The 72,089-nt window shown below is 42.9% G+C and overlaps 1 protein-coding gene across 3 annotated transcripts; it reads left to right on the top strand.

The window, feature by feature from the left end:
- Window positions 1-29,988: 29,988 nt before the first annotated feature.
- atxn10 (ataxin 10) lies at window positions 29,989-61,018 on the top strand. 3 transcript variants are annotated; one of them, XM_030354016.1, is made up of 13 exons: window positions 29,989-30,191; window positions 30,498-30,729; window positions 37,018-37,203; window positions 37,590-37,684; window positions 38,059-38,155; window positions 43,417-43,581; window positions 43,755-43,835; window positions 44,932-45,088; window positions 45,554-45,662; window positions 46,749-46,842; window positions 46,966-47,053; window positions 47,241-47,405; window positions 47,526-48,155. In XM_030354016.1, exons 2-13 carry the CDS (start codon window positions 30,599-30,601, stop codon window positions 47,733-47,735), a joined length of 1,578 nt encoding a protein of 525 aa, XP_030209876.1. In that variant the 5' UTR covers window positions 29,989-30,191; window positions 30,498-30,598; the 3' UTR covers window positions 47,736-48,155. The 3 variants fall into 3 exon arrangements, with proteins under 3 accessions (XP_030209876.1, XP_030209877.1, XP_030209878.1); XM_030354017.1 differs by lacking the exons at window positions 46,749-46,842; window positions 46,966-47,053; window positions 47,241-47,405; window positions 47,526-48,155 and adding exons at window positions 56,196-56,371; window positions 59,064-59,127; window positions 59,325-61,018; XM_030354018.1 differs by lacking the exon at window positions 29,989-30,191 and having other exon boundaries at window positions 30,508-30,729; window positions 37,561-37,684.
- The last annotated feature ends 11,071 nt before the right edge of the window (window positions 61,019-72,089 follow it).

The raw sequence follows: 72,089 nt of genomic DNA, 5'->3' as shown, positions 1-72,089 counted from the left end.
CTTGTACCCCCCAATGTATATGGCCGCTACGCCTATGCATCGAGTTGATGTTGAGGAACTAGATACATCTTGTGCGTATGATCCATTATAATCACCCTCCTCTTGAGAACAGACTTGTAAACAACGGTATAGCCACAGACAGCAGGGGTAAAAGAAATCCACCAGTCTGATTGATCAGTCTTTTCCTTCTAGATATCAGTACATTTTTATTGGCGAGTATCCTGAGGTCCTTCTTTCGTCTACGCAATTTTGTATGCTGGCGTGGAGTCAGAGGTATTTTGCCTTGTAAAATGTTCAAGGCTATTTCACACAGCGAGTTGATAAAGTCGGCATTGGCCGTCCTGAGGATAACTTTACGTTGTGCCGGAGGTGCTTTATATAGCTGCTTAAGACGCTCACGATTTCTACTTATACGCGAGGACATGGTCTTTTGGCTAATCACTTTGCTCTCTGAGTGTATAAAACATGCCGGTCTGACAATATATCTGTTCTAAGTCGCATGTTGTCTGGGGTCATGGCTTTAAAGTCTACAAGCAGATAGCCGTAAGGCATGTCGGTAGCATCGTTAAAGGCTTCTAGAAAATATTTTGTCTTTCATGGAAACATCTGTTTGGCTATCAACATAATCTGATATTTGTCACGAGGGTTCTTAAACAAAACCATGTAATTGGTATTTAGACTAATTGTACGGCTGGTTTTACCCTGCATAAATAAATTCTGGACCAGATACATACAACTGAGATTACGATGGTGTACATATTTGGTAAAAACGTACTGAACCTCTATATTATTGCATGCATCGTTCATTAAGTCGTCAATAATGAGCAGATTTCTAGTATGGATTGGGAAGATTGCATCATCACATAGAGATTTGGGGATCCCTTCTACAAAGTGAATGTTCCTTATTTTAAGCAAATCATCATATATGGGCTGCCAGCATGAATAAACATATACTATATTTTCAATCTTTTCTGAGAATAACCGATCCATATTTTCAATGACTGTTTTGACAAAGTAGGTTTTGCCGCTGTTTGAAGGTCCCGATACTACCATGCTGAACGGGTGTTGAAGTCTAGGGTCGAACGTAGTGTGTACAACAGCCATCTCTGCGGTCTGTGTGCATCCCCTCTGATGGACGGCTGTATTGTGACCATAGAACCGTGAAACATTTGACAGTTAACATTCTTTATTAACACCGATATGATTATTAACACAGTCATTCATCATTAATACATGATGCATAAAAAGTATATACAGATACATTATGATACATTTAACAAATGATTTGAATTTCTTGTATCACAATATGAATACCCACCAAAATACACAAATGATTAAAATAAAAAGATGAAAGAAGAGAACATGGATCATTTGAAAACAATAAAAAACAAAATAGTTGATAACATACCGGAAAGCGTGGTGAATTTCCGTATGATTTGATTTTCTTAACACAATATGCATACCACCTCAAAAATACAAAATGAATAAAAACATGGATCATATGAAAACGATATGTAAAAAGAAGAAGAAGAAGAAAAAACATGGATCATGGGAAAAAACAATAAACAAAATGGTTAATAGCCGTAAGGAAGCGTGGTGTAGTCGGGGAAGACCCTGCGTTTGTTGTAAACCACCCTAAGCCGTTTAACTACAGTAGCGTTTTTAAGCAGAAACTTAGTCTTATCTCGTTGGATGGTATCTACAGTGGTGGTGACGTCGAGGGTTTGAGGCCGATGGTTGACAAAATCATCCAATAGACATTTCAGTGTCTGCTGGGTGACCACTTTAGCATTTGCTGCATTTAAAGTCACCCCTTTGCTTTTGACGACAGACTTGTGGTGACGTGTGTGGTAAGCATAGCTTTTAGGACCTGTTGAGACATATTCGCTAATGTAATCCTCCTGTTCGGTAACATACAGATCACCATCATTTATCTCATCGGTCAAGTCGCCCAGATAAGGGCCTAAAGGGGGTACCCAATCACCCTCCTTAGAAACAAAAATGATGCTGTCTGTGTCAGAATAGAGGACACGTTCCTGTAGTTTGTCTAGAAGATCGTAGAGCATGAGCCTGGCATGGGCGGTAGTCACAGCCCCCACAATCACGTTGACATCCCGCGCCCTTGCGAGACGTGCATCTATGTGTTTCCATTGTACAAGGGCCACAGCATCAGAGATAAAGCAAAAGTGACTAATGTGATAGCTATCGCTAAACATGAGCAGAGTGAACCTTTCAGGTTCAGAAATTAGCTCACAAGTGGGTAGGTCTGGGCGTAGTGAAAAGCGACCCCACAGACTGTTTAGAATCAACTTGTTGCAATTACGAATGGCCTTGTTCACACAAATGTTGTCGTGATCCAACTGTATGCCTTCCTTTGCCAGGTAGTTTTGCACATACACCTGCTGTTTCTCCGCAGTATCCACTGTGCTGGGGTATCCTGAAGCCTCCTGTTTACGCTTGAGAAACGTTTTGACATACCCTTTAAACAGAGTCTTTGACCGTTTGGGGTAGTGCCACACCTCATGCATCTGGATTATCACATAACCCATTTCAACTGCTTTTTGTAACTCAAAAGTCACCCAGGTGCCTGTCAGAGCCCGTTCATCGTTGCAGTGATGACATGCGTCTGTCTGATTGAGCTCAGTGGCACATGTACCACAGAGGGGGAACATCAGCTTCCCATGACATCTGTAAGGGAGCACAGGATGGTAAAGACCTCTGGGGGGCAACACAGTGCATTTGATGATGCCGAAATACTCATCCAAAGGACCAAAATCCCTGAAAATGATCTGGGGGTGCCCTACAGGATAAGGACAGCGAGCCTGTACTGTGGGGTAGAGAGAGGTAAAGTCATAGTAGCGTATTTTCTCAGCGGGCTCGGCCTTGTGGTACATTTTGATGGCATTGGTGCGACCCCCATAGAGAGAGTCGCAAGGATCAATCCTAGGTTGTATCTTCAGAGTAGCCAAGAATGCCTGCACTGCAGCATTGGTCTTTTTCAGTCGGTGCCACTCACACTCCCACATGACCACGACTCTTAAACCATGATCTCTTTTGAGGGCCTTGACTTTGAGGTGAAACTGCACCCACAATTCGCCATAGGTCTTCTTGAGGACAGGGTTCTGGTGCCCAGCATTGTAGCAATGTTCACACCCATGATAAAAGCATCCTGCAAATTCATAGGCTGTGTTTATAGACGGAGCATGTCCGTCTAGGAAGAATGGTCCATATTTAGCCTCTCCGTGGTTGAGAGCATGCCGAATCTCCAGGTTATTGGAGTGGGATAGATATTCAAGCCACTGGATGGATGCACATGAGAACGACTTTTGCTTTTGCTGATAGACCCCCTCGTAGGTCAATGCCAGGACGTTTTTCTCCAAGAACGACTTTTTGAAGGTGGCCATGCACGCCGAAGCCAGAGTGGCATAGGCCAAGGGGTCTATAGTGGCACACTCTATGAAATTCTCCCTGTAGATCGCACACGCCGTGTGCAGGATCCTCACATCGTTGACACAGTAATTGCGTAGCTGTTTCTGAAAGTCAAATTTTTTGTGTCGTACCATATAGCGAAATCTGTCTTTTGATCGCTAGTCATGGAATCATACCCATAATATGAGATCTCAGGGTAGGCACCGACATAAGACTCGTTGGCCCGTGTGTTGAATTTATGAGGAAAATGACCTTTCACCATATCGTAAAAATCCAACGCATCCGGTGCATTAGCCAATCGCATGGGCAAAAAGCTAAATGAATCGACCAATCTCTGCTGGTAGGCGTCATCACGCATCAAAATGACTCTGCTACCCTTCATGACTAAAAAGGGTTTAATACCCTGCTTGGTCATGTAATCCAGGACGATATAGTTGTCAAAGCCCGATGCATTGTGTGCAACGAATGTATACAACGTATACTCCCCTGTTCTGTAGCATTTCACAAACTCTCTTACACAATCTAGACCGGTAGCATACCATTCTGCGCCGTCAGACGTCTTAGCAGCCACACAGTTTGCTTCGTGACGACCATCATGCATGCGCGTTTCGAAATCATAGTATATGTAATTATTAGATGGACCGTCGTCATCATCGTCATCTGATGGATGGGCTGTCGTATAACAGTTACCCCTGCGACGGCCCTTGCGTTTGCGCATCTTTTTGCGGTCGTACGGCTGGATATAGCAATCATGTATTCCGTCACTGGGTATCGCTTCCCCACAGTTACGACACTTTGCCAAGCTGCATACATGACCATTATCGTCACCCTCCCCCTCCCCCTTCTTCTTCTTCTTCTTCTTCTTCTTCTTCTTCTTCTCATCCAGCACCTGCTGCAGTATGATATACTGTCTACAACAACGATCGCAGTATTTGAGCTTTTCACAAGGTATCATGTCATGTATGGCAGAATGCTTCTTGTGTGTGTTGTAGCAGACCTGCGAGCGGCATATACGACTGCAGTCCTTGCACTTTATCGTACGACCTGCTAGTCTATCGCACACTGTCAGACACACATTGCAATGGATCGGGCATTTGTGGAACAGGATGCCCTCATGGGCACTGTAGCAATATTCACACACATATCGCGTACCAAAGAATGCCGTTCTGTTCTCTATGCAATGATAATGGTTATCATGGAGGTACAACCATATTGTTTTAGGATGTTGGGCCGTATGTGTCTGGAACATCTCCAGCTTCTTGAATGCATCATTATGATGAAATATCAGGATTTTAACATCTAGATGTCTCTCAAATTTGGAAACATCCGAGAAACCCACAGAGTGATCTGGGCCAAACCCCAGCTCACTGTGTAATTTGCAAGCCGCCTCCAAATTAGTCTCTTCGGACGCTGTGTCACCCCCGGTTACCCCCTCATGCAGAAAATGTGTCATGCATAGTGAGAAACACAAATTGTCATGAGTATTACTCGGGGTGTAGAGACTTAGCTTCTTCTTGTATATGATTTCATCTTAGGGAATGTTTTTTAACTTCAAACGTACCCCACCCCGTTTGTTGTGGACCCCTGTGACCACCAACTCTAGCACATCATCCGTCAGACCTGTGTCGTTACTCTGTATGACTTGGCTAATATGGTCGAGAAACAAATCTGCATTGTAATCGTCACCTGATACGAGCACAGCCTGTACATCAGAGGCCAATGAAGGGCCTCTCAGAACCACTTTTAATACACTACCATCGGCTGTACTTTGTGAGCAGCTTGTTATGACACCCGACAGCCTCTCCCTGATCAAATCAGGGACCTCTTGTAAATTTACAAGGGATATACTTCTCAGATCAATGGACTGTCTAACCTCAAAGCCGTTAAAGTGGGGAAATAATCTAGTATGCAACTCGTCATTATCTTCCCCCGTTACAGCAGGCACAGGTGTACCATCAACATCATCACCACCGTCACCACAGCCAACACCATCAACATCATCACCACCACCGTCACCCCCCACACCACCACCACCACCGTCCTGTATATTCGACTCTATAGGGCCCCCTGCCACAGCCGGGGGATCCTGAAAACCCTCGCCAACCCCTTCATCACGTTGCGACACATGCAATACATCGATCTGCGATGATATGTCTAGACTCTCTTGTGCACTATCCAACCACCCACCGACAGTGTTAAGTACATCTCGGGTGTTTGCCACCGCATACAACACGCCCCGTGTGTCTAAATCTCCTGGCGCCTCTACCCCCTCCACATCATCTACCCCTGGCTCGTTCGAAACATTTATCTGTGCCGCCTGATATAGAGCATCAGTCATACTACGGCCCCATGCATCAGCTGCAATTAACACACACCTAGTTCTATCTATGCCAACACATATTTCCCGCATGTCTAAACACCCTTCTGCACACATGCCCCCTTCCCCCACATGTCCTACGGCCGACAAATGAGACGTATCGCCGGTTGCGTCATACCTCATTGCCATCTCTTCAAGATCTAAATCCATAATGTTACCCACACTATCAGATCTACGCCGTCTCTTGGGATTACCGTCTATAGATTTGAATTTCCTTTTTCTAGGGCTATTGGCGTTATGCATAGTGTACAGCTATAGTTTTTTATGCCAATAGGTTAAAAAAATAATAATAATAGTAATATATATTAGAGCTGCCAAGCGATTAAAATATTTAATCGTGATTAATCGCATTAATGTCATAGTTAACTCTAATTAATCGCGATTAATCGCATTTTTTTTTTCTATGCTAAATATCCCTTGATTTTTTTGTCCCATAATTCTTCTCATTTTAATTCTCTTATCAACATGGTGAAGTGCATCGGCTTGCCTTGTGCAAATGATTTTTTATTGATAACAACATTGGCATATACACTGATCAAAACAGGACGATACAAAAAAAGAGCCTATAGTGCAATTAAACGACTGCTTTGAACAAATGTCATTTGAACATAGCAGTCAGGCGACTGCTTCTTTGTATTGAGCCAAAGAAAAAAAAAAAAAAAAGTTTTTTATTTTTTTTAATTAAAAAAAAAAAATTATCGCGCGATTAACGCAATTATTTTATAAAAAAAAAAAAAAAAAAAAAAAATTTCTTTGGCTCAATACAAAGAAGCAGTGCCTGACTGCTATGTTCAAATGACATTTGTTCAAAGCAGTCGTTTAATTGCACTATAGGCTCTTTTTTTGTATCATCCTGTTTTGATCAGTGTATATGCCAATGTTGTTATCAATAAAAAATCATTTGCACAAGGCAAGCCGATGCACTTCACCATGTTGATAAGAGAATTAAAATGAGAAGAATTATGGGACAAAAAAATCAAGGGATATTTAGCATTGAAAAAAAAATGCGATTAATCGCGATTAATTAGAGTTAACTATGACATTAATGCGATTAATCACGATTAAATATTTTAATCGCTTGACAGCTCTAATATATATATATATATAAATAATAATTTAAAAAAAAACGTTAATTAGTCAGGTATTAAAAGAAAAAAAAGTTTTATTACATGCAGTTTAAAACAAAAGATACCCTCTCCACGAAATAAAAGAAAAAACATTAAAAACAAAACACAAATCAAATACTAGCATTCACCGTAAGCTTTGCTAGTGTGTCATTCATCACAGACATCTCGTTACAAATGCCCCGATAGGCCTTGACGTTAGCCTCCCCCGCAGATTCAATTGGCCAGAATTTTCGAGCGGTTTTAGCAGATCTTAACCCCTCTTGCGCGTTAATTCTCTCTATGCCCTGCGTGTTGACACGCACAGCTGCCTCGACATCCAGTTGCTTACGCTGAAGGGCGTCGATAGCAAGACCATTACGCAGTGTTTGGGGATTCAACAGTCATACGATCAGGCGCTATCTCGGCCCTGATAGCTCTGAAGGACTGCTTCGTCTGCTCTTCGAAATCCTGAAATCTACGGTCAACACGTTTACCAGCCAACGCACCCAGTTTACACTGACGACCAATGGTTATGGAGTTTACATCCACCGCCGTAGTTACCAAGGCTAATTTATCAGCATATTCTTTACAACAGTTAACACATCGCCCACCCACAATGTGTTCATCAACAACAACCGCTGTGCCGACTGGTAGCAGCGTCGCCGCTGCCTCATGAGCGTTGGGACTCACAATGCACGGAGGGTCGTGGCTAGGGTCTTGAATGGCGTGTAGGGATCCAGATGCAGGGTCTGCAGGCTGGTGGTATTGTACAGGCTCTGCACTGGTGGTAGCCCCTACGGACGTAGCTGGAGAGTCGATCCACTTAGCAGGCGTGAAGTCGATATGGTCCAACAGCGATGAGGTCCACGACGAGAGGTCGTCAAGACCCTCCAAATCATCGGCGATCAGCACTGGTAGTGGCGCACACTGGGGGTCTCCAGGGACTGTTTGTAATAGAAAAAAGAAATCAGTATCACGCCCCCTCCTGGTCATTACACTCTATAGAATATATACATACTTTTTTTTTCATTCATTTCCTACCGTGTTGTATGGTCCCATCTGGCTGCACTGTGACAGTCTCTGTAGGCGACGCAGACACATGCACATCCACCGTCCCGATCACTTGTTGTTTGGACTCAGACCATACAACCCCTTGCTGCGCGATTTTAGGGTTTATGACTACCTGGATAACCAGGTTAAAATTCTCTGGAGTTAAAACACTATGGGCCCTATCTTGCATCCGGCGCAAGTGACTTAGTCACTGGCGCATGTGTCGTTGCTAGTTTACAACTGGCGCAGAGCGTTCTTTTCCCACCACCGCCACTCGCCGGTAAATTAGGGATTGGTCATGCGCCCCAAGGGGCGGTTCGGCAGAAGGAGGAGGCGTGTTCTGGCGCAAACGGTATTTTGCCGTTTCTGAATACCATTGCGCTACTGACCAGGAAATACCTGGTTTAAAGTCAGTGGCGCGTTGTTCAGATGCTATTTTAAGGGCGCATGCATACATGCGCATGCGATGCATACGGATTGCTTGTGCACCTCGCGCATACACTTTGCTTCTCCCATCTACCTAGCCGCACATTCTTGGTAAATTATTTGGGAAAGAACAGCTGATGCAGCGGTAATAAGTCGTACTTTTAAATCAATGCATCTGCAAACACCGTACAGCAGACACATATTTTCTTGACAGAGACATCGTGTAGGCCTACATGCCCATAACTTTTAGGATTGAGGAGTATTTGATCGTGAAAAACATTGTTTTACCACGAGTCAGTGTTAAAAAGAATGAATGAATGCGGGCGCGCGTGTGTGCTCTGTTTAAACACACGCAAACTAAACACGTAACGCATAATACAATCAATTGCAATGTCTATTACCGCGGGGACACATGCATATTAGGATAGCATACAATACTGATAAGAAACAATGTTCATAATGTATTGCGTATATCATTAAATAGAACCACAGTTACCGCATATCATATATCATATACGTTTTCTTTGCCGAAATTTATTTGAGGACTCAGTATTTCTGAAGTTGTGGAAGAAAACCCCTTATTCCATGTGTGAATTAGGCCATATTATTTGGCAATAAACTGAGCCATTTGCAGTTTGAAATTCATGTGCATCTGTCTCATCGGAGACTGCAGACGCGCTGTCAAAATATCAACTCGTCCGATTCAAATGCGCTCATGGCTCTTAAAGGGGATGGGAGCTGGCACTCTCGTTGGTTTGTTGGACGTTACGCTCAAACCACACCTACGGGTAACTAGGCTGCTTCAGACCAACCCTTTTGACACTTGCGCCGTGACGCAAGTGTCATTTATCCGCCTGTAAAATAGCGATAGCGCCGTAGAACCGCCCACAAAGCTACTTGCGCTTTGCGCTTCCCACTTGCGTTTCAGACCGTTAAAATAGGGCCCTATGTGCGGCGTCCTTGAGAGCCTTTTTATAAGGAATTTGCGGCTGATCTATGGCCAGTGGGGAGCAGGGTAGAGCCAACCCTAACCCCGATCTTTTCCGATTTTTCTTCGACAGACGACTTGCTCCAGGGGTTCGCTGTTTCACACTAGCCACAATAGGTACTATACGTGAATCAAAAACAAAATACAAAAGTATTTATGGGTTAGGTTTGGTTGTTCTTTTTTTTTTTTTAAATGCAAAATAAATAGATAATTTATTTTGGTAATACACCTATAGGCATACTAATAGCGGGCGTATTAACAACTTACCAAAACTACCGCTTGCTCCCACATTGGTCCGGTCGGCTAGAATCGGTCTTTGATTGTTGAGCCGAATATCATGCGAACCTGTTAGACATCAGGAAAACACAAATTTAATCGTTGTTCTACATGAATATACTATAACAACTAATAATAATAATGATAGAGAGAGTGATATGGAACTATATATCATACGTTACTATAAAAAAAAAAAAACATACTTCCACGTGTTTCCGGCTGTTGTTTCAAACTCTCACCGCCGGCCCCATGAATCACTGTGGAGTGATCACTGCTTCAGTCAGATATAAACAGCTGATACACATAGACATAGTCATAATATAATCATAATATAATACACCCATATGAATACTTACAGTCAGTCGGCATATTAGTGCAGGACGGGTCGCTGTTTCTTTTTTTTTTTTCTTCCAGCTGCTACGACGCGTTTACTATCTTAGAATAGCGTGTCTGACGTTCGGGTCAGAGGTTGTAGGCTACCCATTCATACAATTGGGCCGAATATTTATACATGATAGACGCCCATCTGCATACATTCACACCTAAGACCCTGTGTCATGGCCTCCTGACCAATAGGCACTGGACCCACACATTCGTAGGTATCAATAGCCACCGCCCACTCGACCCACCTTAGACAGAATCTACTATTGATAAGTAAAGTTAATCCAAATATCCTATATTAGATGAAATTACTAGAATATCTGTTAATAGTATCATGATATCACCTAATATGTTGTCAATGTGAACCACAGGCCTTATCTTCACTCAGACAGTTCTACCATTGGTGGAACCCCAACTTTTAACCCTAATATAAATATACATATAAATATTTATATATATATATATATAATTATTTATATATATATATATCTATAGCATATCACTATACGGATGATTACGGCCTTGTTATCAGTATCCCCATCACTATATAAATGTATCTAGAGGATTCGTAAAATAGTAGGTTCGATAAAAACAATATTACAGCACATACCCACACACACACACACACACACACACACACACACACACACACTCGCGAAAAAACACACACACACACACACACATGCACTCACATGCACTAATCACACACACACACTCGCGAAAAAGAAACAGATCCCGCACCCCAGCGACCCCTACAGGTTCAACACTGGCATTACACATGTCATAACAACACCAACCGGAAGTGCCTGCGAATAGGATCCCCCTCCACCCCCCCTCCCCAACCGGAAGTGCGTGCAAATAGGAATCGGTACAGGGAGTGGATAATATGAACTACTGATGGTTTTCCCCATAGATATATATAGAACACTAGATACGCCACGCCCCTCTCAGCCGCGGCACACGGAGCCGCCATCTTGTGTGGGTCTTGAGTAGGTATTCTCAGACTGTCAGACAGCCATAGATATATATGTTCACAGCTCATTTCTCGAAAAAACAGTACAAACCAGATCAGAGGAAATCACTTTATAATTATATATAGTTATATATAACCAGTGGTGTAGTCTATTTTATTGTAGTGGGTATACTGTGATGATTCCCTCCCAGCCTCGTACAAACCCGTCCCACCAGTACGTGTACGTGTGTGGCACTTATGGGATGTCGCACCACACTCACCAACGCAGGGGTCTACAACCCGCTGACCTATAACGATTATCAACAATCATGGAAAGCTGAGTAGGTTTATCAGTTTTATTAACAGTATGAACAAATAGAAGGCAAAAATGACAAGTTGTCCTTTGTATATCTATAGTAGCAATAGCACATGCTAAACAAGGACAAAATCTACGCAAAATAATTTAATGAACTGTTTACAACCATGGCTATGAGAAGGAGATGACAGGAGACTAATGTTTCACTCTTTCAATTGCTCTAATTTGAGCTCTTACTGTTGTTATCCAACATACCATACAGTAATTGAATTGTGTAAAAGTGTGAAATTACTGCACCTTAAAAATGACCATGAATTAGCTATACTCTCATTTGCATAGTGATTAACATTATGAATTTCAATTGTGTATACCAACTGTATGTTGGCTGACATTTACCTAACTTGTTTTCCCTCCACTCTAACCAAGGATGCCTGTTTTTAAATTCCCTAGCCTGACACCCCCAGTCCGAAAGGCCGGCCAGGGGTTCTCATCTAAAAGTAACAAGGAGATATAAAGTGGGATTAAAACATTGTCTTCTGTTGACTACTTGTTATGTGGTTTACACATTAATATGGGAGGACTGGACACACACACACACACACACACACACACACACACACACACACACACACACACACACACACACACACACACACACACACACACACGCGAGAAGGAGGGGCTCGGCCAGCCAACGTGCAGAGATGCAGGGGCAGCTTCGCGCTTCGTAACAGAGACAGGGCAGAGCGCGAGTGCGCAGGGGGAATTTAATGAATGTGTGAATGTAGGAGATAACTTCCCCTGCTTAAAGTATTTTATTGCAATTATACCCAACCGATATTTGCGAAAAATAAACACAGAAGTGAAAGATCTGTCACAAGACGATTGATACGTATCCGTGCATATTTTTAAGTGGGTATACGCAAATCCTGGTGCGTTCCTAGTGGGTATACGGCGTATACCTGCGTATCACGTAGACTACACCACTGTATATAACTATATATGAGAGTTATAAGCTAAATGGAAAAGATATTTACTTTTTGAGAAATAAAATGTTCATCTTAGTCCAGCAGATACATTTCTGATAGTAGATATAATCAGTGGCAAGTTAAATGTCATGTGTTAAAAAGTGTGTTTCTTGTATAACATAGAGGAAAAAAAAAATCGTACTACCACTTAAAATCAAACATGGAATATCAACTATGATGTTTTTAGTGTCATCCACTGAGCCATCACCGCTCAAATTTGCTACATCTTTGTATGAATTTTCCATATGGTGTAATGCACTAGACAGCGGGTTGACCCATTCAAGATGGCCGCCGCGGTGGCCGTCAGCCGACCGGAGCTCAACATTGCCGTGACGTATCTAGTGTTCTATATATATCTATGGTTTTCCCTCTGTGCAAGGTCATTAGCCCAAGTCCTACATCTAAATAACGACTGTAATAGCAGATGTTGAAGTTGTTAAATCGTTAACTAACAATTTGTATGGAACAATCGGTTCAGGTAAGTTAAGTGCTTGAGTCTCGACACTTTAGAGAATGTCTAGCGCCCAACTTGAATAAGCCATGTGCGATTTTACCCGGGCTCCAGCGCAACTTTCCTTACCAGGTGCAGCCTCAGGTAGCCTAGGACCATTCATACAGGAGCAAGCAAGAACGTTACCTTTTTCTGTCCTTGGGAAACGAAAAGACGGACAATCCATTTCCACTGTTAGTGCAGTTTATCAATGCACATTTACGAGGCATTTCTTTTTTAAACTATCTTTATTTTCGAAAAATAGACAATGGCAGATGAAATGATATTGAGCGGGACATTGACTGTATTATTTAAGGTGGTCATACCGTACCTACCATGTATATAACACATTGAACATTGAAAACAAGAAATGGAAGAAATTCCATTTATGCCCATGTACTTTCACCATACATACTATCTAAAAAATAAAAGGGCCTGCAGGAAAATATAAATACAGTACGCAAAAATTAACTTTGACGGAAAGTCGAAGTTAACGCCATTGCCGTGTTCCAATAGAGTGGCGAAGTCACGCCCCTTCCGGTAGAGCTCATGGGACCTATGAGATCGAAAAATATGAATGGGTGTCAATGGAGAGAAAATAATTATTTTCTGGTCCCAGTCTTTATATGCCCTGGATTACACATATGTTGTTTGTGGATTTAAATGATAATTTTTCATGCAAAGAAAACTAAAGATTTTCGTGAAGAAGTTTGATCATTTTAGGTTTTATGTGAGGCCGCTTTGTGAACTACAGCTCTTCGCTGCTCTCGACGCATATGATATACGTCACCACACCCGCACTTGGAACTCGGCACAGGTATAAGCATTGGTATAAGCTTACATTTGTCAATTAGTTGGGCTTTTATTTTGAAAGTAAATATCACAACGTCCGTACATTTCCTTTGATAGTATTTGCTTTTAATGACTGTCTTTCGGTATGTACCAGACAAGTGCTTTTATTTTGAAAATTAGTTCTGAGGCGCTATTACCGTAATGCAGGGGTCGGCAATTACGTTTGGACGCGGGCCAATTTATTTTCAGACAATGGCATCGCGGGCCATAGCTTTTTTTTTGGGGGGGGGGGGGGGGTCTACTATTTAAATTATTATTTATTTTATTATATTAAAATAAAATAAACATCATCTAACTTCTTTTAAAACGCATTTAATTTAATTCCATTAAAACGTTTATTTGCTTATGTTCGCTGGTTTTATGCCGCCTGCTGCATCTCGTGTCGTCTCTCATGAAACAGGCGCTTGCCTAGTTGCCTAGCAACCTGCCGTATACAAATATTCTTTTAGATGACGTGTAAAAATGATTAGCTGAACATTGCTATGCTAGTTATCGATGCAAAATGTCGTTGTCGAAAGCCTTGAAAAAAAAAATTGATTCAGAATGCAGGACCTACAAAGAAGAATGGAAGCATAGGTATGCGTTTATCCTGCCTGCATTTATTAATGCCAAGCCTACATGTCTCATTTGCAACGAGGCTGTTGCCGTTTGCAAAGAATATAACATCAGAAGACACCATGAGACAAAACATGGCCAGTTCAAAAACGCGTATCCTCCTGGGACAGAGGTGCGAACGAATAAAATTAAAGCATTGGAGGCTGGATATGCACACAGCAACAAAATACTTGTCAGGTCATTCACCGAGCAGCAGAGGGTTACAAGTGCGTCCCTTAAAGCAGCATGGGTTCTTACCCGTCACAACAAACCATTTACGGACGCAGAGGTTTTTAAGGAAGTGATGGTGGCTGTTTTGGAGGAGCTGGCTACAGATAAGTCAATGGATGGAGTGATTGCCTCAGTGAAACAAATGCCAGCTTCCCGACGCATAGAGAGCCTATCTGACGATGTGCGCGGATCAATTATGAGTGGCCTGAGTCAGGCCAACTACTTTTCCGTTGCCATTGACGAGAGTACAGACAACACTGATATCAGTCAGATGTGCATATACGTGCGGTATTTTGATGGGAAGGAGTTCAGGGAGGAGTTGCTGGCTCTAATTCCATTAGAAGGGAACACCACTGGGGATGTTATGTTTGCCAAAGTGGAGGAATTGATTAAACAACATGCACTACCAATTGAGCCATGGTTGCCACAGAGGTCTGGTGGCCCGATTGAAGGAGATAGCACCACAAATGCACGCACTACATTGCCTAATTCACCAGAGTGTCCTGTGCGCCAGACTCAGTGGCGAGCTGAAGAGTGTCATGGATAAAGTGATGAGAGTCATTAATTTTGTCCGGGGTGCATCAAGCACACAGCACCGTCTTTTTCGCCAACTTGTTGCTGAGTCAGAGGCCTGCTACGAAGATCTGCTACTTCACAATGACGTGCGCTGGTTAAGTAAAGGAAAGGCACTGGAGCGCTTCTGTGCACTACTAGATCAAGTGAAAACCTTCCTGCGAATGAGCAAGATGCGTGCTTCAAACGATCACCTGGCCTTCCTAGAAGGTGAAATGTCCATCTCAAACATCGCGTTTTTAACTGATATTTTTGGCCATCTTAACCAGCTGAACCTGCAACTACAAGGGAGAGGGAAAAGCATTGTGGACATGATCGAGAAGATGGATTCGTTTACAAGGAAGCTGGAGTTGTTCCAGTCTGATCTAGCAAGTGGAAGGCTCTTGCACTTTGCAACATTAAAATCACAGGGAGGGGGGCGAGTGACACGAATTATGACTGAATTCCTTGACAAGCTACGCGACAACTTTCAGTCGCGGTTCCGAGACTACTGTGTCCCAAGGGAAATTTTTGCTTTGTCCGCGACCCATTGTCCACGCGAAGCGAGGAATTCTCCTCACTGGCCAAAACAACCATGAGCTCGTTGGACGAGGCAACGCTTCAGTTGGAGCTCATCGATTTCCAGTCAAGCTCCCTCGTCCGTGATGCGTTTAGTGCGCATTCCGTGGAGGATTTCTGGATCGGATGCTCAGAAGAGTACATGGGTATCAAGAAACTTGCCCTTTATGTGCTGACGATGTTTCCATCTACCTACACGTGTGAGTCAAGCTTTTCGTCAATGAATGCAATCAAGACACACGAAAGGAACCGTCTGACCAATGCAAGCTTGGAGAACTGCTTGAGGATAAAAGTGACATCCCTGTCGCCCGACATCCACAAAATTGTGACCGAAGGGAGGAGCCACTTTTCCCATTAAGTGAGTAGCCTACTGGCCTTTTTAAATAGTAGGCCTAAAAAAAATGCCCAGTTATATTGTTTGATCTTATTTAAATTGCAAATTCCCTTTTTTCTGTCTTTATTCAGGAGCAGCGCAGATCCTTCTCCCACGCGGACAATGTGCATTCATCTTTCACTTTCTTTAAGTTTTATTTTAATTGGGCCATTTCACATTTGAGCAGACCTTGTTATGTTGTTAATTTAACGAAACGTAGACTATTTTTTACCTTGCCCACTGGAGGAGGGAGACAGGACACTTTTGGGGTTTTTTTTGCACAAGATTACGCGCACTGGCGTGCCAATACCGTTCTGACCTGTGCGTCATGGATAACTGCACAGATGTTCCACCTGTTGTTTTGTCACTTTAGGACTATCATCTATACCTCAATAAATGTTTCGAAATCGATGGGATTGCTGTATGCCTTTTTTTTTCTTTTTAAAAATATGGAGTTGAATTTTTTTTTTTATTATTATTTTTATTTTATTTTTTTACATCAAATTAACGTCATCTCGTGGGCCAGACAGAATAGATGGCGGGCCAAAATTGGCCCGCGGGCCCCTATTTGCCGACCCCTGCCGTAATGGCTAGTATATACAGGTACAGCAAAAAACTGGGTCGGCTGGCTGGGTTGACTGTCGTTCTCGATGGGTCGGCCGGCTTGACCGCAGTGGGTAGACGGAGGCTTTCAGAAACGATGACGTTCGGTTGCCATGACACTGCCACAAGCTTGCTCTCGAGACCGAGACGCTCACCAAAAAAATGCCAGGTGAAATGCAAATGAGGATATCTCTGTACAATGCACTAATTTATCTCCAGAAACAACTCGACGTATTGGCTGAAACATATTCGTTGCTCAAACGCCGGAGGCGAGCGCTTAACCATCTGATCAACTGTAAATATCATCTGATCGCACACCTGTAATCTAAACAGAGAAGCGTGGCAGAGTTACGTAACCATGACAACAACTGTTTATCAAAATAATTTCAGTGTGGAACGTGGATGCAAAACATTCCGAAAACAATATGAAAACGATAGTGTGGACGGAGATCATTTTCATTGCGGATGTGCGTTTTTACATTTACACGGGTTAGTGTGGATGGGGCCTGTGCCGTGTTCCAATACCCCTACTATCCGTACTTACTAGCCAAATTTTGAGTACGTAGTACGTTCCAATTTAGACCTGCGAAAAGAAGTATACTTCAAGGACCCGGATGTCGTGCTCAAAACGGTCTAATCGTGAAGTGTGGATCGAAGGACACTTTCCGTACTCAACGGCAGCCATCTTAGCTACGTGGCGGAAGAGGCGGAGCCAGGCTGAGCCAAAGTCGGCGCATTTTCCACATAGCCTGCATTAATAGAGTCATTTTGTAGTTTTTATAGCTTTTTATAGCTGCTAGGCGTAAAGAGTTCACCGTTCAAAGCAGGATGTTTATTGCGGGGGAGGAGCCGCGGCGGCAGTCGTGATCGTAATTTCCGGTTAGTGCACCACGGAGTACTCGATTTGGAACAGCACTCACATCTGAAAAATTAGATAGTACGGCTAGTATACTTCCTTTAAGTATACTCATGGAAGTACGGGTATTGGAACACGGCACTGGATTTCAATTTGCTTGGTTGCAAAGGCTGTGGAACATATGCCGAATACTACAGTAAATGCCATCTTTTCATCGGATTGCTCCGGACTCGGATTCGGACTGATGTTGCGTTGCTATGGCGGCGCATCTAGACGCAGCGGCTTTGAGCTCTCCTTTTCGGTGCTTTTTCTTAGTGTTTTTGTACATAAATTTGTTTTTCAATTGTAACGTCAGCTGGGCGAATGCTGTCTACAGTTGTCAGGATCCAATCAGCATTGGATTTCGGGCCGAACAGGCCATAAATAAGGACTTTCCAACGGCATACCGGAATGTATCGCAAGGACGCCGGTCGCTCCGTGGATTGTTATCCCCTGCTGGTAGGAAGCGGAGGCGGCGTAGAGAGAGAAGGCAAAAAAGAGGCTGCCGGGCTGGCGTTCTCTTGCGGCTAAAACGACGACACACACACTGCCGCTTCCCAGCATCTTCCTCTCTAATGCAAGATCAATCGCAAATAAAATAGATGAACTAAAACTACAGATTGCAGCAAACAATATAATCCAGGACTGTTGCATTCTGCTGATAACGGAGACCTGGCTTCACTCATCCATACCGGACACGGCTATCGAAATAACAGGTCGTACAGCCCACCGCTACGACAGAAATAGCGACTCCGGTAAGAACAGAGGGGGTTTATGCATTTATGGGAACAACGATTGATGCACCAATGTTACTACCATCGATAGCCATTGCTCCCCTGACTTGGAGTATTTGACCATCAAATGCAGGCCCAAGTATCTTCCACGGGAGTTTACTGTTGTCATGGTTACGGTTGTTTACAAAGCACCGAATGCAAATGCTAACTCCGCCCTCAGTCAGCTGTACAACGCCATTAGCCTTCAGCAAAACACTCATCCAGAGGCAGTGCATCTCATAGCAGGCGACTTTAATCATGCTGATCTGAAAGTAGTGCTTCCCAAATTCCATCAGCACATAAACTGTGCTACCAGGGGAGGAAACACTCTGGACAAAGCCTACTCAAATATCAAGCATGGTTACAAGACTAAACAGCTACCTCACCTGGGAACATCTGATCACATGTCCCTGCTTCTGATTCCAGCATACACCACAATTAGGAAAAAAGCCCCCCCAGTAACACAGACTGTTAAAACCTGGCCTGATGAAGCCGCACAGCAGCTGCAGGACTGTTTTGGAAATACCAACTGGGCCATTTTCAAAAATCAGGACTTGGAAGAGTACACCTACATCGTTCTCTGCTACATCAAGCATTGTGTTGACACTGTCACTGTGGACAGGCGCATCCGGGTGTATCAAAACCAAAAACCCTGGATGACAAAAGACGTCCAGACCCTGCTGAAGGAGAGGGACACTGCCTTCAGGTCTGGAGATGTGGTACATTACAGCGCTGCCAGAGCCTGCCTAAAGAGGGGCATCAGGGAGGCCAAGACAGCATATAAGAGGAAGATATATAGGACCACTATTGAGGACCACTTCAGCAGCAACAACTCACGGCATGTGTGGCAGGGGGTCCAACACATCACAAACTACAAGTCCAGCAACCTCACAGTAACCAACGGTGATGCCTCGCTATCTGAGGAACTAAACTGCTTCTTTGCCCGCTTCGAGGCTGAGACACTGGAGGTGGCTCCATCACATCCACCAGCCCCCAGCAACGACATCTTCACAGTGCAGGCACATGAGGTGAGGCCCACACTACGGGCAGTGAATCCTAGGAAAGCTGCTGGACCGGATGCTGTGACGGGGAGAGTGCTGAGAGACTGCGCTGACCAACTGGCTGATGTCTTCACTGATATATTCAACCAGTCCCGGTCCCAGTGCAAGATCCCACCCTGCCTGAAGTCCTCCACAAAAAAGACTACTGTCAGCAGCCTCAACGACTACCCGCCGGTGGCCCTTACACCAGTCATCATGAAGTGTTTCGAGAAACTAGTCCGGAGCCACATCACAACAAGCCTGCCAACCACTTCTGACCCCCACCAGTTCGCATACAGAGCAAACAGGTCTACAGAGGAGGCCATAGCCACCGTGCTCCACACCACGCTGCAACACGTGGAACATCAGGGGAGCTACGCCAGGCTGCTCTTCATAGACTTCATAGACCCATCTTTCCTCTGCACTTAGCATCAGCACCGGCTCCCCACAGGGCTGCGTGCTGAGCCCCCTACTCTACACTCTCTACACCAATGACTGCATCCCCAGCCACCCCAGCAATACCATCATTAAGTTTGCGGATGATACAACAGTGGTGGGGCTCATCTCAGGTGGGGATGAGACTGCATATAGGGAGGAGGTCCAAAGACTGTCTACATTGTGTGTGGAGAACAACCTCATCCTCAACACCTCAAAGACCAAAGAGCTGATCATTGATTATAGGAGGAATAAGCCGGACATTCAGCCCATCTATATGAACGGGGAGAGCGTGGAGAGAGTCTCGGACTTCAGGTTCCTGGGCATGCACATTCAGCAGGACCTGACCTGGACAATAAACACATAAAGGCGCTTATGAAAAAGGCCCAACAGAGATTGTATTTCCTAAGGATCCTCAGGATCCTTAGGAAATGCTGATGACCTTTTATCGCTGCACAATTGAGACTGTCCTAAGCTACGGCATCTCGGTGTGGTTTGCCAGTTGCACTGCAGCTAAGAGGAAAGCGCTCCAGAGGGTCATAAAAACGGCACAAAAAGTAATTGGATGTCCTCTTCTCTCTCTGGAGGATGTCTACAATAGACACTGCCTCAGGAGAGCTCATAGCATCCTGAGAGACTCATCCCACCCAGGCCATAACCTGTTTGAACTGTTGCCCTCAGGGAGGCGCTACAGGGCAATCAGATCAAGAACAAATAGGCTTAAAAACAGTTTCTACCCCAGAGCTGTTATTTCTCTAAATAATGCAGAATTATAAATTACTGCATTATCATACCAATCTGACCTTTAAAATTGGCTGACATTTTAAAATGTATATATTTGTTTGAGTTCTTTAACATTCTATATTTATTTTCAAAAAATAACCCTTTTCTCATTTAGTTTTTGTTTTAAAAGCACATATTTTGAGAGCCTCTACCCCAATTTCGTTGCACTTTGTGCAATGACAATAAAGAGATTCAGATTCTGACTCGCCATTTCTGCTGCTTCATCTAATCTGTTTGGTGCGTGCGTTTGCATGTGTGTGTGGCGCGCGTGTCCTGGATTGTGTGTAAAAACACTGGCTCCGATTGGCTACCATGAAACATGACTCTGCCTTAGCCAATCATAATCGCTTATCTCGTTGTTAACCCACCGGTCTCCTCACTAGCAGTTTGTGTTAGGAGCCAGGGGTGCGTTCGTATTACGCAGTTTTTCCAATCAATTCATAGTAACGCACTGCATTTTTCGAACAGTAACGGTAACGGCGTTGTAACGACGGAAATAGTAATTAGTTAAATTACTCCGTTACTGAAAAAAATAATGGCGTTACGTAACAAAGTTATTTTAAACAGCGTTATTACCAACACTGGTTATGGCGCATAACATGTCGGACTCTCGTCTCTGGTATTTTTACAACGTGACTCGTAGTGGGGGTTATCTAAACCATGGTTAAGAATGAATTGGGGGAAAGGAACTTTGGCTTTGACTCCCTCAGGAACATGAACCACGACATGGAGGAGAAAGGGATTGTTGGCGGCGAATGTCTCCCGCTTGAGCCCCGCTTCCCGCTGCCGAGTATGGCAAGCCAACCCCAGCAGAAAACGGCATCATTTAGACGCGTATCAACTTCATTACGCCGTAGAAAACGCTGTAAAATGTAGAAAAACTGCGCATTTTACGCCGTCATGCGCAAAAAAACGCCGCAATTAAGCCTTTCAAGAGCGCGCGTAAAAAGCGCCGTTTTGAACATCAAACCGCGCGTAAAATACGGCGCGTTTGTTCACATCACAACGGCGTAAAATACGGCGTTTCTCTAGTACGCTAATAATCTCCGCCTTTCTTTTCTCTCAGCCAATGCATTTGAAGTGTTTGCGCCCAATCGCTGACCAAGACAAGCAGACCAAATCAGTTCAGCACAGATCTGCCTTGAGGATTTCTCCTCTCATTTGGCGTTAGTTGTAGCGTCATATAGATATATATATATTAGTAAATGCAGTTGCAACAGTGTGGTCACCGTGGCTCAATCGATAGAGACGCTTGGTCTGTAGGCAGGAGGTTGTCGGATCGAATCTATTTTTTTTCAGATTTCTGCTTTTGTCAGATGGTCACGCTTTTATGATCGCAATGCTTTTTAGTCAGCAAGCCAGACCTCCTGTGTTATAAGTTCCAAAGTCAGTGCCTTTTTAGTCAGCCAGCCAGATCATCTCGGTGTCTTGTAACACGCTTTATAAGTTAATTATATTTAAATTATTATAGCCATCGAGCCTTTATTTTCGTGGAGTTCCAGGACTCCCGTGTGTTCTAGAATATTAACAGAACACGGCTAAAGGCTGTGTGCGCCTCGCCATTGCGATACATTCACTGTAAACAGCGCATGGTACCGTAACTACATATTAATTATTCTTCGCTCAGGAAGATAAGTGAAATATTTGGCAGAGATAATTGTACACCAATGAGGACTTATTTATGAATGAATACGTTGATTTGAGGTAATAAATGACTTAAAATATTACACAGTGTCCCTTTAAATTGGCCGAAATATCGAGCCTGCATCGATGGTGACTTGTGTGGACTTGGGACCGTTAAATATCCCAGGATGCATTTTGCATTCCTGTTTTAAAATATCAGTGTGTAAGCTATAAAATAGGCCAGGGGTTTTCAATTTCATTGAATGTGAGCCTCCCCTTGGAAAAGGTAAGGAGGACCAAGCCCCCCCCCAACCTACCCCACACAGGTATTTTGTGTTCCTGGAATGATGTTTCAAAAACAACTGATAGCTGATTGTTCTTTTAACAAAGTACATTCACAAAAAAGGGCCTATTCATAAAATGTCCATCCAATATTTCCATGTCAGAGGCTACTTTTATTGAAACATCACGAACAGAGGGCCTATGCCTACTTTTAAAATTGAACTGTCATTGCAAATTCATAAACGATCGTTTTCAACAGCAGACAACTTAACAGACGCCAGTGTCAAACTGAACTCGCGTCAACACGAGACGTCAACTGAAATAATAATAATAATAATAATAAAGATATCCTGAATTTAACAGACGTCAACACATTCCATATTCCGATTTAGGCCTACTTTTAGGCTAATTATACACTTGTCGCTATTCTCAATGCGAACAGTGCGGGCGCTCCTTTGATGCGCACAGCTGTTCAATGCGAGGTTGCACAGAAGAAAGAAACAGCCTCAAGTCATCCTGTACTTGTAGCCTTGACCGGTATTTGTTTTTGATCAGGGTCAGAGCGGAAAACCCACATTCACATAGGTAAGTGGAGGTGAAGGGGATCAGGACTCTCATGGCTTTGGCGGACACATGGGGAAACTCGCTCTCGATACTCAACCAGAATTGCGTAATCGGCATTTCCACCAGTCTCTGTTTCAAGTCCACATTTGAGCTGAGCTCGACAAGAGCCCCCTCCTCGTGTATGCTCAGATCATCTCGGACTGTGGGTGGGAAGGAGAAGGGGTTCCGGACCCACTGGTTTCCCAGTGGCTCCTCTCCAAAATACTCTCCGAACTGGTCACGCAGCCCGCTCAGATGCGCGCTGATGACCGGTTTCACAGAGCTGAGCGGCTGCGCTGTCTTCTCCAGCGTATCCTCCAATGTCGGGAACATTTCAACAGAGCCCCTTCCAATACGGGCACACCACACAACCAGCTTCTTCATGAAGCCAGACACTTGGTCGTGTGCCATATACACATTGCACTCTTTGCCCTGGAGAGAAGTATTCAGGGTGTTGATCCGCTCGAAAATGTCAGACAGATAAGCCAACAGCGCGAGCCAGTTCATGTCTTCCAGATGTTTTGCGAGTGGGGAGTTTATCTCAGTGAGGAAGAGGAAGGCTTCTTCTCGCAACTCGCAGAGCCTGGTGAGGACTTTACCCCGAGAGAGCCACCTCACCTCGGAATGCAGGAGCAATTGCTTGAATTGAGCGCCCATTTCATCGCACATGATTCTAAACATGCGTGCGTTTAAGGCACGTGATTTAATTATGTTCACAATTTTCACTGCCTCATCCAGAACCGCACGCAATTCTTTGGGCATCTTTTTTGCTGCTAAAGCCTGGCGATGAATGATGCAGTGTCTCCAGACAGCGGCCGGGGCAACGGTCTGCACTTGTTTCACAAGACCGCTGTGACGGCCGGTCATGGCCCTTGCTCCATCCATGCATATGCCACAACACCGGCTCCACTCAAGGCCTTCAGCCTGGTAAAAATCATTCAGAGCCTTGAAAAGTTCATCTGCTGTTGTGCGGGCAGGGAGGGGAATGCAAAACAAAAAATCCTCGCGCACATTTAGCTCTTCAATAAACCTGACGTACACCATTAATTGAGCGCAGTATGCAACGTCAGTGGACTCATCCAGTTGAATGGCGTGTATGGGGCTTTTGCGAACACTGTTCACCACCTGTTCTTTGACGTCGTAAGCCATGTCGGATATTCGTCGCTGGATGGTGTTGTCAGATACTGGGATCGTGTCAAGTTTAGCTGCAGCTGCTTCTCCCAGCATCACTGAACACATTTCTCTAGCTGCAGGGAACAGATATGTTTCTCCATCAGTATGGGGCTTGCCTGCCTTCGCTATATGGAGAGCAGCTCGATAAGATGCCTCAGTTGCCTTGACGTTAGTGCTGCCAAACGAACAAATTACTGCTTTTTGTGACCGCAATTCATCACGTTTCCTCTCAAAAAACTCCAGTGGCTTGTTAACTAAAGTCGTGTGCTTTGTTTCCATATGACGGCGCAGTTTGCATGGCCGCATACTATCGTTAGCCAAAACCTCTTTGCACACCACACATTGTGGCAGAGGTGCGCTCTCGGAACCCGACCATGTAAACCCTATTTTTAAGTAATCGGGATCATATTTCCTACGTTTTTTTGTGGGCTCCTCCCTTTCTGCTGACTTCGGTGGTTGTATCAGAAAGCGATGCATTTTTCAATGGGCCAACTTGTTCACACACGCAAGCACGAACAATGAGTTAACTGCTATTGTAACTGCTAACTGCTAATATTTCTTCGCTTGTTTCGCGCCTCCCCTGCGACTCTTTGGCGCCCCCCAGGGGAGGCGCGCCTCACCTATTGAAAACCACTGAAATAGGCTATAGGAACATAGGAACATAGGAACATTACATGAACGCGAGTGCACTGCTCTAACAACGTTCAGAGGCTTGTAACTGTCTACTGACACGGTGCTTAAATGGGCTCTGTAGGAGGGGGAGACGCAGGAATGTTGTTGGATTCAAATATTTGTGCATGGCAGCAAAAAACAACAGCAGAGTAGCCTACGAAAAGAATAGACGAATATGAATTCTTCAAATATTAAAACAGGATTGATTAGGCCTAGGCCGACATATGCTATATCAGTCCTAATCCTGAACGCACCGTGCGTACATTTTTCACGGCATTTTCCCCGACAGACAGACAGACACTTTATTTACCCCAAACTAACTTTCATAATCCAGCAGGTTACACAATACAAATAACTCTTACACAAATACACAAAGACAGCCTATACAGTAGGCTAATACAGCGACCACCTCAGCAAAAGGTAAAATGTAAAAAGAAGATATAAGCTAAATTTAAAATACAGATGCTGTAGCCTACATAAAAATACAGATGCCACATGAAATATGAAAATAGGATACAATGTATAAATATGCAAAACTAGGATATAACTAGGCTATAATGAGAATACTTGGTTACAGCTGTGCAATGACTATCCTAAATTAAATTAGTCACATGGAAAGATTTTTGTCTATGGAAGGATCCTGTCACTAGGAGAATCCGTGTATGGTTCGTTCTTTGAATATTCCGATTTAAAACTAAATCAGAAAAAAAAATTAACAGGATTGTTTTTTTGGTTTTTCTGATTTGGTTTTGAAACTGAAAAAGGGCAAAAGGAATAACCAAATAAACGGCATTTGTGTTTGTGTGTTTTGTGTGTTGGTTTTTTAAACCCGAAACAGAAAAACAAAAATAGATACATGTATAGTTATAGGCTACACCAGAAGGCAGAACGCAGTGAAACTGTCTAATTATATTTAGTCTTAGTTATGGCCGCACTTGAACCTTATGGTGATTTTATTCGTGAACTATTTGACACTGGAAAGACACGACGCGATCAGTACCGCTCTAAAGCAATCTGGTGCCCCGAAGTGCTCCGTTATGACGGTGAGGAGGTTCTGTGTGGAGCACAACCTTCGAGGAAGAAATCGAGTTTCCGATTTAGTTTCCGATCGTCCACTCGCAGACTAAGTCGCCGGCTCCCATGGGAAACAATAAAGCTGGCCATTGTAGAATGCGAGAGACTCGATGGAACGTTTGAAACGTCTTTATATGTATTATTTAGAGCTGTCAAGCGATTAAAATATTTAATCGTGATTAATCGCATTAATGTCATAGTTAAAGGTTGGGTAGGTGATTTGCGAAACGCCAGCAGATTTTGAAAATACACAACTCAAATGGTCCTACCCCCTCTCCTTCAACGCTGACTCTGACTCCACCCATTCCAAGTACCTGGACGCGAAATCATGCACGAGCGCGAACAGAGATGCGCGAGAGCGAGCCAGGCTAGCGTAGGTTTTCGTTTAACAACATGGCACTACATTCAGCTGTAAGTTGCACCCAGTATCGCGGGAAGTAGGAGTGCTGGGGGTGCTGCAACACCCCCTGTCCGAGGCCCTGTCTTATCACAGAAAACGATCATTTCTAAAAACTCCGGCCAAAGTGGAGATTTCTGAAAACGCCGGTTATGTGTTGTCGTGTCAACGGGGAGAAACGGGATTTTAGGTTCTGAAGCGTCACATTATGCACCAGGAAATGCTTAACGTCATGTGAGCGCCCGCTGTACCGTATTGGTCCGAATATAAACACAAACCCCATTGTAAGACGACCTATATTTGGAAAAAAGATTTGAAGACCAGATCCGTTTTTTATGAATAAATAAATTGTATTCATTGAAATAATATACGAAAATAAAAAGGCATCGAATAAAACACTGCATTGCCACTAAACAGTAGTGCAAATAGGCCGTACTGATGTGTACACCAAAGACTATTCCTGACACTCCTCTGCCCCGCTGTGTTCGCTCTGGCTGTGGTCGCTCCGAACTGTTTCGGCCCGTGGCAAAGCGAGTCATCCTCGCTGCTGTCCAAGGCATTTTGAGACGCAGCATTTATTTAATGCTCATATGACCTAGTGCTGAAAAAAGGTTATATGAAAAAGTGTGAGGGTAGCGGTGGTGCGCTAAACTTGTTCTTTGAGCAGCTGGATGTGAACGATCGATTTTCAACTGTCCGCGCATGCACTGGTGTAATTGAGCTGCGCTGCTATACATCTTTTTTTTATCAATGTAACGAGTTGCGAGTCTAGTGCAGGCTGAGTTTTTTTTTTTCCCAGCACCCCCTGCTGAGAATACGTTCTCGCTGCTATGGTTGGACCAGATGTTATAAACATTAAACGGTCACATAAATCATTACTATTTTTAGAAAATGTATGTTTGTTTCATATAATTGTATTGGAAGTCCTGGTTTTCACTAGGGTTGCCGCGGTGTGGACATTTTCACACCGAGTAATACACTCGTCTCCACACCGGTATTACCGAGTATAAACGGTATAAACTTTGAAACTAGGTCAACCGCCACACAAGCATCGGTTTTTAGACCCTTCTCGTCCTTCAGTTGCCGCCAACGTTCGAAAGCAGCGCCTAGGATTATTCTTGATTTCAGTTCTTCTCTTTCAGCGTTTTTATTATCAATTACTCTCTGAAAAAGAGTTTTCCTTCTCTTTGCTGGTGGTGGTGGTGGTGGTGGTGGGGATGGTGGCGTCTTGTCTGCCATGGAAATTGTCTTCTACTGCTAGGTCCAAATGTGGATTAACTAGTTCCAGTAGCTACCGCAGGATAACAACAAACAGGAGCTTGCTCTGGGTCACGAGCTCTGGGTCACGAGTACTGCACGAAGGGGTCGCGCGCGGGGGAGGGGGAGTGCAGTACGACCGTTTGATTGACGTACTTACTGTCCAATGCAACTCGGTGGCAATGGAAATGATTGGCTGGAGTTTTTCGAGCCCTGCCCGTTCCACAGATGATTGACTTGTTTAATTTTCATGTCAGTACTTCTAACTCAGTGGCTGTAAGCGGGTTATGATAAGGATTTCAAGTAATTTTGCAAAAATGGCCAAAAAAGCAAATCACCTATACAACCTTTAACTCTAATTAATCGCGATTAATCGCAAATTATTTTTCTATGCCAAATATCCCTTGATTTTTTTGTCCCATAATTCTTCTCATTTTAATTCTCTTATCAACATGGTGAAGTGCATCGGCTTGCCTTGTGCAAATGATTTTTTATTGATAACAACATTGGCATATACACTGATCAAAGCGGGACGATACAAAAAAAGAGCCTATAGTGCAATTAAACGACTGCTTTGAACAAATGTCATTTGAACATAGCAGTCAGGCTACTGCTTCTTTGTTTTGAGCCAAAGAAAAAACAAAAAAAAAAAGTTTTTTTTTTTTTTTTTTTATAAAATAATTGCGTTAATCGCGCGATAAAAAAATTAACGCCGTTAAATTTAGTTTGCGTTAACGCCGTTAATAACGCGTTTAACTGACAGCTCTAGTATTATTATAATTTTTTGCTCTGCTTGCCTGCAGAGCAAGCGTCTCTATTGATAGGGCCACGGCCACGGTGACCACACTGTTGGAACTGGATTTACTAATACATATCTGACGCTACAACTAACAACAAATGAGAGGAGAACTCCTCAAAGCAGATCTGTGCTAAACTGATTTGGTCTGCTTGTCTTGTTCAGCGAACACTTCAAATGCATTGGCTGAGAGAAAAGAAGTGCGGAGATTATTAGCATACTAGAGAGACGCCGTATTTTACACCGTTGATATGTGCACAAACGCGCCGTATTTTACATGCGGTTTGATGTTCAAAAAGGCGCTTTTTACGCTCACTCTTGAAAGGCTTAATTGCGGCGTAAAAATCGCTGTTTTTTTTGCGCATGACGGCATAAATTACAGCGTTTTCCTACATTTTACGGCGTTTTTTACGGCGTAATGAAGGTGATACGCGTCTGAATGATGGCGTTTTCTGGCGGGCATGGCTTGCCATAGCCGAGGGACCACCGCCTCGGCGCTGCAGGAGGCGGAGGTGCCTTAGCGCTGCCCGGCAACAATCCCTTTCTTCTCCTTGTCGCGGTTCAGTCTACTTCGCGTGGACGTGGAAGAACCAGGAACGTCGGAGAACCCAACACGGTCGTTTGAGATTCATAATATCGGCTCACACAGCTTTTGTGAACACGGCTTACAGAACACGGCTAAAGGCTGTGTGCGCCTCGCCATTGCGATACATCCACTGTAAACAGAGCGCATGGTACCGTAACTATATATTAATTATTCTTCGCTCAGGAAGATAAGTGAAATATTTGGCAGAGATAATTGTACACCAATGAGGACTTATTTATGAATGATTACGTTGATTTGAGGTAATAAATGACTTAAAATATTACACCATGTCCCTTTAAATTGGCCGAAATATCGAGCCTGCATCGATGGTGACTTGTGTGGACTTGGGACCGTTAAATATCCCAGGATGCATTTCGCATTCCTGTTTTAAAATATCAGTGTGTAAGCTATAAAACAGGCTATAGAAACATTTTAAAAGTATAACAAAGATGGAGACCTATTCAACATATTGATACACTATTATTTTAAAATGAAAGAGTTTTTTTTTAATATATTATTTGTTTATATTGTATAAGTCGCTGATGGAGGAAACCCATCGCAACGGAAATCCCGGTCGGATCCATCTGATCGTGTGTGTGTGTGTGTGTGTGTGTGTGTGTGTGTGTGTGTGTGTGTGTGTGTGTGTGTGTGTGTGTGTGTGTGTGTGTGTGTGTGTGTTTCTATTCTGTTCTCCCTCGTTCGTAATTATATCAATAGCCTACTCTCCAATAATATAATAATAGGCTATATAGGAAAATTGAGAAACGGCTATCTCATACAATCTTTTTCAAGCCACTGATTGTTTATATGTACAGCTGCCTTTCTGTGTGAATACGCATAACTTTTCATTTATATTCATTAAAAATATTAATACAGCCTACTATTTTAAAACAAAAGAAGCTGGTGTTTTGTTTTATATAATTTGTTTATATTGTTCAGTAGTTATATGCCTACATGAGGCCGTAGTACAGTTAACAGACGAGCTGAGCTGTTGACGTCATCGAGTCCGCTGCTGTTGTTTTAGCAGGTGCGTACTCCCGTCCTCGGAAGTGTTTACTTGAAGTCCGGACTTGCCAAGTACGAACTTCCAAGTCCCCAAGTCTGTTGTTCGCGTACTTGGAATTGAGAAACGGCCATGGCGATCTCTCTGCTCCACTTCACCGCTTCTTTCCAAGGGGAGGATAACAGCATCGAAAGAGGTGAAAACCATTATAAGTCAGGGCATGTGGAGAGTTTCAGTTATGCCGATGGGGAGATAGTCGATCTTGCCCACGCCAGTCGCAGGGAGCGTGACGGCACATACGAGACATGTAGTCTTTCCCATTGTGTTTCCTCTACAGCATTTAACAGAACAATTGCGCAATAAACGGTCAAACTCTTGACATTAAAAATGATCTTTTAAATCCACAAACAACATATGTGTAATCCAGGGCACATAAAGTCTGGGACCAGAAAATAATTACTTTCTCTCCATTGAAACCCATTCATATATTTCGATCTCATAGTTCCTATGGGCTTCACCGGAAGGGGCGGAACTTCGCCGCTCTAACGTAACGCACCGGAAGCCTGCACGCGCCCCGAAGCCCCGCCCACACCAGCTACCAACATGGCAGCCCCCACAGACAGCGCTATGGACATTTCTTCTTTCTTCTCCGGACTATTAAATGAAAAGTTGTGCCCTAACCATTTAAATGTCTTGAAATCATTTACATCTATGCTGCGGAGACAGGAATACAGGTTTGATTTTGTTTTACTAGGCCTACTAGGATATGTCTTCTTTTAACGGCCTTTATCATTAGTCATTCTGACTTGTGTCTTGTAATGATATTGGCTGTTGCCATTTTTATGTGGCCAGTTAATTTGACTGTTTCATAGATGGTATTGAATTGTATGTTTTTTATTAAATTAATTCTTAGATGTAGATATATTAGTAATTTATTTCAAATGTGTTCTTACCTTAAAAATGCACTGCGCCTTTTCAGGTTTTCATGAAGGTTCATTACTAGAAGAGAATATCAATTCATGCTAAGATGCACACAATAAAGCAGAATATTATCAAATAACTATTATACCCCGTCACTGGTACCGTTACCATTCCGTATTATCCCTGGTATTATTAGGGTCTTATGGTCCGTTCAAATCGCTGGAAATTATGGGGAAAACATTTGGTTAGGGTTAGGGTTAACTGGGGCCAGGTTTTGATAACAGAGTTGCCCAGTTGGTGACATGGTTTACTAGTGACGCGCATGTACATGGCGGAGCGTGGACGTTTGACTCAATATAAAATAATCAACCATGATATCACATACTTTACTATTGATTGACGTTGTAACCCTCTGTTGGCATCGACTTTGCTTAGTTTAAAACGTTGTGCACTGGTAAACCAGCTCTAGATAAGGGCAAGTGTAGCCTTCCATACAGTGGCAATACAATGAGCTTCTCATGAATAAAAGCAAAAGGATAGTAGGTGATTGGCTACAAGGAAATAAAGGAGTTCGAACTTGGAACTGATCCTAAGTTCTGTTAAGTTCTGACTTTTTTTATCGGACAAAAAAGCCCTGCTGTGAAGAACTTTTAGATTCCCAACGCAGTGCACATGAACGGTAGCTGTCGGGAACACTCGTAAACGTGAGCGTCATTACTGGGGAGCCGTCTCGTTATCACCAGAACCGTGAACTCGCCTTTATGGTGTGTTCCCGATGCCTCGGACACTAGCCTTCCGAGTTGCACTTGTGACGTGATTTCCTGTCTCGTAGCGCTTATAGCTTTCCTGTTTGTCTTTGTGATTGTGTGATGTCATTGGCTAGTCGTTGTTTAATGTTAGCTATATAAGCCTCTTTGGCAAACCAGCTCGAAAACAAAAAACACAACTTTACATTGTATTGCACGCACAGCAAGACCGTGCAATGCATAAATTGGTGACCTTGTGTGTCAGAGCCTTTCAAATCAACATTCAAATGACCAACGTAGCCTACAAAGAAAATAAATCGCTTTACTGGCGCAAACATTTTTGTTGAGAGCGTCATCTCATTCCGAGGGGAACCAACCGAAAGGGGGTGTTCCTTCGTGAAATGCCGCATGGAAGCCTTGAGATTTCCCCACTTGCAACTCGGAAGGCTGGTGTCCGAGGCATCTGGAACACGCATGTTCCGTTCATGTTTCTTGGTAATAACGAGATGCATCTTCAGTGATTACGCTAAAGGCCTCCACACACCGGCGCCGCAGCGTCGCGTCAAAAAGTCTGCCCCCATTATTCCGGGTGTACTAGCACACACCGGCGCCGACTAGCCGCGCGGCAGCGTTCCGCCCAACTACTCTTCGAGACAATGTTCTATTCCCGAGCGTCGCCGCCCCTGAAAAAGCGCTTTGTAAAAGCTGGTTTGTACATCCCGGGTCCCGTAGGCACCTCCATATCTACCCCTCACCACTGGATGTCGCCCTCTTTCGTTTGCGATAAACAATTACGAGAATGGACGATGAGAGACTGGTCGTCGAGGTGGAAAAATACGTCGAATTATATGACCAAAGTACCCGTCATTACAAAGACAACTCCAAAAAGGTCATTGCCTGGCGAGCCATAGCTCTGGAGATTGGATCTTCAGGTGAGAAATCAACAATGGTGGAGTAAGTACCCAAACCATTAACCATAATGGGAAATAGACGAAATCAAGTCACATATAATCACACCATGTAGGTAGAAACCAGATAACTTGTAATATATATTTTTTTATTTAAGGCAAGGCAACTTCATTCATATAGCACTTTTAATACATGAAGCAGACTCAAAGTGCTTCACATAGAAACATTCTCATACAATAAAATAGATAAGTAAAAGAAAACACAGGCAAAGCTCAAAAATGCATTGTCATGTATTAACTGTCTCTCTGGTATCAGATCATGTATTAACTGTCTCTCTGGATTTAAGGAAAAATAACATTAAGTGTCTCGAGCACTCAAATAAAATACACTGGCTACTGAATCCAGCACAGCAATACCATCACTTTTTTTATCCCGAGGGATAAAAAAAAAAGTATATATATGCAAATATACCAGAGAGGGATAATAACTAGATTATAGGTCATCATATAGGCTGCACCATATGGTTCTGCCATTGCACACTTAGTAGCGAATTGAAATATTGGCGTGCCTCTCAGGATCTGCACGGAGCTCCTGGACCAGATTGTGGCATACCCCCTGTTCTTGTCTCCGTTCATTGATGGGGTGCACCCAAACCCTTTGTCTTCTCCTTGCTCCTTGCAGGAGAAGAAGGGCAGCCCCCCTCTGTCTGGCAACAGTTATTTGTTCTGTTGAAATAAAAAAAACTCAATAAAATGTAAAAGAGCTTGCTCAATTAAAATGGATAACTACTGGCTGCATACATGTAAATGTGTGGCTATGTTAAGGCTATATAGATGGATAGATAGATAGATACTGTATTGGTCCCAATGGGGATCAATAAAGCCATCCAGGAGCTCAATACAATAAATACACACAATAACAATTGGCCTTAAAAGGTGACTGCGCTATATACTAAAAAGGCTTAATAGAAGGTCCTGCAGTTATTGAGATTGTTGATGCAGTAGATGAATAATTGCAAAATATAAAATAAATAAGAAATGACAGTAAATAAAACGATTAAGTGCCCTACAAACTAAGTTGATCTGATGCTTGAAAACATACTTTCACTGCGCAGATTATACATTTTTCCAATTATTCAGCCAAAAAGATGGAAAATAAATAAACTAGGCTACAATAGGCTACTCACCCATTGCGTTTCGTGTCTTTGCTGCGGTTGATTGACAGGTGACTTCCTGATTTTATACTGCAGCGCGGCCGTCGCGCCGCCTCCTGTTGGTGCTAGGGGCGTGCTTTTGACGCGCGTAAAATACGCGACGCTGCGCTGCGGCGCCGGTGTGTGGAGGCCTTAACGCTTAAGGGTTCTTTATGGTTCCGTTGACGCGTGACACCGGGATCCCACCGGACGCGTACGCGCCGCGGAACGGCTGCGTCCTCTGCCCTGCGTCCATTCCTACCGGGCGCGTAACGGCAGCGCAGCGCTGCCTTGCGAGCCAGCCGTATTCACGCGAGATCACGCGATCACGCGATAATCCTAAACCTAATGTAGGCTACTCACCTTCCACTCCCAAAACTATTGTAAATGCCACGCTTTGTCCTTTCTGACATTTTCCTTATGAAAAGGATGATTTGGTACATAAATGACTCCATGTTGCTGAACTTCGACAATGAGTCTCTCGTCGTCCATGTTGCGGACCCTCTGAGACCCTTTGATTGATTGACTGCTGACCTGGTGCCACCGGTCATGACGTAATAATGTTGATGTGAAGTTACATGAGCTGAGTATTGTGTTTTATTTTGAAAATTGACCGGATGCTCTATGGCTTTTACTTTTCACTTCCTGCCCGGCTCGACCTGCTCTGTCGAAATTGACGCGGTTTAGCAGCGGCTCGCGGCAAAAATAGAATTGGACGGAAAGATAGCGCCGCGGCGCGGCACGCCGCTCCTGGGACGCTGCTGAAACGTTCCGCGGCGCGTCCGGTGGAAATGGTCTCATTGATTATAGTGGAAGCGATCAGCAGCGTGACCGCGGCGCAGCCGTCCCGCGGCGCTTACGCCTCCAGTGGAATCTAGCCTTTACAAACCCATTACCTCCTTGTGGCCCCTCTTTGCCTCCCCCGTAATGGCCTGATGTGCGCCTCCCAAAAATCGTAACCTTGCGTCGAGGCGACGCAGCCGCAAGGGCTATGATTATGATTGGTCCGCTTACTACATAATTTCTGGCAATATGCTTTGTATGTAAAAAATCAAAGGCAAAACATGTAACTTTTTGCCTTCATAGCGGAAACCTTTTTCTTTTACTCGCTAGTCAAAAAGCAGTCAGAAGTAAACTGTTTCAAGTTTGCAAGCCTTTATTTCCTTGTAAACTATCAACTACTATCCTTTTGCTTTTATATATGAGAAGCACATTGTATATTGCCGCTGTAGGAAACGCTACACTTGTCCTTATCTTAAGCTGGTTTACCAGTACAACGTTTAAAACTGAGCAAAGTCGCTGCCTACAGACGGGTACAACGTCATCTGGCCCCAGTGTCCGAACGGAAGTAGAATCATCTGAGCGTGATCTGAACGATCTATTACTCAAATGGAGTGGCGAAGTCACGCCCCTTCCGGTAGGGCTCATGGGACCTATGAGATCGAAAAATATGAATGGGAGTCAATGGAGAGAAAATAATTATTTTCTGGTCCCAGTCTTTATATGCCCTGGATTACACATATGTTGTTTGTGGATTTAAATGATAATTTTTCATGCAAAGAAAACTAAAAAGTTTCGTGAAGAAGTTTGATAATCTTAGGTTTTATGTGAGGCCGCTTTGTGAACTACAGCTCTTCGCTGCTCTCGACGCATATGATATACGTCACCACACCCGCGCTTGGAACTCGGCACAGAGATGGCGATCTCTCTGCTCCACTTCACCACTTTTTTTCAAGGCGAGGATAAAAGCATAGAAAGAGGTGAAAACCACTATAAGTCGGGGCATGTGGAGAGTTTTAGTTATGTGCCATCTCTGTGCCGAGTTCCATGTGTGGGTGTGGTGACGTATATCATATGCGTCGAGAGCAGCGAAGAGCTGTAGTTCACAAAGCGGCCTCACATAAAACCTAAAATTATCAAACTTCTTCACGAAATGTTTTAGTTTTCTTTGCATGAAAAATTATCATTTAAATCCACAAACAACATATGTGTAATCCAGGGCATATAAAGACTGGGACCAGAAAATAATTATTTTCTCTCCATTGACACCCATTCATATTTTTCGATCTCATAGGTCCCATGAGCCCTACCGGAAGGGGCGTGACTTCGCCACTCCATTGGGATACATCAAGACACATCCATAGACATTTCGTAAACATTTCCCAGGCCTGGACAATAAAACGGCTTTGCGTGCAATCGAGGTAGCAGCAAAATCTTATTATGCAGTAATTATAGATTTAAAAACTTAGGAAATACATTGTTTATCTGACTCTAGCTGACTGTGTGACAAACCGCAAACACACTGACTGTTGTCAAGATAAATATTAATCGGCCAAAATGAATAATATAAAAAGCATTTTACGTTTTTTTCACTGCCTAGGAGTTGCCATGTGACAGAGATTATGAGTTATTATCCATTGAAATCAGTAAAATAAATAATTTAAATCATTTTTGCTATAATCTTTAATCATGTTATTTCGTCCATGATTTGTAAATCCATAGTTAGAATTTTCGAAACAGTTGGCTGCCATTATTCTGGCATTATCGTATGTTTCCGGGCTGAAATCAGTAACAATTACACCCTAAAATGATTATTAACAATGATTATTCAGCTACACTACGGAGACACTTCCGTCGTTGGCACGCAAAGACATTTTATTGTCCAGGCCTGTGAAATGTCTTCAGGAATATCTCCGAAATGTCTGCGGATGTGTCCGACTTTTCGAGAGACCCGTATTATCATACTCTTGGCAAAATCACCACGGTCAACAATTCGGTAATGTTTTAAGGTGATTATTTTTTATTTTTTTATTGCTTCTTGGGCCCGCTTTTGAAAATATGCTGAAGATCTGCTTATGTATAAACTTATTTTACTGGGCGTACTGGTTTGTTTATCTGAGCCTGTCCTGCCACTCCCATAAACAAAAGTAGTAGCGCTGAGGTTGCTCATTTTGTGAAGTACTTGTAATTGACTGTTTCACATACTCTGTAGGGACACAACGTGCATTGATTCCATAAGGTAATGGTGCTATATTGCTATTGTTTAATATTTGCGCACACTGTACAAGAAAGTCATTTTGACAAATTATACACCTTACAGAAGTTTCAGCTTGGAGGGGCGGTTACAATTTATTGTTCACCCATACTGTATCCTTTATGGGTCCTTTTCTAAGGCTTATTATAACCAATCAAACTTTTCTTAGTCTCTTTACACATTGTTCCACATCATCTCTGACATTGTGTTCTCTGATTAGGGAGGAGGTGGAGAAGGATGTATTCTGCTCTCTCTGGAGCCTTCTGTCCCGTCTCAGAGAGGAGCTAGAGGCCTCTGGAGAAGGCGAGGAGGAGGGGGATGAACTGAACCTTCAGTTGATGGCTGAGTGCTTCAGGGCACAGAGGAACGCATGCGTCCAGAGCCCCCGGAACCAGGCACTGCTCAGGTATTACCCACTGAGCAATTATGAGGGACGTTTCAAACAGCAAATTATCTTTAGGCGTTACTCAGTAAAAAACATTAAAATCTGCATCCTCAAAAGAAAGGCGACATTGAAAAAAAAAGTGTTCCATTAGATGTGATAGGTGTTAGTAATATTTTGAGTGGTGATGTATCCACTAGTTCTATAGAGTGTTTATCCAGATGTACGACCTGGTCGGCAACTGGCAGGCTTGAGTTTTATCTGTCTACTATCGTAAAGTTGGGCTGACATTTCCACTTTGGAATCATATCTGGATTGATTTGTAAATGGTTTCAACCTCGACCTGGTGGCAGAAAAAAGGCCTTCAATTAATTGCCGCAGAATTCCACATCATGTCTGTTTTTGTTCAGCGATCTGAGCTTCATCGATGAGTCGCTGAAGGTAATCAGTTTGCTGCAGCGTCTATATCTGCAGTGCGGGGACCGTAGTGCAGTTGCGCTGGACCGTAAGTCTTTAGTCTGTCCTTTCCTCACTTGCAAGCAAATTTCCGAGGCCAATCCCAAGCTAAATATAAGCTAATAAATATCACTTAGCTAATACTAAGTCAGTGCCAGCAGATTAATAAGACAATACTACTAACTCATATTTGTATTATTAACAGTCTTCTTATATTGGTATTATATATATATATATATGATTTTATTCAGGACACATGAAGATCCATAGTACAATGTATAAAAATAGACTCAATACAAAAACAACAATAAAACACAACATATTCTATTGTATCGTATGTTTCTGTGAAAAATGATCTATCATGTATGGTTCAACATGCTGTCATGTATTGTTTAATAACGTCCTGGTGTGTCTGTCTGCCAGCCCTGCGTTGTGGGCTCCAGTTCCTGGGGAACATGGCCGTTGGGAACCAGCTCTGTAAGGACAGCCTCTGGACGCTCAGCCTCCCACACCTGATGCTGTGAGTCTCAGCGTAGAAACACTTTTGCATGTGATGCGTATTTAATTTCTGCTTTCATTCAGGGATGATTTTGTATTTTCCTAGCTAAGATATTATAATTAACTAAGTGATTTTGAATATATATATATATTAGGGATGTGAAGAATGTGTCGACTCAACGGTCGATTCTCGACTCGTGCTCTAAACGACTCTAAAAATAGAAATCGATTAATCGTTTTTTTTTTTTTTACTTTTTTACCCATTTCTGCAAAATAACCAATTACAAATGATCAAAATACAATAAATCCTTCTCTTTTTTTTCAAATGGGAGATGTAGCTGTGTTGTTTTTCTAACGGTCACTTCTGTTCTGCTACACCGCTACGTCTCCCAAGAGCGATCTCTTCCTTTGTCCTTTCATGACAATGGCATCTTCACTTAAAAGTCCGGTGTGGGATAGTTTCATGAAGATTGATGACAGAACAGTTCAGTGTAAATTATGCCTCATTTTGCGTACCATTCGTCCACAACCGTGATGTTGAATCACCTGGCAAGGAGGCATCCCAAGCCTTCCAGCCAGCAAGGCAGCATCGCAAACTTTACGGTGAGATCCTGTGATAGCCGCCGGGCTGAAAGAATCAGCGGGTTGCTAGCTAAGATGATAGCCGGAGATATGCTGCCCATGAGCGTAGTAGAGGGGACTGGGTTACGCAATCTGATTTCATTTCTCGAGCCAACCTACACAGTGCCATGTCGCCAAACGATGACTGTGAGGCTGGAGAAAATGTACCGCGAAGCAGCCTCCCTCCGCGAGATCCTGTCCTCAGCTGACAAAGTTGCTATCACCACTGGACAGCTTTGACGACTGAGTCGTACGTGAATTTTCGTTTACAAATATTTATTTAAAAACGAAAATATCTGTTTTAGTGGGTGTAGCCTCTGTTAAATTAAATGGTTTTATGTCCGACTTAAACAATTTCGTTGCAAAGAGGAGGCGCGCATCATCAACTGCCGTTCCTAATTAAAACAACGCCGACACATTTTGCCTATTGGGAATTTACAGGTTCACAATCCTGCTCTTTGATATTTTGTTTATCATCATTTTTATATCAACTTAACTTCATAAAAAAAATGCATTATTGGTGTGCTCCTGATAGCAAACTTTGAAATAGGACGGGTGGGCCAACTGGGCCGCTGTCTTAAAGGAATGCGCAGATCCTTTGAGCTCTGCAACTGCTGCAGCCGCGGGCCGAAAAAAAGAGAAGAAATCGATCGATTTTTCGATTTATGCCTCCTACACGTCGACTCACAGAAAACGAGTCGTTTAACATCCCTAATATATATATATATATATATATATATATATATATATATATATATATATATATATATATATATATATATATAACGAATTTGTTCGTCGATTCGTTGTGTCGCGCGATTAATAAGTTACTCATAGGCGCAGCACTGTTTACAGCCAGCCGCCGACAGGTTGGTTCATGGTTCATGCACGCCAACAGCGAGCTTTACTGTCCGTCCACACCAGAAGCGAATTGAGCGACCAAATCGCCGGAAGTCATTCACTTTCTATGGGCAAGAGCGACCAAAGCGACCAACGCTACCAGCGGCCAAAGTTGAGCGACCAGAGCGTCAAAAAGAAGTTGAAAACCTTTTAACTTTATGCAAATGACTATTATTCGCTTCAGCGGCCAAACACTGACAGCCAATCGGAATGTAGACGCTCTTCGCTTGCGTGGATCCCAGGGAACATCGGCAGGCACTTTGGTTCCTACCTACCTTTATTCACTCACTGAACAAAATGTCGGCTGAAGTATTAATCGCGGCTGTAACTGGGCACCCGGTGTTGTACGAACCCACCCCTTTTCAGTTCAGAGATCGAAACGCCGTAGTGGTTTGGATATCAAGTGATGATAAGCGGGAGTATTTATAGGCGACATCTAGAACGTTCGTATTTAAGCGGGAATCATTTTAATTTGCTCTCCATGCCACCAATCTAACCAACCAATCGCGTGTAGCATGCTTTAAACAAAACCAAAAAAGTTTTGAAATCGTCACATAAACAAACTAATCGACAAGACGAGGGATAAATGACAAGGGATATATCTAGTCTAGATAGATAGAAAGCCTAGTCAAGTCTTTATTAATACCAAACGACACAAATCGTCGGGAATCCATTTAGGTGGTTCGGCCCACACAGGACAGTAGCCTACAAGACCACAGAACAAGTCTGACTGGACATACACACAATACATCACAGAACAAGTCTGACTGGACATACACACAATACATCACATTAAAACTAGACACGCGTTGATAGATAGATAGACAGAAAAGCCTAGATAGATCGATATGTTCCCATTATTTGCCTTGCGGAGCCAACCAGCCCTGTGCGCGTATGCAAATTAGCCATGTGCGCGAATGTCTATTTGTTTTGAATGCGACGAATGAGTGCAGATCATGATTTGCAGAACCAGATCAGTGAAACATATTTTAACTACTACAGCACGCAGGGTTTTTTGTTCTCGGTTGTAATTAGCCTACATTTTAGGAATTTTTTTGTATTGGGGGGAATCACTGTCCTACTTGTTGTCGAAGCACTTTATCGAACAAGCAAAACCGTCTCGGCAATATGGCCAAGGTGTATGGGAGAGTTCACTATTTGATATGGCTGTCTGTAGGGCCTACTAAACGCATATGGCTCCTTTAAATGCGTCTGCATAATTGAATTGTACGTCATGAGCGACTTGAGCAACCAAAGCGAACAGAAAAATTCGCAGCGAAACTTTGTGAGCGACGCTTTGGTCGCTCCTGGTGTGGACGTACAGTTAGTGTGAGCGACCACAGCTTGTATTTTGGTCATATCTTAAAACTGGACTGTAGGCCTACATAAAAGTGTTGTACCTTCACTGTCTTTGGGTTAAAAAAACTCCTTCAACTCAGTATCAGTCTAGTCCAACCGAAAACTCTGTCAGCTGCTGCTGCTGCAGACGTTGAGCAGACGGGCTCGGAGTCGGCACCGCGTGCATCAACAGTCATTCAAAGCAGCGGTAGTAATCACACAACCGGACGGTGTAGAAAGTCCCGTCAGTTAAAAATAGTAATGCAGTTTTTAAATCCATGTTAAAATCGGCAGGATATAGAGCTAGTTAGCTTAAAAAAAAAAAATAAGCAATGGCCACAAACAGTGTCAAATGTGATTCGTTCAGGTCGGCTCAGTAATATGATTGATGCGTTCAAATGCAGCAGAAAAAAAAATTACAATAATTGAGATTTTGGTGAAAACTTCTTTTCCCAGTAATATAAAATAGATAGTAAAGATAGAATTATGACCTGTTTAATGTCCTATCTTGGACTATCATCATCTTATCAGCAATTAAAGCAATATTACAAGTTCTATTTCAAGGAGTCTCGAAAATTGTATCAATAGGTTTGACCGGTTAACCATGGACATCCCTTAAATACATATTAAAGTATATCATACATTGTATGTTTTTTTTGTGTTATCCCAGTTATGTTTTTTTAATTTTTTATTATTTAATATTACTTTTAATAGTTTCGGGACGTTGGAGCAATAACCTGGTGTTTTTACACTTCAGTCTGCACTGTGAATTTGAAGTAATGTTCAGTTTTTGAATGAAGATGCGGCAACTCCAAATGTTTCTTTTTTTTTAATCCGATTCATTGATTAATCGAAAAAATAATCGACAGATTAATCTATTATTAAAATAAACGTTAGTTGCAGCCCTAATATATATAAGGAGTTAAAAGTTTCATCCTGTAGATGCATCTCTAAAGCAAGTGCAACAGTTTTGATAAAGGTTTGTTCGAAACTTTACAATGTAATGACAAAACACTGTCTGTAGACCAGGGGTTCTCAAAGTTTTGACAACTGCGGGCCAATTTAGGAACCCAAAATTTGACTGAGGGCCGCCAAAGGAAAAAAAAAACATTGCACGGTGGACCTGAGGTTCAGCCTTTCAAATGTACAGTCGGATTAAAGCTAACAAATGTAAAAGGATTTAATTGAAAGCTAGAGAGAGTCGACTTTTCTCTTTATATTTATTTATTTTTGTTTAAATTAATATTGATATAATAATAAAAAAATATATATATTTATTTCTTTTTTATAACTTACATAATTATGTATGTCATTGCGGGCCGCCAGGAATGATTACGCGGGCCGCCATTGGCCCATGGGCCGTACTTTGAGAACCAATGCTGTAGACCAGGGATGGGCAACTTTCATGATAAAGAGGGCCACATTTTTCATCATAACCATCGGAGGGCCACATGACTGCACACTTCAACTAAACGTGTGCTGAGAGAAGCTACACAATTTTGAATTTGGTAGATATGATTTCCTGTATTCTGGTGCATTTTGGGGATGCCCACTACCTAAAAAATCATCCAGAATCATAACCTATGTACGGTATGTTAATTGAACCAACACATACATTCATTTCATGTTTTCCATGCTCAAACAGCCATATGAATGGTCAGTATTTTTATCAGTGCAAAGGGCTCACATACATCATCATTCAATGAAGTCAAAAAACTGAAAAACAGTGGCCCAACATTAAGTGCAACAACTCAATGAACTCAAACCCAACAAGCAGTTGTAGTAGTTGTAGTGGCGACTTAAGTGGATATCTTTAATGACTGATATCGCTTCTAAGCAAACTAGACGCATGGGTTTGCCTTCGAATTTTATGAATTCTTCTCATCTTTCTTGACCGAGTTTTCTGTAACTCGATCAATTATTATTATTATTATTATTATTATTATTATTATTTATTTATTTTTTATTATGTGCGGGCCTGACTGAGTGAGGATGCGGGCCGCACTGAGTGAGGATGCGGCCCGCGGGCCGCCAGTTGCCCATCCCTGCTGTAGACCCTTCAAAACTATATGTAACCCTAACACTAAACTTTTGTCCACTGACCTTATCTCCAGTCAATGTTATAAGCAGTCTCTCGTGATATCGAAGCATCTGTTCTAGAATAAATTGGTTTTAATTAGTTCAGTTTTGGTCTATTTATTGTAATTGGTTCTAATTTGTTCTATGGATGGTCATAACACTGGCTAGTAAGATGTTCCGAATGATTCTTAGAAGTAATTAATGGTTAACTGGTAAAGAGTTGTTCTGGTTATATTTGGTTATACATTGTTTTAATGGGTTCAAGGAGTGTCCAATTGGTTGTACTTGTTGTACTCTAAGTGGTTCATAATGATACCAAGATGTTCTCCTTTTGTGTGGGAGCAGAGATCTGCTGAGTGGAAAGGATGAGAAGGTGGTGAGCTATGCCTCCATGGTGCTGCACACCTGTCTGGATGAAGAAAAGGTGGAGGAGTTGGCCAAGCCCGACAATATCCCTCTAGCCCTCCGTGTCATGGAGCTCTGCCGAACTCACCCCGACCTCGACTGGACGTACGTGTGTGTGTGTGTGTGTGTGTGTGTGTGTGTGTGTGTGTGTGTGTGTGTGTGTGTGTGTGTGTGTGTGTGTGTGTGTGCGTGTACGTGTGTGTGTGTGTGTGTGCGCGCGTTGTATTAATGATTGACCAGGTTTGCGTCATTGATTGACCAGGAGTGTGTGTTTGCAGGGTTCTCATCGCCACCCAACACTTCCTCAAGTCCTCAGCTTTGGTGGTCAGCATGTACTCTGGGATTTCTCACCTGGAGAGGTGATTCTACACCTAGTTCAGTCTGAATTTAACTTGGCTAATTCCTTTTTCTCAAATTACATTACACTGTTATCATAAACATTTACATTAAGTCCTTTTAGATTCGTTTTTTTATCCAAGTTATTGACAATTGAGGCTGAGAACAACCAAAGCGTACAATCACAATTGGAGTAACTACAAAATGTAATTTGTGTTAGTTATATGATGATATGAAATGCGATATATTGATATGTAATTTTACCCTGGGACACAGGCAACACAAGGTCAAAGGGTCATCTCAATCGGGATAGAAATGTTCAGACTGAAACCACTTCGCTGTCATGGATGATAATAATGGATAATCACAACTGCACAGTACTATATTTTTATCCTTCGTTTTTCATACGACTACGGTAATGACATTTTAGTGATCATGAGCATCTGAATTACAATGTGTTGTTTCAATCGATGTATGGAAATATGAAACTACGAAAAGTACCAAAGGAAGATTGTTGTCCCCACTCAGATATATCATAGTTTATTTAATCTCTTTTGCTGTTATCTTTGTGCTGCAGCTCATGCGGTCGAGGTAGTCAACTGAAATATATATATATATTTTTTTATGATAGAGTGAGATAGACGGGAAGGTATGGGAGATAGAGGGGAAGACATGCAGCAAAGGACCACAGTGTTTCCCACAGACCAGGTAGCAATATGTGGTGCCCCCCTGGCGGTGGGGGGGGGGGGGGGGGGGGGGGGGGGGGGCTAGGACGTGGAGTCTTGGCGGGGGGGGAATACGCGTTTGCTCATTTACGTAATCGGGCAATCACGCACAATAAAAAATCGCGGTTTGGTAAAGGGACTAGATTTCAACTAATTCAGAGTCTGTGTGTCCCCAAGGGAATAAGAGAGGTGCAGCAGTCAAGTATATGAGTTCACGCAAAGCTTGGACAAAGATTGAAGTCGCCTCTGCAGGACATAATTTACCCTTTGCGTCAGTCCTGACCATTGCAATGTGCCCGCCGGACCTCGCCCAATTAGAATTTTCTAATGTGATACGTCTGGCGGGCAAAACACATAATTTGATGTAAACTGTATATACATTAATGTAATATAGGATGACCCTGTTGGAGTTGCTGGCGGCCCAGCTGGGGGAAGGGGGTGGTGGGGACAGTGGGATCCCAGGGGGCGTGGCGGCCCACCTGGCCTCTTCTTTCCAGACAGGCTGCAGAGCTGTCCTGGCGCTTGCCTCAGGGTCTGCTGACGGAGACGAGGTATGACCACCACCACACGATGACACTTATTTGGTGCAGAGCTGACTCACATTCACAGTCCACATTAGACCATAAGGTACCCCCTTCCCCCTCGTGTGTGTATGTTTCTGTTATATGTGCTGAAAAAGTGATAGCCTACTTTTAGTTATCTGACAGGGAAACTGACATCCCCAAAACATGGATGTATTAAAGTATGTGCAACCAATCCCCATCACCGCAAACTGCCGTACTTCGCTACAAACTTTCTAACTTTTGGTGGAAACGCAGCAACAGGCAGCTAGGTCCAATAGGGACATCAAAGTCTGTTGTAGATCCCTGTGTATCCTGTAGGCACATCATAGTGAGGCGAAGATCCCTGTGTGTCCTGTAGGGATATCGGAGGGAGGTATAGATCCCTGTGTGTCTTATAAAGATGTGTTGTGTTTAGACATCATAGTGATGTGTAGTTCCCCGTTTGACCTTTAGGAGGCGCTGACAGTCATCAGCTTGCTGGATGTGCTGTGTGAGATGACCTCTGACCTCGAGCAGTTCATGTTTCTGCAAGACCACGCCGGCCTGCTGCAGGCCACTGTTGGTAAGCTCACTGCGACCCAGGGTGCGGTTGCGCTCCTGTTAATGTTAGGATTATGAAAAATATTGGGGCTTCCGACCTCAGAACATTATTTGAATACCTTTCTGACGAACACCTTACGTCCAGTGTTGGAATCAGCAAGATTGACAGTTGTTCTCATGATCCCAAAGACATCAGCACTATGGGAGCCCCTTAAATGTATTATGTGTAACATTTAAAGATCCCATGGCATGAAAATATCACTTTCTGAGGTTTCTAACATTAAGGGTGCGTCCCATTTCTACCCCTTACCCCTCCCCCTTACCCCTCCCCCTTGGTTTGAAGGGGTAAGGGTGTCCCAATTCTCATTTTGGTTAAGGGGTAGGGCGAAGACAAAAGGCTACGTAGCCCTTGAAATGAAGCGAAAACGTAGCTTGAAACGAAGCTATCCAAGGACCACACTTCAAAGGGAGGGCTTCGAGGAAAATCCGGCCGAAAATGCATTTTTACTAGTTGTTATCATTCGGACTCATGATGTAAAGTTGACTGTATATTCAGCTCGAAGTCATACACAGAAAATGCGATCTCTGAGCTCGATATAAAACATGACATAACGGTAAATAACCGTTGAACTATACATACAAGATTTTGGCGCGCTCTAGTGGCCAAGCGAAATCACCATCATCATCAACAGCATCATTATCAACAGCAGCGATGGCTCAAACAAAGGAAATGCACAAATGTAAGTATTTTCAGCACTTTAATTACGGCAGACAGGTGTAATAAAACTATTTTCGAGCGTTTTTTAATTGTGAAGTTAGTTTTGAATCACTAGTCAAGTTTGTTTTGATTCACTAGTCAAGTTTGTTTTGAATCACTAGAAGCCGATGCTAATGTGTTCCGTTATCGCTATTTGTTGAGATAGATATCCGATAACCCTTGACATGACATGTTAAGGTTTCAAGTCAAATTTGTGTGCAGTGGATTTGCTTACTACTACTATTCCTTGGTTGATTATACCGGCGCACTGCTTTGATATCGGTAAAGCTGCCAGCTAGGCTACGTCGCTCGCCTGTCAAACTGAAGATTTCCTTTCCACCTTTACCTCAGGGACACCACAGGAGACCAGACACCTCATTAATTTCCGGTCGACCAGGGACAATGAGTTTCTCAAGTCAAAAATGATCGCCCGAAAACAGTGGGAGTGAGTCTTACGTTGTTCAATCTTTTCATTCTTGCGTCTGTTTTCTACTTTGGTATTTCTGTGTTGAGCTCAATAGCCCACTGAATGTCTGTGTCGTTATACTGTACGTTGGCTGTGATGTAGGCTTTTTCTGGAAGAAATGGGGATGGAGGGAAAAGTTACAAGGCAACAGGCTTCTAAGAAGTGGGAAAACCTCAAAAAGAAGTACAAGGTATGTGTCTAGTTTGAAATAAACAATTACCAATTGCCTAATGAATGTATCAACCAAACGAGACCATTGTTTTTGTTGTAATTGAGTATTTGCTTTTGTGTGTGTGTGTGTGTGTGTGTGTGTGTGTGTGTGTGTGTGTGTGTGTGTGTGTGTGTGTGTGTGTGTGTGTGTCTGTTTGTTCTTTCAGGATTTGAGGACTCCCAAAACTGGGTCGGGGACGGAAAGTGGGGAGGTGACTGTGGCGACGTGGCAGTATTACGATTTAATGCATGAGGTTCTTGGTGCCCGGCCAGCAATCGACCCATCAGTCCTTGTGTCCTCGATTCAAGAAGACCCCATGGTTATCCTCATGGTGAGGGTGATGTGGTTTCATGAATTTCACTAACTGCTATTCAATCATGTTTCATGAGATATTAGCTGAACATTTCTAAAGAAAAGGACTTCTAACAACTGACTTGCATTGTTTCTTTAGGAGATAGTGGAGCCCTGCAACCAAGCACCCCCGACAGCAGCCAGCACCCCAGTACACCCGCCGACCACATCAATCATGCGAAGGAGGTCCAAAACAGTTGCAGAACTCCTGGCTGAGGAGGCACTTCAGGAGCAGAGGCGCCATGAAGAGAGTGAGGCCAAGACAGATCGCTTTCTTGATCTCTTTGAGAGGATGGTCAACAAATTATAATTATTGATTTTTGTTGTTCCTATGTTTTTTGTATGCTATTTATTATTCCTATTTATTATTGTTGTATATATTTCTATTTATTGCTATTTATTATTTTATGATATTTATTATTCCTATTTATTATTGTTATGTTTCTATTTATTGCTATTTATTGATTTATTATTCCTATTTATTATTGTTATATATATTTATATTTATTGCTATTTATTAATTTATGCTATTTATTATTCCTATTTATTATTGTTATATATATTTCTATTTATTAATTTATTATTCCTATTTATTATTGTTGTTATTGTATATATTTATTGCTATTTATAGATGTATGCTATTTATTATTCCTATTTATTATTGTTATATATATTTCTAATTTTAAAGTTACTTGTTGAACAATTAAATGTTCTTGTTTACAAAAGTTTTTTCTATGTGTGATAAATGCTACAAGAAGCAGATAGTTTTAAAACATTTATCAATGAGTTTTAAAACAACTATCAATCAACAAATAAATAACACAGTATGAACATAATCATCAGGATAAACTTGTAAGGGAACATAAACCAACAGGTAACTGTAGAAAAACTATTTACAAGTGATAAGTAAGCATATAAAAACCAACAAGAAAAACTATTTACAAGTGATAAGTAAGCGTAATAAAGACCAACAAGAAAAACTATTTACAAGTGATAAGTAAACGTAATAAAAACCAACAAGAAAAACTATTTACAAGTGATAAGTAAGCGTAATAAAAACCAACAAGAAAAACTATTTACAAGTGATAATATTAAGCGTAATAAAAACCAACAAGAAAAACTATTTACAAGTGATAAGTAAGCGTAATAAAAACCAACAGGTAACTGTAGAAAAAACTATTTACAAGTGATAACATTTAAAATTCATATGAGACTTAAGCAGCCAGTGAGTCTCGGATAGCAAATCCTGGTGTTTCATTTAGTCCCATTTGTTCTTGAGGGGGATGGGGGTCAAGGTCATCCCTGGCAATGTCTGCATCAGGATCCAGTGTGTCTCCATTGTTTAAGCACACATTGTGCAAGAAGGCACAGGAAGCAATGACCTGGGGGGCAAAGGTAGGCTTGACTTCGAGCGCCCGGAAAAGGGTTGACCTCCACCTTGTCTTCATCATCCCGAAGGCCCGCTCTATTACAGAACGCGCCTTGGATTGGCGGTAATTAAAGCGCTGCTGCACCCGCCCAATCACCGGCTCTTTGTAGGGAGTCAACAGACATACGGGCGTCTGGAGGCAGGGGTACCCACCATCACCCAAGAGCATGTAACCTGGCGGTGGATACCTGGCAGTCAAATAAAAGGGACTGTTTTCATTACCCTTGTGTCATGGACAGACCCTGGGTAGCCCACAAAAATGTCCAAAAATGTCCCCTTTGCATCACATATGGCCTGCATGTTAATTGAATAGAAATTATTATAATTTAGATAGTCTAATCGATGTCGTTGTGGTGGCTTGATCCGAATATGGGTTCCATCTATCGCCCCGACAACATTTACAAAAGCAGGGGTCCCTGATAGATCGGCAAACCCTTGCCCTACTGCTTTCAGCTCCTCATAGGCCTGTGGGAAGGAGATCACCCTGTTCAAATTGTTCCATATACTTTGTGCCACCCGGTGTATTACTCTGTGCACAGTTGCCTTTGGTACACTGAACACACTGGATACCACCCGGTATGACAGTCCATGGGCAAGCCAATAGACGTAGATCAGGATTTCAAATTGATTCCCCCAACCATGATCTTGCCCCCTGTCCAGGAGCCTCTGCAGGCTGTTCATGGCACGTCTGGACAGGCGAAAGTCTTGCCACAGTTCAGCCCCCTCATCGCGCCATATCCGCAGGATGGGCACAGTCGCATCCACCCTGCAGTACATAGGTGGACGATCATCCTGGAGAAACAAAAAGACTGATGTTCAAACTGGGGTCGAGATGATGCGTCATGAAATGTCAAAGCCTCTCAGCCAGATGAACCACCAAAGTGGTTCGATCAAATCATTTGAGAATTCATAAATCATTTGTCTAAGATTTTCATATCGCGGGACAGCACAACGTAATTTCGCCTGTGAATCCTACTCGATACGGAGCTTCGCTGGGGAGGAGCCGACACCTACTTGACACACGCCCCGATGCCTCGACGCAAACCATTACATCACTATTTAAAACCACTTGATGATAACATTTCCTAACTCACCCGGCACTGACAAAAATAAATTAACACATAGGCCTACATGGTTAAAAAACAGATCGTATACAAACAGTAACACATACGAGAGCTAGCCTACATTTCCAGCTGAGCCGGCTGGTTAACTTATAGGCCTATTTCATACAATGAAAAAATAAAGAAGTTATACGTACCATCATTTGATTCGTCAGCAGACGTATGCGTCGGTGGTACATTCGTCGCCTCCGGTGTCTTTCTTGAATGAATAATTAATGCGACTCAATTGCCGCCTTTGAGAGGGGTCTGTGCGCGTGGAACTCAACTGTATTTCCTTCTGAACACCCACTGATCGTAACTAATATGAATTAACGTTTTAACATTATTTAGGATCTTCATGCTCTTCCACCGGCACATTTTACGTGTTTCCATCGGTAATTGTCTACTTTTAATAAAGAAACCAAATGCAATATGTTCTTGTACTGTTGTGCTTTGATATAGTGGTCAGTTAGAATGAAGATCAAATCACATTCCAGTGACCATAATGTGTTTGTGCATGTAAGACATGGATTTTTGTAGCCTATCAACAAATTATTCACGACAAGACACGTCTGTGAGGCAACGCAAGGTATGCTTGATCTGAAACATGCCTACTCGTGGCCTCTGTTGACATAGCAGTCAGCTGTCCGCAGTCAGCGACGATGAAGCCACGTAATGGAGGGGCGTCCCATTTCCTAGGGGAACGTTTTACCCCTCTGTATTGAGGGGCAAGGGGAAGGGGTAAGGGGTAAGGGGGAGGGGTAAGGGGAAGGGGTAAGGGCTAGAAATGGGATTGGGCCTAATATGAGTTCCCCTAGCCTACCTATGCTCCCCCAGTAGCTCGAAATTTTGTTGGGTGTAAAACGAGCACTAGGCATTCTGCTCCGACTTTGAAAGATCAAAGCTCAGACGCGCCGTTTTGGAATTTTCCCTGTATGTCGTCATAACGGGGAGATGCCACCTCCCCTTTCTCTGCCTTGCCATCCCAGAGAATTTGGCCCGCCAATGAGCTGTCTCTGTGTGTGTGTGTGTGTGTGTGTGTGTGAGATTACACACTGTAACGCAAGTGTTGTACACTTCTTTGCTTTTGGATAACCGTTCTGCTGTTGGGGTTATGGCGCATAACACGTCAGACTCTCGTCTCTGGTATTTCCACAAATAGACTCGTAGTGGGGGTTATCTCAACCATGGTTGAGAAGGAATTGGGGGAAAGGAACTTTGGCTTTGACTCCCTGAAGTTCATGAACCACGACATGGAGGAGAAAGGGATTTTTGCCTGCGAATGTCTCCCGCTTGAGCCCCGCTTCCCGCTTCCGAGGGACCATCGCCTCTGCGCTGCCCGCTGCAGGAGGTGGTGGTGCCTCAGCAGCGAGGCTCCGGCGGGAGACAACCGCGGTCAACAATCCCTTTCTCCTCCATGTCGTGTTTCAGCCTACTTCAGATTGATGTGGACGTGGAAGAACCAGAGACGTCGGAGAACCCGACGCAGTTGTTTCTGATTCATAATATCGTCTGGAGGCGCACGCAGCTTTTGGCCGTGGAAATATGTATTATATGATATAGATATCTATGTATTATATGATATAATTTAGAAATAGAGCTCCTGGACTGTAACGCAAGTGTTGTACACTTCTTTGTCATTTGGATAACCGTTCTGCTGTTGGTTTTATGGCGCATAACACGTCAGACTCTCGTCTCTGGTATTTCCACAATGAGACTCGTAGTGGGGGTTATCTCAGCCATGGTTGTGAAGGAATTATGGGAAAGGAACTTTGGCTTTGGCTCCCTGAATTACATGCACCACGACATGGAGGGGAAAGGGATTGTGCCCCACAAATTTCTCCCGCTTGAGCCAATAGTATCGGTCTGCGTCCTGCAAGACGGAGGCGTGACTTGTAGTAGGCGTAACTTGTGGGAGGCGTGTCTTGTACTTTTCTAAATCGCGGAAGTAGGAGGCGTGACTAGTACTTTTCTAAATTGCGGAAGTGATCTGTATGTAGCAGTGGAGCACGGGAACATAAATGACAGCAACTCGGACCTCAGATATTAGTCCTTATATGAAAATAATGCACCCGACCCACTCATTTAAAAATATGCTCTTAATTAGCTTAATCATAGCCTTACTGGCTTACGTGAAACTGACATCCCTGAGTCATATGCATTTAAGAAAAGAAGCCTATTACAATTTTACAATGACATGTAGCCTAATGCATATAGAAGTTTAACATAGGGAACCTGCTTAAGTTTAGCCTACTTTATCCCTTTATACCTTTGAACGAATAGACGGCAGATAATTATTCAAAGAATTGTATTGAATACATTTCGGTAAAAACAATCCACAATGGACTTTAATTGTAGTATTATTTTCCAAAAAAAAGTTTTCCAAAAAAACAATTGCATGTCCTCATAATGCTCAAACATGAATAGAAAAGGATCCATAACTTCATGCTTTTCTTTAGCAATTAAGGTGTCACCATATTCGATGTAATTCTCTAGGGATTGTACAGCCTCGCTGTCTCCCATGCCAAGGAAGCACGGCACCTGGACTAAACCTTTTGAAGAGGTTCTGTTCCTTCATCTGTTTTAGCCACTTGCTCGCTTCCTGCATGTTTTCAAGATCCTGCATGAGATAGAAAACAATGAATTAAAATAAATATTACTGATGGAAACAAGACAAGAACAATTTCACTAACAGGAGGATAGTTATGAGAAAGCCTTCATATTATAGCGTTCACATTACAAGCCTTCATTTATATATATTTGCCGGTCTTCAATACATTTCAATTTCTCAGCTACGTCATCACTGTTGCACTGTGCAAACTCGGGGCAGAAAGAAGCAAGCAACATTTACTAGCCTTCACAGTATAGATATTTTGTGACTGTTCAGTGTGCATCTCAACCGTGGCTGGTCGTAAAGTAATGTAAACATAGCTAGCACCTTAGAAAGCAGCTTTCATCCTAAAGTCAAAATAATTAGATAGACAAAGGCTCAAATATGCAAAAGGTACATTTGGGAATATGTGGAGGGTGTGTCTGCAGCCTTCCTGGCTACAGATGGGGGATTAGTAATCCACTTATTTTTACTTACCCACATGATCTTAACTTCAGACTTCGACTTCAAGGAAGCGCTTGCATAATGTGTGAACCGTGATTTACAAGACTTTTTTTAAGACAGTTTATAAGAGGAAGATCTCGCGTGTACCGCGATTTAGGAAAGCACAAGACACGCCTCCTACTACAAGTTACGCCTACTACATGTTACGCCTCCGTCTTGCAGGACGCAGACAGACCCTACTCGCTTGAGCCCCGCTTCCCTCTGCCGAGGGACCACCGCCTCGGCGCTGCCCCACTGCAGGAGGCAGTGGTGCCTAAGCGCTGACCCCTGCCGAGGCGGTGGTTCCTCGGCAGCGAGGCTCCGGCGGGAGACAACCGCGGTCAACTATCCCTTTCTGGTTCAGACTACTTCAGATTGATGTGGTACAACGACGCAGTCGTCTGAGATTCATAATATCGTCTGGAGGCTCACACAGCATTTTGCTGTGATAATATATATGATATAGATATCGTTATAATATGATATTATTTAGATATAGAGCTCCAGGACTTCCATGTGCTCTAGAATATTTACAGCGGGGGGCCGGCGACCCCCTTCACAGTGGTATAATGAGCACATGCCACTGACTGAAGTGATCTCTTGCTTTTATACAACGGTTACTATTATGGCGAAACGAAAGTCATAGACACACTACATTTAAAAAGAAACCAAGAAAGTCAAAATAGCCGTTTAATTAAAGAATACAAAAAAGTAGTCCCTCCTGGCTGCCGCTATGCATCGACGGTCGCTATGCAACACACTTCAGCGTCCCTCCAAGAGAAGGCTCCGATAGAGCGGTTCGCCGGCAATTTATCCTATGGAGCAGTTCACTCGCCGTGTGCCTAAGCTTTCGTTAGTCTCTCCATCGCCTTGCTCACTCCCGGAGTAACAACATTTACACGCTCTCCATCATCCAACATATGTTTTACTTTGTAACTGTTTCTACTTCCAGGCGCGGAGTGATATGCAAACTTTCACAAAATGATCGGGCGTCATAGCAGTTATGTATACGCTCATTATACAACAGTTGGGAACCAATCAGATCGATGGATTTAGGTCCCCCGTTGTATAATATAAAATCAATGACTGGTATGTCCAGTCCGGCCAAACCCATCTCTAATGAGGTTTCCTTTGCCAATGATTTATATTCTTTTCCAGATTTGAGACAAAAAATAACTTAAGGTTCAGATATCCTCAGAACCATCACACCACTAGTACAGACAGACAGAATTAGCATCACTACCGAGGATGTAAGAAAAACTTTTCAATACACAAACCCAAAGAAAGCAGCAGGGCTGGATGAATGCAGTGCTTTTCTTTTTTCTTTTTGCCTCTCAACTGGCCCCATTCTGGGGGGGGGGGCCGTTTTCCAGGCATCCATTGACACACACATTGTTCTTTCACTTTGGAAAACTTCCCCTATCAATCTGATACCAAAAAACCCATGTCCAAAAGAACATAGTGACTTCAGGCCAATAGCTTTGACCTCAGTAATTATGAAGTCTCTTGAAAGAATTGTACTCTGCCACCTGGTCAACACTATGAAAGAGTTGATCCATACCAATTTGCTTACAAGAACGGCTGTGGAACAGAACATGCCGTCACTACACCTGTCCATCTCATAGCAAAACACCTGGATAAACATAAGACCTATGCTAGAGCGCTCTTCCTAGACTTCTCATCAGCGTTTAACACAATACAAACATATTTTAGTGAACAAGATGATCCAGCAGAAAATCAGAATCAGAAATACTTTATTGATCCCCGGGGGGTAATTGTTGTTCCAGGTGCCCCATACAATATAAATATAAATACCCTACAAGCTAACCCTACAAGCATAGAAGATAAGATAAGATTATAAATAAATAAAATAAAAGTAAGAAGTGGACATCTCTTAGTGGGTTATATTTACAATTCAATATTTACATTGCAAATAGCAATGAAAATTAAGAGTGAAAGAAAGAAGAAACCCATTGGTACGCATCATTTCTTACCAACAGAATCCAGATAGTTAAGGTTTACAGATCCCTCTCATCTGCCACCATAACCAATGTACGACCCCCACAGGGCTGTGTGAGCTCAGCAGTGCTTTTTACCATATTATGTTTGGGTCACCACCTGACTCACACAGAACCCCTATTCTAATCCACAATGAAACAATCAAGCAGGTTTCTTCCTACAAATATTTGGGAGTATGGATAGATTACCTGTTTTCCTGGAAAGACCATGTAGACTTTGTCTGCAAGAGAACAAAACCAAGGATATACTTTCTCCACCGCCTCAGATCCTTTGGGGCGAGCAGTCAAATTCTTCATTTATTCTTCACCTCACTCATGAGCATTTTACAATACTGTAATATTGTATGGTACAAGACTCTGTCTACAACCTTGAAAGACAAATAAAAAAATATATAAAAATCTGCTCCAATATTGTGGGGCATACCCTCCAGACAATATACGAAACATGATAAAACCATGTTAAGGTTGGCTAACAACATCGTCTCTAACAGTAGCCATGTCTGAAACAAAGAATACAAACTGTTACCATCGAAGTGCAGAATCAGTGTACCCAATTTTAACAAGATCAAACTGAAACACTCTTTTGTGCATCAATCAATCCACATGCTCAACACTGAATCAATCTCTAGCTCAAAGAGAAGGTCAAGGGACTTTTATGTTTTATGTTTGTGTCTTCTATGTGTTTGTGTTTTTCTGTTTTCTGTTTGTGGTGTGTGATGAAAACTGCAATGTACACTATGGACAATTAATGTTACATGTAGTATGTGTTAAGACACAATGGAGCAAATAAATGTACACAAAACAAATTGCAGACCTGTCTGACAAATAAAGTATACATTATTATTATTATGTTACAATGCAAGTATCCCAATCAGTTCATTCAGGATCAACCAAATCAGAACCCAGAAGAGAATTATATTGTGGATACATCCAAATAAATGTTGTTTATCAACGCAAAAACAGCTTTACATTACACATTATTGATGAGTCAGTACTCTCGTCAGCCATTTACAATGTACTGTAAACAAAAACATTAGGATTTCCACAGTGTACTTTTTGCATCATGTCCTGCCTACTGCCAGCTCTAACCAGGTACCACCCCTTGCCTCACTCTCCCCCTCCTCTGCAGCTCTCTTACAGGAGGTTCATGCTCTGGGTAAGGCCAGTAAGAACGTCTTCAGCTCCTCCCAGAACTTCTCTTCCTCTGGAGGAGGTGACCCTTCCTCCCCTTCCGTCAGCTTCAAGGCCCATCTCATCCGACTTATTGGGAACCTCTGCCATCGTCACCCCTTCAACCAAAACCAGGTCCGTGGGGGGATGTGGATGGGTAGATGGATATAAGATAATAACTCGTGTAGAAGTCATTATGTTGTCATCATACGTTGTTGTATATATTTGTGTATTACATTAAAACAAAAGCAGACTCAAAGCAGATGCAAGTCTTCTTCTGCTATCTATCTATGCAGGGTACGAGCCAGTTTACGTAGAATACCATGTTAGGCAATTCTGGTGGTTTGGTCATTTTGTTTGTAGTAGGTTATGATCGGTATATATTAATTAAAGTAAATTAGGCAGTGTTAAGATTTGACAATCGATTTTAAGGTTTTGTGATTACCGTACAATCGTTCAAGTACAAAACATCCATGCCAGCATGGCAAGACCGCTGGCCCAAGAATCATTTATTTGGGCAGACAACAACATGGGACTTCAGTAGCTATAGCTGGATGGGTTGACTAAATACATGGATACATGTACCTAACCTGCAGCTTGGTCACATCAGGGTAGTAGGAGGCTGACCGTCCATATCATCAACTCACAGTGGTGCTCCTCCTAGAGGCACTGTGGTGCAGAACACTTGCGGATCAGCGCCCCATACCCTGCACTCGGCACCTACTCCGAGGTCAACTTGTGGTCAGAAATCCACCTGTATCTGGTTTCACAACAGATCCTACTAAACCAATTGAATCCATTTTGTAACCCATGATCCCTGCACCTTGAAGGTTGTTCCTGAAGAAACGCACACAAGCGATATCAAACAAGGCATAACAAACATATATGTTCCCACCGCTGTCCAGTCTTCAGTAATCCAAAAACTATTTCAATTTTATTTTAGACGTGGTCATTTGTCGTATATGAATGTCAACATAGTAATCAATGCCTATCACGGTTACTGATATAAGTCCCCAATTTAGACATCTTTTGGCATTATTCCAAAAACACGGCGTGAACGTTCCAATACAAACGCAGGTTGCGTTCTGTTTGTGTCGTCTGAGTGCCTTTTCCGACTTAGTGCCTTTTCCGAGACCCTCAGATGTTAAGACAGAGGGTGCACCGGCTGCATGGTTTGTGTGGACGTGTGGAGCTCTTGGCAGTGGTTGGCTGCGGCATCTGAGAGAAAGTTTAGCTATACTATAAAGCCACAGTGTGTGTGGATTTTGAAGCTCTGTCTGAGCGGCTATTTATTTAATGTCTTTGTAAGGGTTAGGCTTCCCGGACAAGTATAGTAGGTGTGCGGCAAAATTTCATACAACGGTACTAAATAAGTTTCAAAAAGTTGAAAACATACTGCTGCAAATTTTTATTCTGGCATAGGAAAAATAGAAAATGTATGATAATGTAGGTGTTGGCTTAGGAATGGTTTTATAAGCATAAAGAGAAAAAGTCAATTAATAATAGAAAGTACCTTAGCAAACAAGGTGGAATGGCCACAAATAGCTGAATTATTTCTTTATGTGCGCTGGCATTAAAGGATCTGTCCGGTTTGCATATCCCAGGTTAATAGTTATCAATAAATGCCATGACAATGACATTGTAATGACAAGTAAATCAGCCATGATTTTTGTTCAACTTGCCGCCTCACGGTTTGGACACAGTGAATGACATCCATTATAATTGTAACAATTGTTAACAGCTCCCATAGCTGTATCTTGGTTTGTCCAACAAAAGTGAAGGCATACAAACTGCCCTGGTTAGGTAGTTTTCTCCAATATGCCTACTGAAGAACAAATCCACAAGTTTCTACTGTGTTTATTCGCCACTAGCATCACATACAACGGTACTAAATAAGTTTCAAAAAGTTGCCGTGGTTTGTAACCATAGGGATAATAAGCCCATCTCTTTCCTAACACTCAAACCAAAACACATTATTTTCAATCTCAGTCAGCTCGTACTGCTGCGAGTATTCTGCCGCTGACTGCTATTCTTGAAGTTTGATTTCTTCTTCATCCATCTTAAACTATGGCGTCTATAGCGATTAGCGTCTAGCTTTCCTTCAAATTTTTGCAGTAGACTATGTTGACGAATTTTTGCAGTCGACGCACCGTCGCCGGCCATAGATTATCAGATTAGAAAAACAAAGCACACACAGTATTGGCTCATTATTTGTATTTATCCAAAATATGGATATCATTCATAATATCAAAAAAAATGCTGTTTAAGTGGTTTGTTTAGCAACGTCACTTCCCCACACACCGCATTGATTTGCTAGCACACAACCAATCAGAGTATCCAATGGCTCCAATCCTCAGATGCCAATGCTCTCAGACTTTGCAAGTTCAATCAGACAAGACACCGCCTGAGCGGTTCCAAAAGCTTCCAACATAGCTGAACACACAAAACAGATTTGTTCCAAAACTCATCCAAGTCTCCCAAAACGTTTCAGAATGTCCCGTAGACTCAACTGTGGGTCTCTGTGAGCAGCACTGGCAGTGCAGTGTCCTTGATAACTGAGTACCATAGCGTACTAGCAATAGCTTGATGATGGCAAACTGTACAATAAGGATCTTCGTCATGGGGAGGTTGCTCACACCTATTTGGTGAACCTCCCTGGGCCATGAATCTTAAGGTTTGGATATGTTACTGAAGGGGGCTCTTCAAGGCGCTGGCCTTGGCAGAGGTCTGTGCTCTACTGTGCACATGTTCTAGTCTAGGCTGCCTTCCATAGTTTAGGCTACCTTCCACACTGAAATGGCATCACTGTGATCTTCATTCCTTTTAGGTCAGAGAACTTGACGGCATCCCTCTGATATTGGACAACTGCAGCATAGACAGCAACAACCCCTGTATCCTTTACCTTAGAGTATAAGATATTTCATAGATTCATATAAATATATTCTTTACTGCTACTTTTAACTAATAGTAAAGATATTTAACATGCAAGCAAGCTTGTTTCTAAATGTATTATCTCTGGACATTTCAAGTCTTTCATGCACCTTGAAATGTCTGATTTTCCGCTTGTTTTCCTTTACGAAGTGTGCAGTCATTAGCCAATGGGCCATCTTCGCCATCAGGAACATTCTGGAACAAAACCAAGAGAACCAGGCACTGGTGGCCGCCATGGATCGCCGTGGCAATGCTGACTACTCGGCACTCAGTGAGCTGGGCCTTGACATAGAGAAGAGAGATGGAGCACTGCTGCTCAAAACAACAAAGAAACACTGACAAGGATAGAGGGAGAGGGTGGGAGGAAAGGAGCTAGTGAGAGACATGGAGAGAGACAAACGGGATGAGAGGGAGTAAGATGGAGGGAGGCAAAGAGAGGAAGAACAGAGATGGAGGTGAATAAATAGAGAGCTAGCCCGAGGTATGGAGAGAGGGAGTGCCAGTCAGTGTGCCATCCAAACATCAATAACATGGTGCCAACATAGCCCCTAGGTGTAGTGGCTATGTTATTTAGGCTATGTGATTTGTTCTGCGGTTCTGAGCTAATGACTCGAGGAGGGTCATGTGCAAAGCTGTCAGAACCCCACAACAGCAGTCTGATCTGGGCCAGGTTGTGTTTGGTAAGCAGCCGACCCATGGGTCGCCCAATGGTCTCGAAGCAGCTTCTACCAGAGGTTAAGCACCCTCTCTACTCTGTGGTGAAGAATATTCTTTCTCTGGAATAAGGGCCTAATCCAGAGACAACACTTCCTTTTGCATTTTCTTGAAATATAATAATGCTTTATTAATCTCACACAGGTTGAATAAAGTAACATTTTATCTTAATTGATGATACTTTAACGTTCATTATCACTGTTTTAGGACTCTGACTTGAATAATATAATTCCATACTGTCAGCTATGCAACCAACATACGAACCTGCTCACATTACATTACCTATTTATTATTATTATTGACCTGTATTTTAAGTCTGATCCTTGACCCATTCTCTAAACAGGCTATTCTGAATCATTGCACTTAACTAGGACTAGGATATTTACATTAACTAGAATGTATTACCAGGTTATAAAGCCTGTATGGCATGCAATGTAGATAAGGAGCAAAAACATTAGACATTTAGAAAGTGTTAATACTAACAATGTCATATTTATTTCTCAAGTCTCATATTTGCTCTCAATAAGCTCCATTCCATACGTACTGAATACTAAACACAACATATTATTCCAGCCTAACCTTTTTTATTATATGGCAGCTCTTCTCATGCTTATTGTGCATTTGGACATGGCCATGCCACCATGTACACTCCTGTCTCCTCACCAGTTGCTGTGGTTTGGGATCGGTATGGAGTGGTGGACAGTAGTTTCTACCTAGGGGAGTGGAGCCATTAAACTGCAGAATAAAATTGTCATCATACCCAACACATCCACACACGCCCCGCACTACCCTGTTTTCACTGGATCCCATCATTAATGACTATACGTGTTAACACTATGGGCCGGCTGTAGGGAGCGTCAGTAGTTCCGGCGGCCAGTATGGCAGACGGCTAACAGAACACCTGCCTGGTTCCCGGCTGTGCTTTTTAGTGAGTGGCATGTTAACCTAACAAGCTCGCTACCACCGTTCACTTTCCCACTGCATTCTTCAGCTGTACGCCAGTGTTAGTTCATCGGCGGGCCTCGGCTTTAATGTATGTGTGCCTTAACCGTTGGAAAGCTAAATTTACGTGATGTGTGTATCTGATGCCGTTTGAGAACATACTTGGTGCATTCAAATAAATGTAAACTAACAATACGTTTCGATTTGTTTGTTGCTTTGTTTTGGTGTGAAATTGAAAAAGATGAGACAAGACGCTCTGAAAGGATGATCACTCTGCCTAGTAGGAGCTCGGATAATGGTAGAGCAGTGGTTCTCAAACATTTTATACACTCAAAAAAACAACTCATTGGATGAACTCAATTAAATTGTGGGCAGGATTTCCATCCAATAAATATATGTTACCCCAACCTAAAACAAGTCAATCGATTCAATACAATGTATTTGAGTTCATCTACCAATTTTTTTCTAAGTTGGTCCAGCTGAAACTAAATTCATCTATCTAATGAAATTAGATTGAGTTACCACTACATATTTGTAACAAAGAGAGGTAAACAAAAGTTATTATATTAAAGTAGTTAAAATAAATTGTGTTTGTTCAACCTAAAAATATATAGTTCATTGGAAATGAATTATTCAAAAATCCCCCCCTCCCATTCTACCCCTACCCCAATATAACATACATGAGACATTAACTGTTTGAGGTTATTTTATTACAGGGTTCCTACAGGTTTGTTCAAGTCAAATTCAAGTCTTTTTAAGTCCCTTTTAAGACCACTTATATAAAAATTAATACCTATTTCACAGCCTATTTCACAGACCTACCGACAACGTTTGTTCAAAATGTGTTCATTTATTTCAACAAATGTGAAAATGTGGACTGTAAAGCATTATGGAATGATGGAACATTGCAGCATAGTGGTGAGTACTTACGCCAACAGCACAGACTCCTGAAAAATAAAAATCAACTCAACAATAAATAAAATTATGATCACCATCACACAGTCAACTCCTAAGCTCTGCACTCTTAGCAGCGATCTCTTTATCAAGGAGAGCCAGTTCTGCCAACTTCTCCTTATGGCCTCTCCGCAAGATGTTTGACCTGGTGATCAGGCCAGCCATCTTGCTCCCTGCCTTCGCTTCAGCCTCCTCAGCCATCTTGTCCGCATCCCTAGCCAGACCCTCAGATACCTCCTGTACACGTCTCCTCTTAACCTTCAGCTCCTCAAGACAGTCCTCTGCTTCCCTCCTCTTGAGAGCCTGGTCTTTTTCCTCCCTGTTCCTTCTTTTGGTCTCCAGATGGGTACGATACCTTGTCCTTGCCCTTGCTACACTTTCCAGTAGCGGTTTACTGAATGGAACCTGGGTATCGGGTTGGGGAAAGAGAACCAGATTCAGTGACAAACTCAAGAGACCAACTATGTTGATTCTATCAACTTTTAAGTCAACAGCATATTACTACTCCAGACAGGAGTCATTTTGCCTTGGTAACGCCTCCACGTTGTATGATGTAGTCACACACCAGTCTCCGTGTGACCACAGTATCCTCCGCCAAGTTATCAGACTCCACCTCTTTATTGATTGAGAATCCACGCTCAACTAGCTTGACCGTGGGAGAGGATGAGCAGCTTCTTGCAGAAGGCCCACAGCTCGGGATAAGGCTCCATGGCGCTGCTCAGGAAGATGTCCAGCCTCTTCTGCATGGGTTGAAAGGAGAGGAAGTCCTCACTCCGGCTCTCCAAGGACAGGAGACTGTCGAACTGCTGCAGTATGACATCCCCTACGACAAAACAAATGAGAAAATAGAGAAAAACATTGATAAATCTTTGGGCATTACCAGCTAATTAGATTGAGGATAAATTCATGTGTAGCCTATAATTTGCCTAATTCTTACCCGAAGAAGTATCAGTAAGCTGTCTGTCCTGGAGAAACCTTTGAACCAGCCCTTTCATGTGATTCCTGCCTCTTTCTGGTTCTCTATATATTACTGACGGATCCAGGCACACCATCTGCCTAACAGTCAGATACATGAGGGGGCTCTTGTCCTGCACTTTCTTGATCATGTTACTCAGTCACTGCAAGCACTCTCTCTTGAACTCGAGCACCCTGAGCTCTGCACCTTTGATTCTCTAGAGAGAGAAATTAGCCATGAATATAGAACATGTCTTCAATGACACCTGGTTCACCCTAACCATTTGTACAATTATCTTTTGAAAACATCACACTACCTAAAGGACTAACTCTGCACCTAGACCAATGCTGATGTCTTGTGGGCTGAGCCAGATGGTCTTGTCTGTGACATCCAGTTTGGTCAGCTGCAGGGCAGTGATATCGTGTAGTACTTCTCTCTTTATGAAGCGTCTGAGTAGACTCTGTCAACAGACAAACACAAAAATGTCTGGTGCGGCACATTAATCACCAACATCAAATTATCTTATGATGATGCACAATGTAGCAACTATTTTTTACACATCCTAACCACAAACCCCATTTTGTCATAATGGATCAATTGAGCCCAATCAGTGGTTATAACGTTAAGTAAATTGTTACCACCATCAACTCGGTCAGGTCCTTGGGGAGGAATGGGAGCACAGGCTTATCCGTCTGATATTTTTTCAGGAAGGGATTGAAGGTCCTGGCAATTGCTGCGTAGAACTGCAATTTGGCCAAGACGAGTGGATCCTTTATGGCTGCTGCAACTGTGTCATATGACAACCCGGTATCACGCGATTGCGTGCTCATGCGCACGAACGTTAATCTATTGAAGCGTGTTCCAGAGTACGATAGTCCGACTTTTTGCGTGCTACACAGAACGAAATGTAAACCAATGCTTTCTGAATGGGAGTGTTGTCAGACAATGAACGTGCTCCACAAAACGGTACGAGAGAGAGAGAAAGAGAGAGAGGGAGGGACAGAGAGAGAGAGAGAGAGAGAGAGAGAGAGAGAGAGAGCGAGAGAGAGGCTTCAGAAAGGGTGTGCGCAGAAAGTACAGTGCACCCTAGTTATGTTTATGCCAAAACCACAAATGCTATATGTATATATATATATATATATTGCCTAATTATATATATTACCTATATATATGTATAGGCTATATATATAATTAGGCTATAATTATATTATTTAGCGTGTAATGAGACAATCTATAGCCAAATTGTCGAAGATGCCCGAGAATCTCCGGGGATATCAGCATGGGAAATCGGCGAATCACACCCATGAACCTATAAAGAAAGACGTCATCTCAAGCGGTAGAGAACGTTTGCGGTGCTGGTTTGTGTCACGTAAGTACAGTGCCGTGTTCCAATACCTGTACTGTCCGTACTTACTAGCCAAAATTTTACGCAGTACGTTCCAATTCAGATCCGGCGAAAAGAAGTATACTTCAAGGACCCGGATGCCGTACTCAAAACGGGCTAATTGTGAAGTGTGGATCGAAGGACACTCCCCGTACTCAACGGCAGCCATTTTAGCTACGTAGAGAAAGAGGCTGAGCCAAAGTCGGCGCATTTCCTTATGGAGCTCCGTACAGATCATTCATTGTTGAAAATTGTCTGTGATAACTAACAAATGACAGCTTTTGGCCACCCGTTTCTACTTAAAATTGTCTGTGATAACTAACAATACGACAGCTTTTGGCCACCCGTTTCTGCTTTCACTTTTGATACTGAGAAATTGTGACAATACACGGATATATTAAATGCAGGTGCGCTGCTCTGTAGGCAAACCGCGAAGGAAAAAAGGGTAGCTGCTTCATCTGTTCTTTTTAGAATTGTATGTCTTGATGTTTATTTTATCTAGCCATCTATTCTCTTGTTTTGGGCTATGTGAATGAACGTCCGCGTCGATGCCTCGATCGCAAGTCCAGTGTCGCGAGCGGACGTTGCCATGACATCTAGAAATCATACCGTATTTAATGGGTTGTAGTGAGTGTAACATAATTCACCTACAGTATTTTGTTATGTGTTGTTCTTTCAATTGTGTTAGGCATGTCGTTTACTATCTTGGTGGTTCAGGGATCACTGTCCCTTTTTAAGGATTACGAGCGTCTCATGACGTCAGAGCCCATGCGGGATTTGTTTACCTTCAGCACGTTTTGATTTCCTGTTTCTCTCTTACTAAATAAACGAGTCACACAACTGTGTGCTCAACGTGCGAAATTGTATCTCTCACTTATGGCAATTTACACAGGGTTATCATTAATATTGATGCGTAGGGGTTGTTTATAACTCGTGAATAATATTGTTTAGACCACGGTCTGGGGGAATACTCTGATTCTGATTGGCTGTGTCATGCCAAATTTGTACCGGCTGCCAAATTTGTACCGGGCGCGTCATCCATACGTAATCCACTCCAAATCTGCCTGGCAACAGATGATCGCTTCGTCCGTTGCCTGGCAACGGACGATCGCGTCGAATGACGTGAACATTCGCGAACCTTCTATCTAGCGATCCGTTATCTGTATTGTGCTATTTCGTCCTTGACCTGCTTTAAACACTCAGTTTACTTGCTAAATTTGATTAAACAATTAAATACAATACAAATATAAAGTAAAAACAAGTGTTATCTGTAATGATATCAACATCAGTTATTAGACCGTCACACGGAGCATGCGCAGTTGGATTGGCGCGCTGCATGTTGATGTCTGTTCCAAGATACATCGTGTGTTTATTAAGGAACCCAACAAAACATTACATTATCTAGCGATCTGTTAACTGTATTATGTTATTTCCTCTTTGGCAACATGAGCGCGAATGTTTTTTGAAACCTGCCCGGCAGCGGACGACGCGATCATCTGCTGCCATGCAGGTTTGGAATGGATTACGTATGGATGACGCGCCCGGTACAAATTTGGCATGACAGCTGCAGTGCGTGCATTAACTCCTGATATAGCCCTACAGACACCTGCTAAGTAGTTCCGGTCAGTGTTTAGATTCTCTGCCCGATATTTCCCACCACTATACTCGGGCCGGGCCTTTGATCGAGCGTTTTATTTTTATTTTACCATTGGTTTATTGGCCTAATCTGAGGAGAAATCTATGCCATAAACAGAAATATTATTGGCCTTTATTATTACACGGGTCTTCTCAATGCCGTGGAACGCTCCGTTCATGGGTAGTAGTCCGGTGACTTGTCTATCCCAGCGTCTTCCGTTGCTAAGCGACGGAAGTGAGCGTTGCCCTGGATTCCCTCGACAAAAAGCCAACGGGTTTTGCCATTGGATTTTGGATTATTGCTGAAACATTTGCATCTTTGAAGCACCTCCTCAAAAACTGAAAATAAATAAATATATAAAAATAACCGTGCTCCAAAGAACGAAATGTAAACCAATGCATTCTGAATGGGAGTGTTTCTCAGATTTTTCCATGCTACACAGAACGAAATGTAAACCCATGCAAATAAAGACTTCATGGTCATAATAATTTAAATATCATTAATATCCTGAGTGTGTAGGGTGGTATTCAATTTCTTTCAACGGGGCTGCATCCAGTCACTTGACCGTTATGGTTGCTATGGTGGTTGCTATCGACCGCCCCCTCTAATCCTTACATGGCTCTAAAAACCACGCGGCAAAGGAGCTGCCGTCCATTGTGTTGTTTTTGTCGTAAACTAGGGTCCGATGGTTAGAGAAAAGGCAGATATTCCAAGGTATCCTTAAAAGGCAGCTTGGATGTTTTTATTTTCTGCAGTTTAGACTTCTACTATAACCTATTTTGGAAAGCAAAACACCAAGCTCATTGATTTAACGAGGCAGGGTTATTTGAAACAATTGATTAAATAAATATTTGTGAGATGTCATTACTTCTCCTGAGTTTGCTTCCTATTTATGTCGAGTATACACCCCTACTGTCCACAAGCACCCCCCCCCCCCCTTGGAGAATTGTTGCCACGTCCCAGTGGTGGAGGTATCATGTATACGAAAGAGGGCATTCAATTATACTATAATGATCAATTAGGAGGCCGAAGCCCTAAAGGAAGTGATGCAATAGGTGACTGAGGGTCAACATTTGAGACCCCCTTTTATCAAAGGGGGTCTCAAAGGATTCATACGCTTCAACTTGTGGCTCCAGCCCTACAGGAAATGACTCAGCAAGTGCTCCATCTCGTTGCACCTGCACCCAGCGGCTCGCTTGCAAGATTTTGGCCTGAAGTTCTTCCCAGACCTACACCCTAGCCATCCAACATGCATATCTGAGAATCAGGCCTCTCTTTAATAAGGACAAAAAGTTATGAGAGAAATACACATGAACTTTTTGTTATCTCATAAGCGGCGTGGTGCCGGCTCCTTTGGACCTTTTGACCCCAGACTTCAAAAACGTGGCCACAGGCCAGCTGTGTCTACACACCTTAAGCCACAAATGTACACCTCCATCCCACAAAAAATGGGGACTAGAAACTAACCTCTGTCTTATCTACATTTACTGTACTGTTGGAGGTCACGCCCCTTTTCCGGCCTTTTCGAGATAGCCAGGGATACTTAAATGTTTACACACATTTCCCGGGGCCCCGAGAATGACATATCCGAGATTTGGAGTTCTAGCCCTTAGAGAAAAAAAGTTTTCCCAAATGGACTGTCATTTGGACAAAGCCCCTCAGAAGTGTTGCCTGCAAGACCTAATGGTTCAGAATGTGGTGGAAAAACAGTTTTTGAGATAGGAAGGTCCTACCGCCCTGAAATTTGAATACCTTATTCTAGGGCCTAACTGGGACCCCCGCACCGAAACTTGGCCCGGTCGGACCCCGAGGGCAGGAAGGGGAGGCCCTTCCTGCCTGAAACTTGGCCCAGTCGGACCCCGAGTGCAGGAAGGTGGGGCCTGGACTTTCATAATCTTCGCTTGGTGAATGTGAAGGATGTTTGGTCGGATGTTATGACGAAGAATCATAATGTGAATGGGAATATTCTATAAATGTCTTGATATCATCTTTCGTCTCAACACTTCTGCTGCAGCCGCTTAAAGTCTCACTCCGAGAACCTTAAAATATGAATCAATCCATTAGAAGTATGAAAATATCTTCCCGGTGGCGTAACGGAGCAAACAAGGGGCCCTATTTTAACGGTCTGAAAAGCAAGTGCGAAGCGCAAAGCGCAAGTAGCTTTGTGGGCGGTTCTACGGCGCTATCGCTATTTTACAGGCGGATAAATTACACTTGCGCCGCGGCGCAAGTGTCAAAAGGGTTGGTCTGAAGCAGCCTGATTACCCGTAGGTGTGGTTTGGGCGTAACGTGCAACAAACCAATGAGAGTGCCAGCTCCCATCCCCTTTAAGAGCCATGAGCGCATTTGAATCGGACAAGTTGATATTTTGACAGCGCGTCTGCAGTCTCCGATGAGACAGATGCACATGAATTTCAAACTGCAAATGGCTTAGTTTATTACCAAATAATATGGCTAATTCACACATGGAATAAGGGGTTTTCTTCCACAACTTCAGAAATACTGAGTCCTCAAATAAATGTCGGCAAAGAAAACGTATGATAGGCTATAACATATGATATGCGCGTATGCGGTAACTGTGGTTCTATTTAATGATGTAGGCCTACGCAATACATTATAAACATTGTTTCTTATGAGTATTGTATGCTATCCTAATATGCATGTGTCCCCGCGGTAATAGACATTGCCATTGATTGTATTATGCGTTACGTGTTTAGTTTGCCCAAGTGAAGGAGTTCAAGTAGGCCTACCTCGAGGGTCTTGTTCGCGAGTGAGGGAACTATGGAGCGTGAGATTGGCCGGAGAATCGGAGCAGCGGGGGCAGTATTGCGTTCGCTTTACCGCACCGTTGTTACGAAAAGAGAGCTGAGCCGCAAGGCAAAGCTCTCGATCTACCGGTCGATCTTCGTTCCTATCCTCACCTATGGTCATGAGGGTTGAGTGATGACCGAAAGGACGAGATCGCGGGTACAAGCGGCCGAGATGAGTTTTCTCAGAAGGCTGGCTGGCGTCTCCCTTAGGGATAGGGTGAGAAGCTCAGCCATCCGTGAGGAACTCGGATTAGAGCCGCTGCTCCTTTACTTAGAAAGGAGTCAGCTGAGGTGGTTCGGGCAACTGGTAACGATGCCCACTGGACGCCTTCCTTGGGAGGTGTTTCAGGCACGTCCAGTGGGGAGGAGACCTCGGGGAAGACCCAGGACTAGGTGGAGAGATTATATCTCAACACTGGCCTGGGAACGCCTCGGGATCCCCCCGTCAGAGCTGGTCAATGTGGCCCGGGAAAGGGAAGTCTGGGGCCCCCTGCTTGAGCTGCTCCCCCCGCGACCCGACCCCGGATAAGCGGACGAAGATGAGATGATGATGAGAGTGTTTAGTTTGCGTGTGTTTAAACAGAGCACACACGCGCGCCCGCATTCATTCATTCTTTTTAACACTCACTCGCGGTAAAACAATGTTTTTCACGATCAAATAGGCCTACTCATCAATCCTAAAAGTTATGGGCATGTAGGCCTACACGATGTCTGTGTCAAGAAAATATGTGTTTGCTGTACGGTGTTTGCAGATGCATTGATTTAACAGTACAACTTATTACCGCTGCATCAGCTGTTCTTTCCCAAATAATTTACCAAGAATGTGCGGCTAGGTAGATGAGAGAAGCAAAGTGTATGTGCGAGGTGCACAAGCAATCCGTATGCATCGCATGCGCATGTATGCATGCGCCCTTAAAATAGCATCTGAACAACGCGCCACTGACTTTAAACCAGGTATTTCCTGGTCAGTAGCGCAATGGTATTCAGAGACGGCAAAATACCGTTTGCGCCAGAACACGCCTCCTCCTTCCGCCAAACCGCCCCTTGGGGCGCATGATCAATCCCTAATCTACCGGCGAGTGGCGCTGGTGGGAAAAGAACGCTCTGCGCCAGTTGTAAACTAGCAACGACACATGCGCCAGTGACTAAGTCACTTGCGCCGGATGCAAGATAGGGCCCAAGGTGTGCTTTGACATCTACGTTTCGAGGCGATTGCAACAGTGCCACACATGATCATATTTGAATATGTTTCGGGCTAGTAATTAGCTGTCGATTTTGGAGGCCTTTATCAATAATGACCAGCTATAGATTTGCTTCCCGATGGAGGTTTCTGATAAATTACATGTTATTTAGCATCTACACGTTAAGCTGAGTCCAATGAGATCAAGCTCGCCCTCTTGCTACACCGAGATCATGTCCTAGACCTAGGTGTACCATGTAAAATACATGTTACCACCCGCATGCTTGGTGTCATTGGACTCAGCTCAACGTGTAGATGCTAAATAACATGTCATTTGTCACAATTTTCAATCGGGAAGCAAATCAATAGCTGCTCATTATTGATTAAGGCCTCCAATTTCGACAGCTAATTACTACCATTAAACATGTTCGAATATGCTCATGTGTGGCACCGTTGCAATCGCGTAGATGTTGAAGGACACCTTGTTCGACCTCTTACGCCACCGGGAAGATATTTACATACTTCTGATTGACTAATGAATTGATTCAGCTATTCCCCCAGAAATCTGGGGTCAAAAGGTCAAAAGGAGCCGGCACCACGCCGCTTATGAGATAACAAAAGTTCATGTGTATTTCTCTCATAACTTTTTGTCATTATTAAAGAGAGGCCTGATTCTCAGATATGCATGTTGGATGGCTAGGGTGTAGGTCTGGGAAGAACTTCAGGCCAAAATCTTGCAAGCGAGCCGCTGGGTGCAGGTACAACGAGATGGAGCACTTGCTGAGTCATTCCCTGTAGGGCTGGAGCCACAGGTTGAAGCGTATGAGTCCTTTGAGACCCCTTTTGATAAAAGGGGTTCTCAAATGTTGACCCTCAGTCACCTATTGCATCATTTCCTTTAGGGCTTCGGCCTCCTAATTGATCATTATTGTATAATTGAATGCCCTCTTTCGTATATATACCTCCACCACTGGGACGTGGCAACAGTTCTCCAAATCCATATGGGGAGGGGGGAGGGATGCTTGTGGACAGTAGGGGTGTATCCTCGACATAAATAGGAAGCAAACTCAGGAGAAGTAATGACATCTCACAAATATTTATTTAATAAATTGTTTCAAATGACCCTGCCTCGTTAAATCAATGAGCTTGGTGTTTTGCTTTCCAAAATAGGTTATAGTAGAAGTCTAAACTGCAGAAAATAAAAAAATCCAAGCTGCCTTTTAAGGATACCTTGGAATATCTGCCTATTTTCTAACCATCGGACCCTAGTTTACGACAAAAACAACACAATGGACGGCAGCTCCTTTGCCGCGTGGTTTTTAGAGCCATGTAAGGATTAGAGGGGGCGGTCGATAGCAACCACCATAGCAACCACAACGGTCAAGTGACTGGATGCAGCCCCGTTGAAAGAAATTGAATACCACCCTACACACTCAGGATATTAATGATATTTAAATTATTATGACCATGAAGTCTTTATTTGCATGGGTTTACATTTCGTTCTATGTAGCATGGAAAAATCAGAGAAACACTCCCATTCAGAATGCATTGGTTTACATTTCGTTCTTTGGAGCACGGTTATTTTTATATATTTATTTATTTTCAGTTTTTGAGGAGGTGCTTCAAAGATGCAAATGTTTCAGCAATAATCCAAAATCCAATGGCAAAACCAGGCCCCCAGGATAGGCATATACTTCCGCAATCCACCCGTGCTCAGAGGCCAAGCCTGGTATTGCAGCTGTTTTAGCTGGGAGTGGACGGGGGTCCGTCATTTCATGCGGCCCAGAAGTAGATATCGCCGTCCACTCCAATACAAGTGGGGAACAGGATTGTGTCTCCGCAAGAAATGTCTGGATATCAATCCAAGGCTCATAATTATATTTCTACCCTGTTCTAAAAAACTTTAAGTTTTTTCTTTTCAAAACGCCTCCTCAAGCGTTTTATTAGCAGTTTACGTTGGGTACGCAGCTGAAAGGAGCCGTACTGAAACAAACGGCTCCATGCTATGGACATATTTTGAAGTGCACGGCTCCATTAACTTCCGAATTAAATTAAATTCCGAATTAACTTCCATTAACTCCATTAACTTCCAAAGTCTGAGATTTGTCCTTTACTTGACATGAATGGCGTTGAACACGGATATATAACACACATATCATTGAAATAGCTGGAACAGGCACGCACGTATTGATTAACGACGCTGAAGTTGGCATCCGATTCGCAGCATCCGATTCAGCAGCTGGTCCACTTTAAATCGGTCCTGATTGAAAACCACTACACCTAGACTCTTCAAATCTGTACTAAATTATCACAGTGAGGCTATACATTATAATAAACATAGTTACAG

The sequence above is a fragment of the Gadus morhua genome, chromosome 4, assembly GCF_902167405.1.
Source record: "Gadus morhua chromosome 4, gadMor3.0, whole genome shotgun sequence".
In the NCBI taxonomy this organism is placed as follows: Eukaryota; Metazoa; Chordata; class Actinopteri; order Gadiformes; family Gadidae; genus Gadus; species Gadus morhua.
Note: the sequence above shows the minus strand (reverse complement) of the source record. Positions and strands in the feature narration are given on the sequence as shown.

What these genes read in the sequence shown, in the direction of transcription:
- atxn10 (XM_030354016.1), top strand. Translation starts at nt 30,599, where the DNA reads ATGGCAGCCCCCACAGACAGCGCTATGGACATTTCTTCTTTCTTCTCC. An exon ending in CGGAACCAGGCACTGCTCAG is followed by an intron (nt 37,204 to 37,589) that starts GTATTACCCACT and finishes GTTTTTGTTCAG; the next exon opens with CGATCTGAGCTTCATCGATG. An exon ending in CACCCCGACCTCGACTGGAC is followed by an intron (nt 43,582 to 43,754) that starts GTACGTGTGTGT and finishes GTGTGTTTGCAG; the next exon opens with GGTTCTCATCGCCACCCAAC.